Here is a 60,948-nt window from a genome sequence, read left to right as displayed (position 1 = left end):
AAAGAAAAACAAGATTGTTATACATTTAAGATGTTAAATTTAAGCCCCAAGGTAAACACAAAGAAAGTATAAGAGAATATGACCACAGAGAGGAAAAGTAGAGTAGGGGTTCCGAGACATGGGGGAAGGGGCAATGGGGAGTTAAGAAATGAGTGTAGGGTTTCTGTTTGGGATGAAGGGAAACTTCTAGAAATGGATGGTGGGAAGCTGATAGCATTGCAACATTCTAAATGTGAGTAATCCCACTAATAGAATGCTAGGGAGGAGTTGGAATGGGAAGAGTTAGGCTGTATATGTTTCCATAATTGAAAAAAAAAAAGTCTAAATAGTTGACAATTAAATGCCAAGGATGATCCTGGATGGGATCTGAGGATGGAGGAGAGGAGGCTCAAAGGGACACAGATGGGACTTAAGAAAAAAAAGGAAATATAGAATGTAAGCTTTGTATCAATGTTGAATTTCTTGAACTTCTTAGCTGCGCTTAAAGGGATCACATACAAGAATGTTCTTGTCCATGGGAAAGGTATATGTGAATTACATTTTTTGTTTAAAGATGTGTGCAGCTTGCTCTCATATATTCAGAGGACAGAGCAATAGATGATAGGGAGGGAGGGAGGGAGGGAGAGAAAGAAAGAAATGGTGGTGTGACAGGATGTTAAAGGTGGTGGATCAGGGTATCGGGGGGGGAGGGGTATGCTGGAGTTCTATGTATGGGGTTTGTACTGTTTTTGCAACTGTTCCTGTAAGTTTGAATTTATTTCAAAATAAAATATATTAAAAAAAAAATTAACCTGAATTCAACATCTAGTAAAGCCAAATCATACTATACCCCAACATACACAAACCTCTGATCTGTGCATGTTACATCAAATTTTCCCTTTAGTATGTTTTTCAAAGTGTGATCCAAGAGCCACCTGCATTAAAATCCCCCAGGATGTTTGTTTATAATGTCAGTCCCTGGGACCCACCCCCAAAGATTTTGTTTCAGTAGGTCTGAGATAGAGCCCAGGATTTTGTGTTTTTGTTTTTTCCCCTCATTCTTAGGTGCAGTAAAGTTTGTCAGTTATGTACAGGTTCCCTTTCTCAACAGTTATTGAGTTAAACTTTAGCCTTTTGCGTTTCTGCTAATTAAGGATAAGACTTCCAAAAACATAGACCCTTCACTTAGGAAAAAATTCCATTAACATGAGATTTCGTCTGTGAACAGTGACCTTTTTCTATTTTTCTATTTTTCCTTTGGCATTTTAGAACCATTAGGTCTCGTGTGGACCACACTCCCCTTTGTCTAGTTTATGGATGGATGAGTAGAAAAATGGGGGAAGAAAAAAAAAAAGGCACCCAGTGTTCTTTTTTGCTTTAATTGCTCTTTTTCACTTTAATTTTTATTGTTATTGTTCTTGTGTGTGTGGTGGTGAAAATGTCAAAGATTAATTTTGGTGATGGATGCACAATTGTATGATGGTACTGTAAACAACTGAATTACACTTTGTTTTGTCTGACTGCATGGTATGTGAAAATATCTCAACAAAATGAATAAAAAAAAATTAGGTCTCAGTGGAAGAGAGCTTTTCATACTTAGACCTGTAGCTGGGCCCCAAAGAGAACTGATTTCATTTCTTATGTCATACATGAGAAAGGGCCTGGGAAATGAAAGTTTCAAAGGATTCATAAGAGGATCTAGAGGACCATTCATATTAATTTAACAGAATAGCAACTTCTTTAGCTTTTAAAGGCCAAGCAAATGCCTAAAGGATGGGTCAAAATGATAGACAAAGGAGATTTTTGGAGATGGAGAGGGAGGGGGGAGAAAAAGTTACCAGAAAGAATAGGACTAAAAAATTATGTAGAAGTAAATGCAATTCTGAGTACTGCATAATAGAACACAATGAAAGAATAACTATAGCAGTAGTAAGTCAATTATACCATTTATTGATGGAATTATAGTGGAAAACAGTAACAAAAGAACAATCTTTTGAATATAATGGCTTAGTTTGTTAAGAAAAACATATCTTTGTAACATACAAAAGACTGCCAAATATGCCATAGAAGCCCTAGACTTTATATAGACACATCTCCACAGTGATCTTCTTGAGCTCTACTCCATGTCATATCAAGCAATTGTTACATGTGTGTGTGCATTGAATACTCATATCTTGGAATGATGAGCCATATTTTAGTTGGGCTTCCTGGAAGAGGTTTGCTCATGATGAGATGTATGAAAGAAGAGGGCTATTTTTGGTCAATGGGTAAGCATTTATCCTTCAATATAAATGAAGGTGATAAACAGTTCAGCTTCTGAATATAGAATGGTCTGTTCAATACTACGTTTTTTTGGTGAAGTTTCTTTCTGGTCCTTGGTGGCTTAATTTCTTCCCTCTGATTTTCGGGAAAAGACAAAGGTACAGGTGAAATTGATATTGGAGACCTTGGTGGCAGGCATCTCGCTGAGACTATTTTAACCAGTGATTGTGTTGTTTGGGCAGCAGGAGGCTTGCTGGAGAGTTCTTGGCATGGGTTTAAAATGGAGCTTTTGGGATTTTTAAAGTCGTCGTAAGTTACAATCAATTGTTTTGTGGTGGATGAGCTTTTTAGAGATGGTGGCCTAGTTTTCCATTTATATTTTCCAGCATTGCTCCAATTCCATTTTGAAGCATTCTGTTCAATCTTATAAGAACCGGAATGGTTTTTTCTTTTTTCTCGACTTTTATCAAAACATGAAGGCTGAACATTCAAAGCATCAGAAAGTTTCGGCTGCCTCACTTTGGGAACAGCTTTGGAGGAGGAGGGTCTTTCAGTAACTGCTGGAGTAAAGAGGTTGGTTTGTGGTCTTGACCTCTCTTTTTGTATAGTCATGTGTTGAATTCTTTCCATTTCCAGTAAACGAGTTATCAAGTGTTCAACAGAGCTTTCTGGGGGCTCCACCATCGCTTTCCAACTTTCAGATTTTGAGAGGGCTAATTTGTGCAGGTCTAGAGTATTGAAAGGTGGAGGGAGAAAATCGGGATATGGAAATACTTCACTTGGTTCCTCTGTGAAAGAGTCTTCAAAGTCTTCTATGGTTTCTGGCTTTAAGTTCAGGTCCATCTTTTTGAAATAGCTGAGTAAAGCATCATTTGTTTTTTCACTTTCTGATAAATCGCTTTCATCTGTTAAATTTTCTTCCGCACTGCTGTTTCCGTATTTCCCATTCCAACTGGGAGCAGAAAAGGTTTCGCCGTTTTCGCCGTGGCTGTTTTCTGTTGTTGAGCACGATTTGATGTGAGGCTCGTTTCTGTCTTTAAAGAAGTCTCCATCAGGGTGGGGCGAGCAAAGACCTGGCAGCAACTGCTGCTGCTGTCCAGGGTGAGAACCAACTTGCTTATCAGCTGCAGTGCTTGTCAGTGAGTGGTTCAGAGTGAAGAGCCTTATGGCATTATTAGTTACATTAAAGCCAGTTTCCACTGAAGATTTTTTGAAATCCCTTAAAAAAAAAAAAAATGAATGAATGGTTTGTTGACCGGAAATCAAAATGCTATTGAAATGATATGGATAAGTAACCATTATTAAAGACTGGTAGATATTATAGTTCCCAATGGCACATGTGTATCCATCTAGCTGTAACAGAAATATGTGCATCTCCAAATATGCTCTGATTACAAACATTTTATATATAAATTTTTAAAAACATAAAATATTAACTGGGCATCCCCTTCATTATACCTACAAATAGTTAAAATCAGGCAGAAAATACAGAGTTCCCCTATACCACCCTATCATTAACACCTGGCATTGATGTGATGTATTTGTTACAATTCATGAAAGAACATTTTAATAATGGTACCAACTAACTACAGTCATTGTTTACAATAGGAGTCACTGTGTTGTACAGTCTTACTTAAAAATTTTATTCTAGTAACATATGCAACCTAAAATTTCCCCTTTTTAACTACTTTCACAGATATAATTCAGTGCTGTTAATTATGTTTGCAATGTTGTGCTACTGTCACCACCATTCATTACCAAAACTTTACGATCAACCCACATAGAAACTCTGAACAATTTAATTATTAACTCCTCATTCGCTATCCCCATCCCGTCTGCCCTTGACTTTTAAGTTTAAGGTGAACTTTACTATGGGCCTTTCTTACTAGGAAATAGCTACTCTCAAAAACCACCCTATCCCCAAGGGTCCATCGACTGATGAGTGGAAGGCGAACTATGGTATATACATATGATGGAATATTGTGCAGCTGCCAGAAAGAATGAAGACATGATGCATGCCATGACATGAATGAACCTTGAGGACATCATGTTGACCAAACAATATTGTATGGTCTCAGTAATATGAACTAACTATAATGAGCAAACTCTGAGAGTTAAATTCAAGAGCATGGGTTATCAGGAGATAGAAAGAGTGCAGAGATTGGGCAATCAATGCTTAAGGAGTACAGAATGTTCAACAAAGTTGATTGTAAAGGTTCAGAAATGGGTAACACAATACTGTGTGATGGTAACCCAATATTTTAAGAGTAATTAACAAAGGTGAGTGTGAATATGGTTGAAAGAGGAAGATTAGGGTTGCATGTCACCAGAAGGCAAGCTAGAGGATAAAATCTGGGACTGCATAACTTAGCACAACCTAGAGTGGACAATGACGGTGGATAACTGTACAAATATAAGAAAGTTTTTACATGAGCTAGAACAAATGTATGTCACTATTACAAAGTGTTAATAATGGGGTGGTGTATGGGGAAAATGCAATTAATGCAAACTAGGGTCTAAAGTTAACAGTAACATTGTAATATTCTTTCATTCATAGTAACAAAGGCACTATACCAAGGCTAAATGTCCTTCTTTTCAGAAGAAATGTGAATGTTCTTATATAGATTCTGGTGGTGAATGCATAACCATGATTATATCATTGATTGTACACTTAGGATTTTTTTATGGTGTGTGACTAAAACTGTTTTTTTTTCAAAGGATATTAGGGGATTTAATAAATAGTTTCAATGGGCCCAGGCAGTTGAAGGCCAGATTGTAGAGTTCCAAAAATTAAGCAGAAAATGAAGAAGTTATGTCTCAATCATTTCCTTAGGAAATGAGCCGTGTTACTGATGAGGATTTGTCTTTTAGGTGAGACAGGGCATTTTAATTAGAGAAGGGGCAGCAGATTCCTTTTACAGAATGGACTAGTTGACTTCATCGGTTTAACTAAAGGTTCGTCCTCCAACTTCAGTCTGTCTGCCCGATGTGCCTCCGTCCCTCATCACTCAGATTGGGCTTGGCTGCGGTGCACAAGTAAACAAGGCCCAAAGGGTTTTCGGTCCAGCCTGGGCAAGAATAGTTTTGTTTTGTTTTGTTTTTAAAGGACTCTATCTGATAACACTTCCGATTTTCTTTAGAATACTGATTTATTATTTGTTTGCTTTTCTTTTTAATCTGTAAAATAAAGTAAGACATTCAAAAAGAAAAAAAAAAAACCACCCTATTGTCAAAACTGAATTTAAAAAAGAGAGGAACAGAACTCAGGATTTCCATTTAAATAATACCCTTTATGTAAAAGTGACATAGAGCAGGTGTTCAATAAAATGTTATTTTCCAGATAATAGTAAGTTGCACTTTAAAGACACATCCTCAGTGATTCTAATGCACATTAAAATTTAAGAATTATTATTCCAACCCAGGTAAGGGGTGAGGGGTGACAGTGTGTAGTGGTTACAAGCAAAATGGGGATGACAATAATAGCACCTATCTTATAGGATTGTTGGGAGGGTTAAATGAGTTGACATACGTAAGTAATTAAAACAGTTACTGGCACATAGGATACTGCTTTCCTATCATGGTTCTTTTTCTCTTCCATGAGAAGCCCAAACTCACCATTTCAACCCTCCTTGTAAGGGCCCGTAAACCGGCCACAGCTCTTCTACTGATTATTTCTGTGTTGTCAGCAGGCCACTTTCTATTTCAGGGTGGCTTTCCATTATTTCCACTATTCCCACACAGTGCTTTCCTCTTCTGGTTGTTTTCTGTCTTTGTGTTTCAAGTCATTAACTCATCTGGATTTGAATTTATTTCACTCATTTAGGGCTTTACAAAAAGAAATATTCTCTTACCTGTTCTCCAGGGTACTTTCTTGATTAAGAGGATAACTCCATAGCTGAAATATCCCCTGTTTGCTATTCTGATAATATAAAAACCATGGACAATATTTTAGTAACTGTAGGGTGCATTTTTTTAAAAAGAATACTTTAAGAGTATGATAAATAAAATCCCACCTGGGTTCTTTCTTGGGCATGCTCTGACAAATTAAGTTCTAGCATCAGTTGCTCTACTGGAATTTCCAAGTGGCTCTATAAAGCAGCAGAAGACTTCTAAACACAATATATCTTGGTACCCCATTCTTGTTCTAAGAATGTATAATTCTTGTTCTAACCAAGGGATACACAGTTCTGACCAGGGAATATATAGGAAATACGAATACATGGGAAAGTTTTATGATAGTCACTTTTATACATACAGAAATTATTTATATTTTACTGATTTCAGCAGGGATTAATCTGTTATTAATACCAACTAAACAGTGCTAATGAGCCTTAAATATTCAGATTGCCTTTATTTTACTGATAGTTAAACATTTTATATTTTGATCAAAAGGAATAAATGAAAAGATTAATTTTCTCACTACTTCATAACAAAGTATTGACCATTTCGACTGCTTCAAGACATCTTCAAGGTGAGCCCCTTTGGCAATAGCTAGAAAACCCTACATTCACTACAATGTTAACTTCCATTTATAGTACTGTAATATTGGAAAAAACAATATAATAAACAAGATATTAATTTAATGACCAATTTGCAGCCTTATACAATAGTAAAGATTTGAACTTGTTTGAAGAACTCTAAAGAGACAAAATTTAAAGTTTAACTTTGAAGAGGGGAATTTTTTTAAAGAACATACATGCAAATTCAAAACTATCTGTTTTGTGAACTATTTAAAACCAAACATGTATCCTTACCTTGTTAATTTTCCCTGTAAGAATGTGCATGAAAAAAATGACAATTAATAGTTACACAAAACTAGTTTTATCCAAAACAAACTCCCTATAATATGAGCAATTATTCCAGTATAAATATACACATCTAGGATTTCTTACCACCTGCTGCACTGTCCCTTCCAGGTAAGAGGTTTTTATTTTCAGGAGCAGGTACTTCTGAATCCAAATTCCAGTGAGGTAAGTTCTAAAACAATATTTGTTTTAGAATAAACTTAACAGTCAAGCAAACAGAAAAAGCTCAAGTATATAACTTTATGCATCCTTTGGGTAAAGTACAACAAAAGCTACAAATCTCCTGCTCCACCCTCTCCCTCCTATAACGAGATGGGTAGCATCTCTGGCAGCTTCTCTTATTAAGACTATTATCAACCTGATAACACCTATTAGTCGGGAAACGAAAAGGCTTTTTACAATATTTGTGGTTTCATTCCCATCTTTTTAAAAATAGTGACACATAGGTTTTCATAATTGATGATTAAACAAATAAAACCGTCCTTTTCAGTGGCACATTCACCAAATGCTCTCCGAGTTCCAGATGTGAAAGCCCATAAAATCTTTCTATCAACCAAAGGAAATCCTCCCATCAGATTCAACACTGACCTGCCCATGACTTGCTCGGGACTCCAGAAATTTTGAGACCCTCAGAAAATATTCAAAAGAAAGCAAAAAAAAAAAAAAGATTAAAAAGGGAAACATACTAATATCTCCTGAGTGTTTATGTTCCAGACATTGTGCAGAGTGGTATGGAAAAAAATGAGGGTGGGTTGTATGTAGTTGAGGTTTTTGAAATGATTCTGGCAAACTGAAAGTGCAGAGGTGGTTATCCCTTTTTTTAAGGATAAACACAGCTGTTCTCTCTCTCAAATGAGAAAACTATTTGTAAATTAAGCTTTAAAGCAATATACAAATGAAATGTTAGGTTTTCTTGGGTGTTACCCTCACACCAAGGAGGAACAGGGAGAAATAAGCTTAAATACAGACTGAACATTTAATTTATCCACAGGGAAGTTCTCCTGACAAGAAAGAGAGTTGAACATTGGAAAGGAATAGCTAGGAAGGATATAGATTATCTTCTCTGGAGGTTTTTGAAAAATAAAATTAATTCTCTGTTCTCTGGGATAATATGTATGAGGTCTAGTCTCTATGTGAGAAGCGTTTTTAAAACTACTATTTGAAAATAAAGTACTAGGATTCTGATTACTGTCAGGAGGAGCAGGGTGAGTCCAGTCATCTGTATTTTAAAAACCTCCCCAACAGATTCTCAAAGTCCTTGCAGCTGTGTAAGCCTGGTACAGTATTGCAGAAAATAACACGTGAGAGGAATATTATTCTATTAAAATGATAAAGGGAAATTGATGTAAACTGTGCCATGGAGGTCATACAATAAAATTAACGTAGCCAAACTTGTCAACTTATGGGAAGGCTGGTCAACAGAAAAGGACGTGAGCTAGGATGCAAGGGCTGGGACTTGGTTATACGTTTTGATATCCCATCTGACTTACCAATGTTTTTCACAATGTATGTGTGAGAAAATTAAAAAGTAAGCCCAGCCTGATTGAACAAGGCAGCTTCTTTAAGGAAATCCAGCTGCAGTTAGAAATGTTTTCAGTTTTGAAGGAAAGCTGATAACTTTTCCTTCGATAAAACAAAAGATTTTCCATTTGATATTCCAAATGTACCAAGAGGAAAACCAAGTACAAACTGCTCACAAAGAGAAAGCAGCAAGGGATCTTAGCACTGAGATTCAATGGGAGTTAGGTCTTAGCAATGGGAGCTAACTAGACAAAACATCCAAGATCAATAGCATCCGCCATACCTCATGAGAGATGTTTGGCACAGGTAGAGTGGTGCCACAGTTCCCACCAATTCTTCTTCCCATTTTGTAGCTGCTCCTCTGTTTCCTTAAAATCCTATACAGGTTGTAGGACAGGCACATTTATGGTAAGGTACAACACTTATACAAAAGTAAAGCATGAGCTTTGAGAGGAAGAAAACCCTAGGAAGCAGGAGAGAGGGACTGGAGTGTGGGTGTGTGTAAAAAGATGAAATCAACCAGAAACGAGAGGGTAGGCCAAATAAAGGACATAGACAACAGCAAATTGGAAGAGCCAACTGACAGAAGATTTGAAAGACTCAGGAAATTAGGTCAGAGATGAAAAAGGACATACCATCAGATAGGAGGATGAAATAGAAATTGGAAAAAAAAATATGGTGAGTTATCTGAACTTATGAAATGGGACCATGAGTTTTGCTTTTAATCCTATAAAACAGGTGCTCCTTTTGCAAGCACTATGTGTGGTGATTTCAGAAACAAGAAAAGGCCCACCAGACCAAGCAGCAGATTCCACACCAGACTGTCACGGTGTCTCAAATGTCCAGTACCGTTTAAAGTATAGAGAACTCTGAGGTAACAACAAAAAAGGAATCACTGGATTAAGGCATGACTATTGGGAAAGAAAAACAAATTAAAGTCACCACAGTATGCAGTTTACATTTGCTCATCGTTTATAATTTATTGTCTCCTAGGGCGAAAGGTGTAGCCTGCAGTTCAGGCAAGTTTTGAATCGACAAGTATTGATCGACCTGCTGTATGCCAAGCCCTGGGATGGAAAAACGAAGTTGGGAGGCGGTTGCTGAGCAGGTGGTGCTGCCCCGGGACACCAGGTGTGTGCCATGGAGGAGAGGAGGCCACTACACCTGGAGGAGGGCCCGGAGACAAGGACGCCTCGTGACTGGGGATCCCGGGAAAGGAGTTTTAGGGGCAGAACAGCGGGAGCGGGTGCTCCAAGGGAGATGCAGGTGGGAGGCTCGCAGCCCCCTCTGGGGTCATGGCCGCCCCCAGTGGGCGCAACAGAGCAGAGGGCGGCCGCGAAGGGCTCGGGGAGCCTCTTACCCCGCGGCGCCCTCTCCGACGGCGCTGCCGCCCCAAAGTCCGGGCGCCTCCGCGTACTGGGCCGGCGGCTTGAGGGGCGCCCCCTCCGACTCAGCCTTCCTGGAGCGGGAGGAGAAGGAGCGCAGAGGCGGCGGCCGGCGGGGAGCTCGGGCGCCGGGGCCGAGATGGGGGTCCAGGCCCGGCCTAGGGACGTCAACCTGGGCTGCGGCTGCGGCTCCGCGGGCGACCCCAGCGGCCGGGTCTCCCGGCAGCTACGATCGGGCAGGGGCGCCTGTGGCGGCCCCGCGTTCCAGCAGGCCCCCGGGACGGAGGACGACACCGGGAGACAGCGCCCGGCCTCACGGCCTGCCCCTGCGCGCTGCCGGGCTCTGTCGGGGGCGGTCCGGCCCACTGGGCCATCGCCGTGGAGGGCCCTGCGCCCCTGGCGGCCCGAGCCTGCCCAAGCCCGCCTGGGCGCCCGCGCGCACCCGGGAGGCCACGCTACCCAGAGCCAAGCCAGCACCTCTGTGGTGGTTTACCGTAAGCCAAAAAGAGGTGCATGCATGCATCTATGGAAAGCTCTTACAGACATTTCATATATTAGATAATACCGGGAGAAGACAAGTATTCCTGCTCAGAGCAAGTTCCAGATCAGTCGTTGGTCTTACAAATGGAAGAACAGAAGTTGAGTGTTTACCCTGTCTAGCCTACATTTACATTGTGGGAGACCAATTTTGGGTGCCTGAAAGCAAATTTCTTACAACTTCATGAAATAAGCCTGAAAGGGGAAAATACACACACACACACACACACACACACACACACACACACACACGTATATCTGTGTGTGTGTGTATATATATATATTTTATATATATATTTATATATGTATATATAAACACACATACACATGCAATATCTTTTATGTTCTATATTATGTTATGTTATATATTGTTATATAACATCATACTATATATTTCCTCATCTGTAATAGTTTGACAGAGAAAAATTATTAAAACCAATTATATAAGTAAATGAATAATAAAAGTGCCCATTATATTCTTTATAATAAAAGCATGACATCTCAGGAGATTTTTGTGATCCTTTGCTGATGATACTGTTGGATTCTGTCCAGTTAAACACCCAGATCTAGAGGCACGCTGGAAAAGGTTTCATTAAGCATCTGAAGGCACTGCTTCCTACCATCTGGGTGGAGGGGAGCCCACACCCCTTTGAGAATCTGCCCAGAAAAATGCACATGCATATCCAATGCTGGATGCATTTTCAAGGGTATCTCTGATCTTTGATCCCCCTTGGTCTCTGCCGCCCACAGGTGACTGTCTCCTTCCTTTGCATTTCCATTTTCTCCTCAGAAGGGTCTTCCCTGACTATACTTCAAAGCAGCCCTTCTCATCCTATTTCATAACACCCTATTTTTATCTGTGTATTTCTTTGTACTAATCACAATCCTGGTTATCTGTTTACTTGTTCACTTTGCTTTTTCTTGTCTGTCTTTCCTCAGTAAACCATAAAACTCCATGGGGGCAGAGTGCCTCTCCTATCTAATTCATTACTGCATTTGCATCTCCAAAAACTGCTGGACACACAGCAGGGGCACAGTAAATATAGGTAATTGAGTAAGGTTGGAGAAGGTTCACATTCACTCTAGCTCCCTGAAGGTCTCTCCAGGTGCCCTCCTCCTTCAGGCCTTTTTCCATACTGCTACTCTGAAACACAGACCTATTCAAATGGCCTCCAAATGCCTAAATAAAGTCCAGTTTCTGTAGCCAGGTTTTTAAGTGCCTCATCACCTTTTAGCCACACCTCCCATCCCATGCCTACTACTTGTAAGACACATCAGACATTTTGCTATTTTCTAAACACTCTCTCTTCCAGGCCTAATATCATTTGTACTTTTCTTACAATAACTCCCACCCTCCCCTCTTTTATCTGCCTAGTTAAATTGTATTCAGGTAGCTCTTGCTCACCGGAAGAATAAATTGCTGCTTCCTCAAAGATCCCTATTGCAGGTTCTATTTTAATGATTTGCTTACAAGTCCTTACTCACTGTTATAATAATTCATTTACAATAGCTCACTCCTCTCCTCCCCTCCCCTCTTTTCTTGGAGTTACTGTCTTGATAATGTTGGAGTAGAGTTTGAAGTTCAGATAACTCTACATTTTTCCAGTTAACATTTTTTTAAATTAATTGTATTTACAAATGCTCCATATCCACCTGTCTAGCACATAGTAGGCATGCAATGAATGTTTGAATAACTGCAATAATAATTTTTGTTCAACTGTGTGGTGTGGTTTCTATACATCAGGCCTAGCACTGTGCTTTTTGTGTGGGTAATATGCCTAACAAACCAACAAAGTAGGTGCTACTAATTATTCCCATTTTATAAATGAGGAACCTGAGCCTTAGCAATTAGTAACTTTTTCCAACTTAACATCACTTCAAACAATTGTAAATTTGGGTAAGTATTGTGGTTGATATATTCCCAGCCAATGCTTTCTACAACTATATCTGCCCGAGATACAAGACAGAAATTACATGTGTATACGTGTGTGTGTGTTTATCATCTTTGCTCTATGTTTATGTTTCTGCTTTTCCCTTTAGTTTCAGAACCTGAACTGATTCCCGACCCTTGAGAGTCACTCTGAGATTTGTTATCCATAAATGTATCTAAGATGCACTTTTTTTCTTAGACAGAGTATATTCTTAAAAACCTTCCTTTGCTGTCATCCCCACTTGACTTTCCTTACTTTCTCTGGAGACTTTAAAATGCTTTGATATCAGCGTCAAAATCATGGCTACCCGCCCCCCACCACAGCTCAGTCGCTTACTGAATTGATAATGTTTATAGTATCACAAGTCTGAAATTATAGTGGCAGAGCTCCCAGTCTAAGTTGTGATGAGACAAGGCTAAGAGATAGAACTAAATGTGAAACGTCGTGGTGGTATGAAATATACAGAAAACAACTAAGAAAAAGTCACCCCCTCCAAATCCTGAGGTCTGGTTTGGCTCTAGTGCAATCCTGGGAGTGAAAATACATTAGGATTAGTTGGATGGTGTGCTGTTTTCTTAGGAGCTCAGGTTCAGTTCTAACATCAATGCCTGGCCCCAGAGAATATACCTGACTTCTTGGCTAATCCAAGGCTACTCCAAGATTCAGAGTTTTTAATGGGAGCTTCAGGCTTGCCTTATATTAAGCCTGCCCCTCTTTAGCTAATACAAAATGAAATTATTTTTCATGAATGAAGTAGAGTTAGGTAATGCTGTCCCACGTAGATGCTATCTGTCTCATTGCATTTAACAAGTTCTTATATTGATTACAACAGTGGTGGCCTATAGTGTGGGAAATCTTGGCACCAGTCATTTAGTAGGTCTATGAGGTAAGCATGTCTTACTTTCCATCTCACTACCTCCTACTATGACAAAAGTGATGGGCTATTGATTACCACATAACTACTTTGGAAAGCACTTTGATATAAATTCTTGCTCATTGTCCAGAGTTATGCAAAGCAATGTCAGTAGAAACATTTCTTAGTGTCTGTAAGAAAGGAATAAGTTTCGTTTTCACATAGAGACAGCATGGAATAAGGGAAATGGAGGCAAAACCAGTTTAAACAAGCCCCAGACAAAGAGAAGAGAGAATCTGCCTGATGTAAAGAGACATGAGGTAGTATCAGAGGCAGGAACTCACAGCAAAAAAATAAAAATTTGGGGGGGCATTGGCTAATCAGTTCAAAATCTCAATAATGAGCTAGTTGGCTCTCTGGGATTGGCTGTACAAATTAAAATCTCAAAAGATGAATTACTTAGTGTTCTCGGATAGGCTGTAACCTCTGTAGTACCCAGTCAATGGGGAAACAGGGGAGGGACTTGCGAATTAGGAGTAGGAGATTTAAACATCGCCATTCTCTTCCTCTGGCGCGCCAGCCTCCCGCGTGTTTGGCTGGACGCCCCATCTTGCAAGATCGTAAATAAATTCTTTTCTCCTCCAGAACCGAGAGAGCGTTTATTCCCTTACAGGTACCACTTTATTTCCGACAACTTGGGGGCTCATCCGGGATCCAAAGCTTCGGAGGGGGACCCCCGAGGTGGACAAAGGGAAGGCGCGCCCCGCTGATTGAGCGGTCTCGGACTCCGCCACTGGGGGCCCATCTCCGGCAGCTAAAGGGCCCGAGACCAGATGCTTGGATCTGCCGGTTGTGGATGAGAAAAGGGGGAAATGAAAAGACCTGCCTCTGGTTAACCAGGCAACTCCGTGCACGGACCAAGGTAAGGAAAGAAATATTATATTACCTTGGTGGTTAAAGCATTCTGAGAGTCTGGGGCTGATCCTGAGGGAAAGATGCCCAAACAAGACTCAGAATGGGGACATTCTGATGAGCCTAGAGCTGATCCTAAGGGAAAGATGCTCAGGCAAGACTCAGAATGGGGAATAGAGGCAGTCAGCCGGCCGGGAATAAAGGGAAGGGGGTACCTTTAGGGTCCCCGGGGAACATTCCTCTAAATAATCCATTGGGAAACATGTTAAAACATTGGGCTAAAAGTAATTGGACCAAGGGAAAGGGTAAAAGAAAATGATCAAATATTATTGTTATGTTTAGACAAAAAAAAAAAAAAAAAAAGGCATTTTGCTGCCAAATATATTCTGGCCAAAATATAAGGCAGATAAGAGTTGGCTTTGTGCTGACCTCGTGTGTCATGTTAATAAAAATAAACCTTTTTCCAAGGCAGAATTGAACTGTGCCATGTGGTGGCTGCAGGGAAAAAAGAAACTAAAACCTGGGATAAGCATTCCCCCACCTTATGGTTTCCCCTCCCCCACTGGGGCGGGAACCATTAAAGCCTGGGGTTTTAGTGGAAGCAGTCTATGCCCCCAGGCAATTGGAGAGCCAGTTAATGCTGACTGCTCCAGTAATTACAACCCACCAAAAGTTAAAAAAAAAAAAAAAAAAAATGGAGAGATTTCCAAAAGTTTCTGTTTCTAAAGGCTCTTAAAGAAAGGAAGGTAAGAATCATTAATAAAAAGCCTAGCAAGGCTAGCTGAATAACAATTAACTTGATTCTTAAAATCTGGTTTATGTAAATATCCCTTTCTTCGGAGAAGAAAGGGAAATGGGAAAGAGGGCGGCTATGAGAGAAAGAGAGAAACTGCATCCACCTAAAATAAAATTGGCTGTACCCATATCCCCAAAGAACGATGAAAGTTGAGGTCTGAAGTCAAGTGGTCTCAGGCTGGGAGAGTGGAGTGGCCCACATGCATGAAAAGGGTGAGTTTGCCCTGCGGGTTGAGGGTGGGCCTTCCGCCTCAATGCTCTAGAAAAGTTTTGCCGCCTCAGGACCCAGAGGGTGGAGCACATTCCCAGGGGAATGGGAAAAGCGTGGCTGCCACCCCACTGTTAGGTAGAGCCTTTACCCCGAAGAGGCAGAGTCTGGGTGGCACCCCGATGTTTAAGAAGGGTGGGGCCAAAAAGGTAATCTCCCCAACATCACCCCAGACTTTGAAAAGAAAAGGGCTGCCACAAAAGCCTCTAAAAAGGGTTGGACTCCCACTCCCTCAAGCCCCAAGAATACAATGTCATTCTGTTAATAACTCAGACTTTAAAAGGTCAGCTATATAAAGGAATTTTAGCCTAATATTCAGAGAAGATCCAAAAATCGATGAATGGCTGAATAAGCCATTAGAGGAAATATTCAGAGAGTCAACAAACCAGGGAGGAAACAGACAAAAGTGAGATAGAGAAGTAATTGGAGCAGTTTTAAAAAAAAAAAAAAAAAAAAAAAGGAGGAAGGAAATTTGTAGCATGGGGTTTGTGTGATTCTCTATTCATATACTTATGTGGGGCTAAACAGGTATTAATAAATACATTTACATATTTTAGTGTGCTGTGTAATTAAGTCTAAGGCATGTGGAAGCTACATTTAAAGTCCCTTAATGTATGTATCAGGGTATATAGAAAATTATATGCACATTTTTTAGGACTGTATTTGGATGCATTCTGAGAGTTAAAACTTCATGAATCTAATGGGAGTTTAAGTTGTATGTTTACACAGGAATGTGGGATAGTTGTATTTGTATGTAATAAAAGCATGTAATATAATTACGTAGGAGTCTTTCAAACTGTTAAAGTTTGTCAGTGTGTAATTTAAAACTTGGCAAAAATTTCCTGTGTACTCATCTATAGTAAACTGAAGCTATTTCTTTGTGTCTTTATAGCGTATACTAGTTTGTGTGTACTCTAAAGCTGGGCAATTGTGTGCAGTTTCACAATAGTGTGAAAAATGAAAAAAAAAAAGTGAGAAAAACTGTGTAAAAGTTTTCTATGTATGTGTAACAGTAGTGTATTGGCTATACATGCTTGTAAATGGGAATGTATGTCTGTTTCGTATGGTTATGAGTGTGTATATAAGTTATATGTGTCTGTATTCCAGATATATGAGACTGTGTATTCTTGTAAAAAGCAGAATAATTTTTCTGATATATTTTGGGCAAAAGCAAAAGGTCCATACTCAAAGTGCAAGTAAATGTTCCTATAAAAGGGTTTAAGGTTCACTAAAGCTGAATTAAACAAACTTAGAACAGTGAATGGTTCATATCTCTTCCCAGGTCTCCATTTGGTAATGCCAGGTTGCTATCTTAACATTAAGTCTAATAGGAATAAAGACACCACATATATTGTCAAATACTACACACCAAGGCTTGTCCTCCTCTCCCTGGAGAGTGGGTTTTTACTCATCTAACAGCAAAACTTGTGTGTATGTTCAGGGTATGCATATATGTGAATCACGTATATTCAAGCATCACTAAACTAGGTGTACTAAAAACTGAATTTTAAGTTAGCATTTAAGAGTGGTAAGCCTTTTTATGTTCATTAATCTTAGGTTATTGTAAATTATTGTTGTCCTTTAGTCTAATTGTTCTAGCCTGAAATGTTGGTAAGTTCTTGCTGCTCTTCATGCACATGACTTCAGGAGTGTCTGTACCTAAAGCAGGTATTAGCAGTTTTACACTAGGGGAGTCATTAGAGGGGTGCAAGCCATGTGTAATTTAGTACTTAGGCAATTACAAGGTGTAGGCCTTTGGTTTTTGGTTTGCCTTTCCCCAGGAGGACTGGAGAGCTCCCCTCCCTAGACACAAAGGATCTTTTTCTTAAGAATTATATACTGGCCTTGTCTTCTACTTTATCATCTCTCAGGCACCGTGGACTGCTGGCTCAGACCCCGCCTCTTGAATTTGCTGCCCATCGACATCAGCCTGGCAGCTGGGTTCTGATCCAGTCGTGGAAAGAATCCAAACTTCAACCGATCTGGGAAGGACCCTATCAAGTCTTGCTGACAACTGAGACGGCAGTCCGAATGGCAGAAAGAGGCTGGACTCATTACACACAAGTGAAAGGACCGGTGCCTGAACCAGACGATAAGTATCCAGCAACTCAACCTGAATCCTGGAAAGTGACTCCTACCTCAGATCCCCTAAGGATCACTTTAAATAGGCAACAGTTAAAGGAACATATTAGAAGGGAGAAAGGGCTGGATTAAACCCTATGTTTGCATTGTGCTCTGTGTATAGCTTAATGATGAAATTGCTTATGCTGATCATAATGTTCTATATTCAAGGAGTAACAGGTTCTGCTAAGCTGGTTATAAGTGTAGTCAAAGGCTTAAAGTCTCAAACTGTACAATTTGATGTTTGTCAAGTAATGAGCTGTAAAAATCTAAAACATCAGCAACAACTGAGGGAGGAATATAAGCATTTATGTAAGCAGACTGTTCAAATAGAAAGCAAGATTGTTGGGGGGCGAACATTTGAGAGTATAACTTATAAGACACCTAACCCCTGTTATTCTTGGAACACTGCTTGGTGGACCACACAGTATGAGGGATGGGTCTTACCCAGGTTGGAGGAAAAACCATTAAGGGAAACTTGGCTGGAATTTAACTCTCCAGTACAAATTGACCCCAAGGTCATTAGAATACTTAAAACCAAAGACTTAAAGTAAACCACAGAAATAGAGACAGGTTATGGAAATACAAATGCCTGGGTAGAATGGGGCAAACATACCATCCAGAGTCTAAACAGAAGTGACTGTTATGCTTGTACAACCAAACAACCCACTGTTCAGATTATGCCCTTCCCCTTGGGGATGAAAAAGCATGAAAGGGAGTTTAAATGTATAACACTCCTCTTTCAAAATGCTACTCCTGGTGAAAGTTGTAGTACGTTGTCCTCCCTTTTCCCTCCAGTCCAGGAGGGAAGTGTCAAAGCCATACCAGCGTCTCACCTCGGTCCCGGAAACCACTCTGCCTGTCTCTCCAGATGGGAAGAAGGGCTCCAGGATCTTGGTACCATGGCTCTGTGTACACAGGTGTGGAATGTGAGCAAGGATAGTACTGGCAACTTCTCCAGCCTAACTATACCCCGAGCAGACCTCTGGTGGTACTGTGGGAAGGGCATCCTCTGGCCAACACTACCTGAAAGGTGGGGAGGAACCTGTGCTCTGGTTCAATTGGCTATCTCATTTACCCTGGCATTTGAAAGTAATAAAGTACCAACCCAAGGCAAAGGAGAAAAGAAAAATGTACAAAGTGTACCTAGTTCCTTCAATAAAAAAATGTTTGTAGATAGTATAGGGGTTCCCCAGAAAGTTCCTAATGAGTTTAAAGCTAAAAATCAAGTAGCTGCAAAATTTAAATCGTCCTTATTCTGGTGGGTCACCATCAATAAAAATGTCAATCATCAGCTAAAATTTATCAACTATACCAGGAATGTCATTAAAGAAATAGCAGAACAGTTAGATGCCACTAGCCGAATGGCATGGGAAAACAGAATGGCCCTAGACATGATGCTAGCTGAAAAAGGAGGCGTCTGTGCTATAGTTGGGGGAAATTGTCGCACATTCATCCCCTATAATACTGCGCCTAATGGAACTATCACCAAAGCCCTACAAGGCTTAACAGCCTTATTTCAGAAACTAGAAAAGAATTCTAGCATTAACAACCCACTCATAGAATGGTTGGAAAATTGGTTCGAGAAATAGAAAGGAATTGCAACATCTATTTTAATTTTCCTTATCATTCCAGCCAAAATGTTTATAACAGCTGGGTGCTACATAATCCCGTGTGCTCAAAGGCTAGTTCAAAAAGCCATCAAAACCACTAGAATCAAAAATAAGAAAGATCCCTATGATGAGGAATGTAAAAAAGCCCTTAGCAAATTTGAGAATCTAAAATGTGAAAACTAAAAGTGTTTAAAAAAAAAGAGGAGGGAATCTGTAAGAAAGGAATAAGTTTCGTTTTCACATAGAGACAGCATGGAATAAGGGAAATGGAGGCAAAACCAGTTTAAACAAGCCCCAGACAAAGAGAAGAGAGAATCTGCCTGATGTAAAGAGACATGAGGTAGTATCAGAGGCGGGAACTCACAGCAAAAAAATAAAAATTTGGGGGGGCATTGGCTAATCAGTTCAAAATCTCAATAATGAGCTAGTTGGCTCTCTGGGATTGGCTGTACAAATTAAAATCTCAAAAGATGAATTACTTAGTGTTCTCGGATAGGCTGTAACCTCTGTAGTACCCAGTCAATGGGGAAACAGGGGAGGGACTTGCGAATTAGGAGTAGGAGATTTAAACATCGCCATTCTCTTCCTCTGGCGCGCCAGCCTTCCGCGTGTTTGGCTGGACGCCCCATCTTGCAAGATCGTAAATAAATTCTTTTCTCCTCCAGAACCGAGAGAGCGTTTATTCCCTTACAGGTACCACTTTATTTCCGACAGTGTCTAATTATTCTGGAGGAAAAAGGCTTCTGCTGTTTCAGCCTACCCCTTCCCTGCATTGCCAAAGTAATGGGTGATCATGTAACAGAATCTTGTTCAACGTATTTATGTAAACATTTTCAGAAAGTCAGGACAATATTTTCCAATTCATAGTATGCTTTTTATGTTCTCAAATAAATAAGATGCTAAGTCAGTAGAAAACATTTCAATCATGGGCAATTTGTATTTAGTATATGGTTTATCTAACTAGTCTTTTTTTTTTTTTCCTTTTCCAGCCTCTGCTCTTTCAGTAATGTCCAACTATATTTATTCTGATTAAGGGCTCCATTTCTACAGGCATTCATCTTAAACATCTTACCCTTCTTGTGTTGGTGTAATTCCTTTTTTAAGAGTATATATGAAAATATTTCTAGTTTGAGGTTTTGTTTTTTTGTTTTAAAAATTAACTTTTTACTCTTTGCTACCATAGCAAACCATTTTGTTGCAAAAATATAAGAAATCTTGTTTAAACTCTATTCCTAGAATGAGTGTGATAGCGATGCATATGAGCATATTTCCAAAAGAAAGGAAATAAGATAAACACATTGATAGTACATTCTACTTCTTCATACACTCAAGCGAGTACTCTGGAATACGTTCTCAGTCACATGTTTCCTCCATTATTTGGATTTTTCTGCAAGACATGATTCTTGCCCTTTGAATTGCTTTTCTAAGTCCTCCCATCCTCCAGACACCTATACCCTGTAGCTGTATTCTAGCCTTACATCACTAATTCACTTTAAATTTTGGTTTAAGTTTCAGTGTTAGAACTTACTTTCTGGTGCCAGGAAAGCTTGGATCCTCTTTCTGGCAATCAGGACCATCCCACCTCATTTGCTTTGAACGGAACACTCTCTTTAGAACGCTCTCTTCAAGAAACTTGGAGATGATTTTCTCTCTTTGAACATTACTGAAGACTTTGGCTTCTGGGAGCCAGCTGATCTTGTCACATCCACCATGGCAGGGGGGAAGGGGAAGGCTTTCAGGAGACACAACAGCCCTCTTTGGAATAAAAAAAGGAATTGCCGTTTGCCTAAAAGTCATGAATAAAAGATCAGCCTAACTAGAAAAACAACGGAGAGTCCCACAGCGCCTCTGCTGTGGGATCAATTTAGTTAATAACACACTGCAAGCATCTCTGTGGCGTTGCACTGCTGGCTCTACATAGCAACCCATCATCACACTATGGAAACGGAGCATTCCTTCTCAACTTTTCTTGGGAGAAAATAATAATACATTACAAATGCAGTTTTGAAAAGATGCAACTAAATTGGTCATTGAAGAATGCATTTGGAAATAAGTGCAACCCAAAACAAAATTCCAAATGGAAAGCACCTGGGGCCAAGACCTGTGCAGGCTCAGGTCAAGTTCACACAGCTAGTTAGCAGCAAAGCTTTGACCAGGCTTCGTTCACCATTGTTAACTCCAAATCTAAACAGTATTTTCCCCACTGCACCGTAATTAGAAAAAATTTAGTCAGCCTGATTTATAGAACAAGGCTTATTACTAAAAAAAAAATTATCCATCAGGTGGTTTCTTTAAAAATAAACTGGAATAATTGTGGACTACTTCTAATTTCAACCAAGGTCAATCAGCTTCAGATGGCTATAAGCATTCCATCAGTTGCTATTTAGAGCAATGATTAAGGACATATGGGTCAATCCACATGAAGTATGAAGAATCAGATTTCAATACATCGCTTCTTGGGCATATTCAATGGCTGTTCAAACCTGGTGTGTTTGTCCTATTTACATAAATGAGGGTTTAGAGTAATACACTCAACTTTGCATGGAAGAAAGAAGCTAGGGGATATGTCTTCTGACTACCAGACCCTTCTACCCTCCTCACCCCCACCAACTCCCTCACATCTCCAAAGACCCCCAAACAGTTATGAGAATCATATTAGATTCAAGCAGTTCTGGCTAGTTCTATAACATATTTTGAATATGTTTATATTTTAATTGTACATTTTGGTATTTTTTAAAGTTTTAAGTTCGCCAGTTGAAAATGAGGAAGTGACATTTTATATCTCCTGCTCTGGATCCTAATGTATCATATGGCATAATGGTCAAGTTTCTGTAATCCTGGCCAAGGGTTCTTAAGTTTGTAGGATTCAACCTTATATCAGTGGGATTCAAAATCCTCCCCTTGAGTCTATTATTATCACCATTGGGCCAGTTCTGTTTAATTTGTCTTTCTCCAGTTTGCTCTCTCCTCATCCTACCCCCAGCTTCTCTCTTTTCATTTCTGAGATTTCTTTGGCAGACTGGAAAACACTTCGAGCTTTTGCCATAGCACACTTGGCGCATGTGACTTTCCCCACTTCTCATCAATTTAGAGTATGGTTACTCAGCCAGTTCATCTACAGTAGAATCACTATGGCAAGCCTAGGTCAGCTAGTGCATCACGCAGAAATTAAGGAGTGGCTCTAACCTTACTGATTGCATTTTGTCTCAGATTTGAGATTAGTTCTTGGCAGCTTCTTTCTTGCCTAGGGCTGTCAAGTTTGGTGGTTCTAGTCTATTTAGCACTTCTGCTGTTCTCTGCTCTTTTGTTTACAATGAAGTATAGCTTCTACCAGTAAAGCTAGAATTAACCATTTTTGTTTATTTATTTTTCCTTAATGATTGTTGGGTATTACAATAAGAAGAAGTTGGGCTTCTTACCTGTGTTAATCTAGACATCTCCTCCATTTTGGATGATGAAGCTCTTTCCTGAATTCTGTTTGAGGACTGTGCTGATACAACCACTCTCTCTCTCTCTCTGGGCCAAGAAGGTCTATAGAGTCTTAATTATGTAGACACAAAGTGCAAGGCCTCTACTAAGGGCCAGGTGGGAAAATAGCACGGGATGTGTTCCTGCCCTGTTTCCTCTCTTCCCTTTAGGAAAGCTCACTCCGTTTTCTTAGGAATTCTTGAGGAATTCCACACCCAGATAGAGAACTGGAGTTTCTGCCTAAATTCCATGTAAAGTTTGGCAGGATGTTTTCAATGGACTGGCTTTCCCTGGTTTGAAGATGTAGGATGAACACTCAGGGTTCCAGGCTAACATCCGGGCCATTGTGACTCTCAGAATGCTAAGCAGTCAGAGACCATTAAAGAGGTTCCATGAAAGCTTCTTAGAGATGGTGGAAAGCTTGGAGACAGAACAACTGCAAGGGTCCTCACTCTTCACATTCTCTCTTTGCTTTCTCTGTGACTAAAGGGGTCATCATGGGAACAGCCAGCAACAATCGACCTGCAACGAGATTTTTGCCCATTGAAAATGGCCAGGAATCAAAAAATTATGAAGAACCTGAAGTTCTACGTCACACCTTTGAGGCTCTATCTAATCTTCACAGGCTGCTTCCAAATCATCTGATGGAGAAGCTTCACTCCTACAGAAGCGAAGAGGACAAAAAACAATGTATGTGGGGATAGGGTGGGTGTGAGCTCTGTTTAGTAAGCATAATGTTGGTACAAATCACCTCTTCTTTTATCCATGAATACGAATTTATTGCTTCCATTGCTAGTGTGGTCAGTCCTCGAAATCCATGGAACCTGCCCAGTTCTGATTATACTGTAACAGCCCATCTTCTCAGAACCTCATGTGCAGTTTACCCATGCACAGACTTAACCATCATTTCTTCATCTTCCTTTTGCTTAAATAGTCTTTTATGAACCAAGTCAGGTCCAAGAGTCACTCCTTTCTTAGGCAAAGCAAACCTGTAAAAAGATGGATAGGGGACTGAGCAGGAAGTATCACTAAATGTATAATTTAAGCTTTAGATCTGATTTTAACATTAGAGAACTTCCAAGTTGAAGGTCAGGTTTTGAAATTTATTCGTTTGCTCTATTTCCTACTATTCCTTCCTCCTATTGCCAGGTTTGTAGTACCCCAGGGAGGAGGTGGACATTTCTCTCGAGGATTATAAATAGCCTGCACTTTTTGCAGTTTCGAGTGACCTACCACTCCTGGAATTCTGTTAGGTGCAGTTGATAACTGGAACATTTCCCTGAACTGATTTGCAGAAATTGGTGGAGCCCTCCTCCTGAATTGTTTTTGGTGAAGTAGAGAGCAAATGGTAAATGGTATGTCCATGAACTTAAACAAAAGAGCCGCTGCTATGGTTATTAAGACATGAGTCCTAGAAAGGAAAGTAGGTATTAGTGTAGTGATTTTAAAACCTCGTAACACATTTGACTGTACTGATTAATCCCCTAATCGCTGAATCCAGAATGTCCCCAAAATTCCCCTTCTCTAAACTGAGCTGTTGACCTACCTCAATAAGAGTGAATGAACAGATTTGGATACATCTAATCTTGTCATAGTCCTTTTATAGCCTTTTAAATTTTTCTAACATGGAAAAGGGGAAAGAGCTGATAGTTTGGTTAATTTTAAAGAAGTAGCATTGGTAAATAGATCGTTAAAGAACTTCATCATCACACAATTGTCCTTACTAGTTCCTCACTTCTTCATTGTACACAAAGTTTATGAAATTCATGAGCTATCCCTGTGTGCAAAGGGCATTAAGGAAAAGAAATAGGACAATGGTCTATAAACTTTTTGTTCACATACCCTAACATTGAAAACGATTTTGATCCTAATTTATATATATGCATACATTTACAAATTGCATATGACTGCATTATATGTTCATTATAAAATGTCACAAAAACAGAAGTTACCAAAGGATGAGGTCATGTACATATAAATGGGCCTTCTACATTTTTTCCCATGTTCCAGTGGATCATTTTGTGCACTCCCAAGGTTGTCCTTTATTCGAACCTCTTTGGAGACCACAGAAATAGAGAAAATTCAGAAAAGTCATAATGTAATAGATTAGAGCTGTAAAGACATGAAATGGGAGAAAATTTTCATTTGAAAAAAATCCACCTTAATATCACCTAGATCACACTGAAATGTCTCTGTTTCATTAAGAAGGAGTAAAGATTGTGAATATTCAACCTTAAATTGAAATTGAGGTCCTAATCATCTGTGGCAACTGAAAATGTAATGGAAAGGGTGGTGTCTCATAAAATGGTAGAGTAGGGAGATCTAAGGAATAGTCTCTCCACCGAAGCAAGCATTGAGCTGGAAAGAGTGATTGGAATCCACTATTTCAGAATTCTGCAATCTGACTGAAAACTTAACAACCAAGGCAGTGTTTGTTAAAGGGAGAGGCTGCTATTCTTTGGTAAGAGAGTGGCATGCACAAATCAGCTACCATTCCCTATTCCTCAACCCCACTGCAGTTTAGGGATAGCAACCCACATTCCTCAACTGGCTGGCTGGTGCCAGGGTAGGCAATGGGGACCTTGCCCTCCAAAAATTTGGGCTTCTGTGTTCTGGTGGTTCCCTGAGGGACAGGTACAGATGCTTGCCTTGGTTTCAGCCCTCTTGGGTGCAGCCTCTCTCCCTTGAGTCAGCTTTCAGAACATTTAAAGAAGCAGAACCCTTTTTTTTTTTTCTTTCCTTTTTGGAGCTAAACACTGAAGGAAATCTTTGTCACTTCACTGGCTTACAACAAAGATAATGGAACAGAAACTTCAGTGACCACACACAATAAGGACTACACATTTTGCAAAAATTGTTTGGAAAAGTCACGAACAGATAGCTGTAATCCTCAACAAGCAAAACTCAGCAATACCTGTAGAGTAGGAGAATCAGATTTCCAGAATTATCACATTATACTTGATCTTAATCAAAAAGCCAAGAAGCAATTCAGAGTTACCATATTATAATGCTTAGAATGTGCAGTTCTCAAAACAAAAAAAAAAAACAAAAAAAACAAAAAAAATCCCACGGAAAATATGACCCTTAAACAGGAGAAAAATAATTTGATGGCATCCAATTATCCATCCCTAAGTAAACCTAAACATTGGAATTTACTGGTCAAAGATGTTAAATCAACTGTCTTAAATAAGTTCAATGAGCTAAAGGAAACCATGGACACAATGAGCTAAAGGAAATCAAAATGATGTGTGAACAAAATGAGAATGTTAACAAAGAGAGAGGTATGATAAAAAGGAACCAAGCAAAAATTCTGGAGTAGAAAATTATAATAACTGATGAATAATTCACTGGAGAAGTACAACAGCGGATGTGAGCAGATAGAAGAAAGGATCACTGAATTGAAGATAAAGCAATTGAAAACATCCAGTCTGAGGAGCAGAAAGAAAACAGAACAAAGAAAAATGAACAAAATCTGAGGGACCTGTGGGATACAATCAAGCATACTATCATATGCATCATAGGAGTTCAAGAGGAGAAGACAGAAAGGGGAAGAAAAAATATTTGAAAAACTAATAGCCCAAGCTTCCATAATTTTATGAAAGACAAGACTATACACATTGAAGAATCTCAATGAACTCCAAGCGAGATAAACTGAAACAGAGCTACACTGAGACACATAGCGAAGTAGTCAAAACCCAAAGACAGAGAATTTTGAAAGCAGCAAGAGAGAAGCAACTCATGTCCTGGTTCAGTCTTTCAGGCTGCCCCCTGATAGATTGGCATTGACATACAGGCACCCCAGTATGCACATAGGGGTGACTCTGCAACTTCCAGGATGAAGCCAGGGAGCTGCAATGAGAGTGCAGGTTGGCTCCACACTGCACAGGGAAGGGGCCAGCAATGGTGCCACAAGCTTCTTCTACTGGTTTTAAGCTGTGTTTAAGCTGCTACTGTTACTGCAACTCTCTGTTTTCTGGAGCTCTGAGGAAAATGGCTCTGCCAGTTTTTGTTATTCAAAGATTCTGAGGGGGGATAGAACCATGGAGTGTCCTATGCTGCCATTTTGATCAACCAGATGTATTCCCAATCCATACTACTATTCTTTTTCAAACCACTTCAATAAGACTTTCCCAGAGCCTTTACTACCCACTAAAATTGGTGTTGCTGAGGTCACCAAGGCCTCCACATTGTTTTTACATCATTCTACTTGATCCATTAAAAGCAATCCACACCATTCATCATTTACTTTTCCTTGACAAAATGTCTTAACTTGGCTTTCAGGACAACATGCTTTCTTGGTTCTTTCAACCCCACTAATTGTTCCTTCTCAATTTCTCCTAATCTCCCTAATATCTTAGTGTTACAGTGCCCAGGACTTAGTCCTTGTGTTCCCTCTTCTCTGTACTTATATTCCCTCTGTGTTCTCATCCAGTTTCATAACTGTAAATATTATCTATCTGCTGACAACTCTCAAAGTCACATCTTCAGCCTATCTATAAAAATCTGTTATAGATTGAATCATGTCCCCCCACTAAGACATATTCAAATCCTAACCCCTAGTCCTGTGGATGTGAACCCATTTGTAAATAGGATCTTTGAAAATGTTATTAGATGAGGTCAAACTGAATCAGGGGGTATACCTTAAATCAATATGACTGAAGTTCTTATAAGCAGAGGAAATTTGAGCACAGACAGGAGTAGAAGTCATAAGGAGACAGATGGCCATGTGACAGGGGTAGAGACTGAATTATTGTCAACATCACCACCAGTACACTGCAGACTTCAGAGAATGCATGATCCTACCAACACCTTGATTTTGGATTCTGGCCTCCAAAACTGTAAGTCAGTAAATTCCTGTGTTTAAGCCAACCAATTTGTGATATTGGTTGCCCTAAGACAGGTTTTGCTACCAGGAGTCAGGTGCTGCTATAACAAATACCTAAAAACATGGAAGTGACTTTGGAATTGGGTGATGGTTTAGGCTTGAGCTTGAGCTTCTTGATTGTAAAAACCTAGATTGCCTTGAAGAAACTGTTGGTAGAAATATGGTCATTAAAGGTGATTCTGGTGAGGACTTACAAGGAAATGATGAATGTGTTTTTGGAAACCGGAGGAAAGGTGATCTTTGTTATAAAGGGGCAGAGAATTTGGCAGAATTGTGTTCTGATATCAGATGGAAGGTAGAACTTGTAAGAAATGAACTTGGATATTTCACTAAGGAGATTTCCATGCAAAGAATTGAAGGCCCAACCTGATTTCTTCTTGTTGCTTTTAGTAAAATGTGAGAGGAAAGAGATAAATTGAGGACTGAACAGTTGGACATAAAGAAACCAGTATTTGATTGGAAAATTCTTGGCTTATCCAGATAGCATGCTCTGATACTAGGGCCAGAAGTGGCACTAACAGGGCAATTTTTTGAGTTCCTGGGAGGTGAGTTCCCAGAGAACAGGGGTCTGAGTCATGGTGTGGCTGAACAAACACTTAGTAAAGAGAATAGGCATATGACTCATGGATCTAAGGCACCATCTTAGAGGAAGCCAAGAATGAAGATGCAATTATTGAGAAATGATCTGTGGGAGACCCTTTTGTCTGATGGTTTGGAGCCCTGTGAATTGCATGGAAGACCAACAAATCTTTTGCAAATTTTGCGTAAGAAGAAACACTGCCAGCCTGGACTGAAAGAGACATAGACAGGACCAAATGAAGGAAGAATGATCCCAAGGGATACAAAAGGCTGGGTCAATGGGACCTCCTCAGGCCAAGAGAAAGGGGCTGAAGACATGTGACAGAGGTAGAGATTAAGTCATGGATTGCCAACAAGCCACCACCAGAATGCTACAAACTTCAGTGAATGCATGCTCTTGCTGACCCCTTGAGTTTGGCTTTCTAATCTTCAAAACTGTGAGACCATAAATTTCTGTTGTTTAAGCTGCCAACTAGTCTGTTGTATGTGTTATAGTAGCACTGGCAAACTAAAACAACCTCTTTTCTGAATTTCGTACTTGTACATTCAACTACTGACCTGACAGCTCCACTTGCATGGCTAAAATTCTTCTTAGAGGCATTATGTCCACAACTGAACTCCTGATCATCTTCCCAAAGTATGCTCTATTTGCAGCCTTTCCCCACTTCAGCTGATGGCAATTCCATCCTTCCAGTTGTTCAGGTCAAAAATCTTGAAGTCTTCCTTGACTACACCTCAATGTATCTCACACTTCACATCTAATCCATCAGGAAAGCCTGTTGCTGCTCTTCCTTCAAAATATACCCAGAAACCAATCAACTGCTTTTTTTTTTACTACCTCTTCCTTGATACTACTCTGGTCCAAGCAGCAATTTTATCTTGCTTAGACTATAATAGCCTCCTGCTTCTACCCTTGCTGAGTCTTATCAACACAAAGTATCCAGAATGATCTTCTGTGTAAAACTAAAGTCCTGAAATGGTTTAAACGGTCCTACATGATCATACCCCCATACTTATACAATCTCTTCTATCATGTTTTCAGACATTTGCACGGCCAACTCTCTCATCATCTTTAGATCGTTGCTCAAATGTCCCCTCAGTCAAGTCTATCCTGGCCAGCTTATTTAATACTGCAACCCAACCTACCATACCAAGCACTCTCGATTCCCTTGCCCTGTTCTGTTTTTCTTGTCACCCTAAAAACTTACCATAAAATTTACCTGATTAATATTTTATTATTTATTGTCTGCCTTCTCTGTCAGAATGTCAGCTCAACCAGTTAAGGAATCTTAACTGATGTACCCCAAGGGCATATAACAGCATCTGACACATAGTAGGTGCTCAAATAGTTGTTGAGTGAATAAATGATAGAGATATAACAACTAAACACAGAATAAGAAAAGATAGTTCAAGGAATATTGACGTTGGGACAATTGGCTATTTGAGAAAAATGAATATTAGATTCTTCTCATTCTATACCAAAATATAGATGCAATAAAAAGCTAGAGAAAAATACATTTAAAATATATAAAAGCACATATAAAGTATATAGCATATAAAATATTTAAAAGTATTTTAAAAATAAAGGAAAAATTTTTGATAATTGTGGATGAAAGGATGCCTTCTTATACAGGAAACAAAACCCAGAAGCATAAGGGAAAAACTAAATTTTTTTTAAAAACTGTAGCTTAAAGGATACCATTACAAATTTAAAAGTTAAGTAATAGTCTAAGAATGTTGCAGAATGTAAAATAAATGAAGGATAAATATCCAGATTACATAAAGAACACATATAAATCATTAAGAAGGGTATAAGTAGCCTAATAGAAGAATAGATAAATGTTACAGACAGGCAATTCACAAGATGAAATACAAATTACCAATAAGTATGTAAATATGTTTAAATACTCCAGTAATCAAGGAAATAAAAGATAGTTCAAGGAGATATCTTTGGCCATCATACTGGTAAAAAAGATCAATAATGATGAACATGTGGGGAAATTAATACCCTCACCCACTACTGATGCATATTAATTAATGCAGCCTTTTTGAAGGATAATTTAAGAGCATTTTCAAAATTTAAAATGTACATTATTGGCTTATTGAATGAGCTGAACTTGGTAGGGTGTAAGCAGGAAATAATTTTATTCTTTCTCACAACTTTCCTTTTCAACTCATTCTGCTGACTTGTCACGCTTCACCTTTGGGTGAGGTCACATTCAGATAATAAAAGTCCATCCTAATATCCAAACTATAAACTCTTTTCCAGGTTTAAAACCTCTGGGCTCAAAGGGTAAAGGTTGAAACTGACTGTGTGTTAAAACTTCAACTTCCATGTGAGACCAAGGGAAGAGATGTTGATTTGGTGTAGGATCTATATTTTCTAAACTGTATAACTTCTACAGTCAGTTTGTTCAAACACCACAATTACATGGAACTTTGAATAAGAAGTGAGATATGGTAGGTTTGTATAGGTTAGATTGAAACAGCAACACATCGCAAAGTAATTTGGGCGGAAAATAAAAATATATATGCAGGGCCCCCTGAGGAAAATGCAGAAGTGTTGGACTTCCTCACCTGGATTGTTGCTGATGTTCTCACAAACATTGAGGACTGACGGCTTGGTAGGCTGAGCCCTCTATCTTGGGACTTGCCCTTATGAAGCTTGTTACTGCAAAGGAGAGGCTAAACCTGCTTATAATTGTGCCTAAGAGTCTCCCCCTGAGTGCCTCTTTGTTGCTCAGATGTGGCCCTCTCTCTCTCTCTCTAACTAAGCCACCTTGGCAGGTGATCTCACTGTCATCCCCCCTATGTGGGACCTGACTTCCAAGGGTGTAAATCTCCCTGGCCACACAGGATGTAACTCCTGGGGATCAATCTGGACCCGACATTGTGGGATTGAGAACATCTTCTTGGCCAAAAGGGGGATGTGAAATGAAACAAAATAAAGCTACAGTGGCTGAGAGATTTCAAATGGAGTTGAGAGGTTACTCTGGTGGGCCTTCTTACACACTATATAGATAACACATTTTAGGTTTAATATATTGGGATAGCTAGAAGTAAATACCTGAAACTATCAAACTCCAACCCAGTAGCCTTGACTCTTGAAGACGATTGTATAACAATGTACCTTACAAGGGGTGACAGTGTGATTGTGAAAACCTTGTGGATTGCATTCCCTTTATCCAGTGTATGGATGGATGAGTAGAAAAATGGGGACAAAAACTAAATGAAAAATAGGGTGGGATGGGGAGATGATTTGGGTTTCTTTTTTACTTTTATTTTTTATTCTTATTCTGATTTTCTGGTATAAGGAAAATGTTCAAAAATAGATTGGGGTGATGAATGCATAACTATATGATGGTACTATGAACAGCTGATTGTACACCATAGATGATTGTATGGTGTGTGACTATATCACAATAAAACTAAATTTAATTGAAAACAAACAAACAAAGAAAAACAAACCTCTGGGCTCCTGATTTAGACTCAGAAAACTGGAGAGGAGCATGGCAGCATAGTGGCTTTCTCTTCTCTTCCTGCTCTAAACGCTTTCCCGTTCCTTGGCTGCAGTGAGGTTTGCAAGGGTAAGGGTGGGAGTGGGGTGGTTTGAAAGTTTTATGGAACCCCCGAAAAGATCATGTTCTTAAAGTTCATCGGTCCCTGTGAGTGTAGACCTATTGTGGGTGGGACCTTTTGATTAGGTTATTTCAGTTGAGACATGCTCCAGGTGGTTCCTAATCCTCTTACTGGAGTCCTTTGAAAGAGGTGCAACTGAGAAAAGCCAGAGAAGCTAAGAGAGACAGAAGACAGAGAAAGGACACAGAAGCTGAGAGCAAAAGCCATGGAAGCAGGAAGCTGAAAGTCAGAGAAACACAGGAGAGAAGGGAGAGAGAAGTGACATCTCCATGTGCCTGGCCATGTGACAGAGGAGCTAAAGATTGCCTGTAACTCATCTTTGGGGAAGAAAGCATTGCCTGCTGATGCCTTGATTTGGAATTTTCACAGCCTACGAACTGTAAGCTTGTAAATTAATCCCCACTGTAAAAGCCAACCCATTTCTGGTATATTGCATTATGGCAACTTTAGCAAACTGAAACAGTGAGGGAGTTGGAATGAGTTACTGAGAACTTTTTCTTGGCTGATAAAATACCAGATTTTGAGTTGGCATTCATGCCTTCTGGGTGTGGCGGTTGTCAAATCTCACCGTTTCTTTTCTGGGGCATTTTTGTGGGTTCTCTGGGGATTTCCCATTGTGGAAGTTCTCTTTTGTGCACCGCATCTTGCTGACGGTACACGTTTCCCCTCCTTCATCTCCCCCCTCCCCCAGCTTTTGCACACCACACTTCCATCCTTTTTCAACTGAGGTTGCCTCATCCTTTGATGGAAGCCTCTCTAGAGCCCAGTCAAGACTGCTTTCCATTTTTCTCATAGCAAATGTGAACACTTGTCCCCATGACCTCACCCAGTCAGTGAAAGTTCAGCTGGCTTCCAATGGTTCTCTGTTTTCTCCATGGCCACAGGCAGTTCTGGTTCCTGCCATTCACTATTAGACTTCTCCAGGTGTTAGAGGACATACACAAGCTCTCCAGCACTATCACAACTCTCTGCTTAAGGAAATCCTCAAATGCCGTAAAGAATGCTTAGTTTTTTCAGATATAGATAGGTATGCTCTGCATAGGTAAGTATCTCTGCCCTATTGGATTTTTCTCAGACTCTGGGGCTTCAAGATGAAACTGGACAACAGAAAAATTCATATTTTAACATCCTGTTACATATCCATGCCCTTCAACACAGCATTTCCACTTCTAGTTATTATCTTAGAGAAATACCTGCATGTGTGTACAGAGATGCGTGTACAAGGATGGCAACTGAAGCATTGTTTATGAAGGTGAAAAATGATAAACAGCCTAATGTCATTCACTAGCAGCATGATTGGTCAAACAGCCACATCCATACTGTGGCATGCCATTAAAAAGAAAGTTGACATTAAAATATTAATATAAACAAACTGCAAAACAAGAAACATAATGCAATTCCATTTATGCACAAAGAAAACTGTATATTTGTACATGCAGATGTGTATGTAAATGCAGAGAACAGTGTTCTGGAAGGAGACACGTCAAATTCAGTACAGTGGTTCCCTCTGGAGAAAGGATAGAGACTGGGAAGGGGAGGATGACAAAGGAAGAGTTCCCCTTTTGACTATTTCCCTGAGGTGTTTAATCTTATTTATTTCTGTCTTATTTTTGTAATCAAAACGTAATTTTAAAATTGAAGATGCAGTTTATGGGAGGTTGGAGAAGTGGGTTTTGATGATCCAGTGATGATCCAGTGATGATTCAGTTATATGTTAATTTAGATTTTGTTTGCCTACCTTCAAATGTAGACTCCAATAGAGACCACAATGCTTCTGCCTTGTAAAACTGCTGCCCATTTTGGCACAGAGCCTCTTGCTCCTGAAGTGTTTGGACACAGGGATTCTTTGCTACATTGGAAGGCAATTTAAAGAACCATATGATGGCTGGTTGTGTTGAAGGGGAAAATATGTTTCCTCTGAGTATTCAGTCTGTGCCTTGAGGGATCTTGGCCAAATCCAGAGCCCAGTCACTGCAGGAACAGCTTTTAAGGAGCTGAATTCTTCAGTAGAAGGCAGCTTCATTTCCAAAATGCCATTGCCAAATGTAGAGTGGTTGCCGTGAAAGTGCATCCTGGGAAGATGACCCTATTTTTCACACTTTCATCTGTCAGATTATGAATTTGATAATGGATACTGATATCTCCTTGCTGCTGTGTCTAAAGCCTTCCTGCTAGTAGGCATTTCTTTTGGCCTTAAAGAAAGGTTGTGTCTCCCCTACCTTGCCTGCACCCCTCACCTTCCCCCCATCATCCTCAGGGAAGCTTTGCCTGTATTGGACTACGTTGGTTATCCAGAAACAATTTCTCTTTCAAGAAGGAAAGTAATAGAATTAAACATCTCTAGCTAAAATCTCAGGTTTTTCTTCTATACTTTAAATAATAGGAAGTTAAATCACAACAATAGAAAAAAGAGAAGTGAAGATCCATGATATTATGTGAATTTAGACACACTGTTCTTCTGATCATTGTCCCCCAAACATAAAAAGCCTCTACACACTCGAAAAGCCCCTACGAGAGGTGCTCTTCCTTCCTCACCCCACCCCACCCCACCCCACCCCACCCCACCCCACAGTACAGCAGCAAAGTGGCCATCTGAGACTCATTATTACTGGGTTTATCATGTTTAGAACATTCTACTGGTTCCCAAAATGACTTAGTTGCACAAGACCAAAAAGTAGCACATGGGAATAAGTTTGAAGCTTTTGATTATTGCTTTTAATGCTCCATAAGATGCTTCTCTTGGTTAATTCACTGTGCTTCCCCCAAAGGCTTTGGGAGGTTGCTTAACTAACCGAAACTTATGGGCATGGGGGGACATGGTGGCAAGCAGAAAGAGTGGTCTCCCAGAGGAAGTGGGCTTGGGGAGGAGAGCTACAGGGCAGTTTCCAGAAGCCATGAGTGACTGCCAAATCCATGCTTCCATTTTAGCAGGAAAACTGAAGAAGACACTTTTGAGTTGCAAAAGTTAACAACTTGCCTGAAAAGCTGAGATTTTAAGTGACATCTTTTCACAGTTTCTGTTACACTGTGATGATTAAGTTCATGTGTCAACTTGGCCAGGTGATGGTACCCAGCTGTCTGGTCAAGCAAGCACTGGCCTAACCATTGCTGCAAGGACATTTGTGGCTGGTTAATAAACCAGAAGGCTGGTGTATTAAATCATCAATTGGCTGCAGCTGTCACTGATGACATCAATGAAGGGTGTGTCTTCCACAATGAGAGAATGCAGTCAGCTGGATTTAATCCAATCAGTTGAAGACTTTTAAGCAAGAGAGATAGAGGACCTCCACTTCTTGCTGACCAATGAAGTGTTTCCTGAGGAGTTTGTTGAAGTTGCCAGTTTGTTTCCTGAAGAATTCATCGAACATGTTTATTGAAGTTGCCAGTTCATTTCCTGAGGAGTTTATCAAACATCTTCATTGGAGTTGCCAGTTTGCTGCCTGCCCTATGGAATTTGGACTCATGCATACCCATAGTTGTGTGAGTCACTTTCATAAATCTTATATTTATAGATATCTCTCATTGATTCTGTTTCCCTAGAGAACCCTAACTAATACATATACACACACTTGGTGGCTTGGTGTGCTGGTTTATATAACTTACTTGTGCTGATTTGTATCAAGTGTGGTTATTAATTCATTAATTCACCCTTCAAATTTGTTGAATTCCACACATTCAAAGAAGAAATAAAAACGATCTTCAAACAGCTTACAGTCCAATACCTCCAAAATTTTATCTATAAATTTACCATCAAGATCATTTTACTTCAAACAATTTCTTGAGGCATTATATGTTTATTCTACTTTCTTTCTAAACCAGAAAACTTGCTTGTAATTTCATATAAAGCTGGCACTAAGGCCCAATTAAACATTCAAAGTGAGTTCTTTTTTTGGTGTGTGGTATTAAAATAAAATAATTTGTCATGAAGAAAATGAGAATTTGTCATTTTTGATGTGTTATTTTCTTTTCTCTTGCTTTAATTTACCCCATCCTCTTACAGGAAGGATCTGAGGCAACTTACAATATCAAAATATGTATATAAAGGCAATAAAAAACAATTCATTTGATGCAAAAATTTTAAATGTATTTCCCAACCTATGCTTTGAGTTAATTAATCCTGGTGAATATTAAATTTAGCTTTGAAACTCTGAAAGTGAAGCAAATCAGATGTCATTCCTATTTCTACAAGGTGCCTGTGAGACCTTCCTCCATTCCAGAGCCTGTATAATCTCTTACTTAACTGAAGTTCTTTCTCAGGGCAAACTTATGGAGGCTGTCTAGGTGAGGCTTTCGATCACTTAGGTCCCACTTGTGATCTTGACTCATTTGGAGGGTCTTGTAGACCTCTTAGGATCAATTTATTCAGCAAGTCATTATGCCATTTAATCAGACTGCCAAATGTGTTAGTTTTTTGGACTGCTTAAGCAAATATCATGAAATGGTTTGGCTTAAACAAATGGAAATTTATTCGCTCATGGTTTTGAAGCCAGGAAAATGTCCAAATCAAAGCATCATCAAGGTGATGCTTTCTCCCCAAAGACTGTGGTATTTTGGGGCTGTCTGCTGGCGATCCTTGGCTCCTCTGTCACATCACAAGGCACATGAGAGCATCTCCAGATCTCTTCCTTCTCCTCCGGGTTCCGTTTCAGCCTCTTGCTTCCTGTGGCTTTCTCTCCCTCTGAATTTTGTTCTTATATAAAGGAATCCAGTAATAGGATTAAGACCCATCCTGATTAAGGTGGGTCACACTCTAACTGAAGTAACCTCACCAAAAGGTCCTACTTAAAATGGGTTCACATCCACAGAAACAGATTAAATTTAAGACCACGTTTTTCTGGGGTCCATACAGTTCCAAATCATCACATGAAGATATGCTCCCTTTATTCAATTGTTGGCACTTTGGGGTCTCTGCCCATTACCCTGAGGTGGGGAGGTGGTCCACCCTGAGGAAAAGTGGAGCTGGATGAGATCTGATTTGATTCTCATGCAGGGTCACCCCAAATTTCCCTAGGCTCAGTTTCTCTTCCTGTGTTGGGTTTATGATAGCTGTCTTATTTTCTAATGCATCCAAATGGATTGCAAAGCTACACAAAGTGTGGCCTGCAAACTGGCTGTTGCTTTTCAAATTATTACCAGTTGGCAAAGCAATAAGCGATATTGCAGCTTGCACTGCAATATAAATCAAATCAGCTATGTCAGTAAACACAGTAGTTCATAGTTAATCTGCCCTTTTTTTTATCTTCATTTTATTGAGATATATTCACATACCACGCAGTCATACAAAACAAATCGTACATTCGCTTGTTCACAGTACCATTACATAGTTGTACATTCATCACCTAAATCAATCCCTGACACCTTCATTAGCACACACACAAATAAGAAGAATAATAATTAAAGTGAAAAAGAGCAATTGAAGTGAAAAAGAACACTGGGTACCTTTGTCTGTTTGTTTGTTTGTTTCCTTCCCCTATTTTTCTACTCATCCATCCATAAACTAGACAAAGTGGAGTGTGGTCCTTATGGCTTTCCCAATCCCATTGTCACCCCTCATAAGCTACATTTTTATACAATTGTCTTCGAGATTCATGGTTTCTGGGTTGTAGTTTGATAGTTTCAGGTATCCACCACCAGCTACCCCAATTCTTTAGAACCTAAAAAGGGTTGTCTAAAGTGTGCGTAAGAGTGCCCACCAGAGTGACCTCTCGGCTCCTTTTGGAATCTCTCTGCTACTGAAGCTTATTTCATTTCCTTTCACATCCCCCTTTTGGTCAAGAAGATGTTCTCCGTCCCACGATGCCAGGTCTACATTCCTCCCCGGGAGTCATATTCCACGTTGCCAGGGAGATTCACTCCCCTGGGTGTCTGATCCCACGTAGGGGGGAGGGCAGTGATTTCACCTTTCAAGTTGGCTTAGCTAGAGAGAGAGAGCCACATCTGAGCAACAAAGGGGCATTCGGGAGGAGGCTCTTAGGCACAATTATAGGGAGGCCTAGCCTATAATTTTTTTTTTTTTTTTTTTTTTTTTTGGTAGTAAGACTGTTTTGATGAGGGAGGCAGTTCATTGATTTATGTTCTGGTTCAAGCTCCTTGTCTCATTGCAGATGGGCACTTTATTTAGGGGTCCTCAATGTGAAGCAATGGATATGATGCAAAATACAGAGCGTGGATCAAAACAATGGTACAGTAACTTGCCATTAGTTTTAGAGTCTTTCATAAATAGCCAACAGTGTTTGTGCTGTCCCAGCACATTTGTATTCTGTTTGTTCATTAATTTGTTCATTCATTCATTTTCATTTATTTACTGTGCATCCATTAAATTTCTAGGAGCAGGGTAAGGTCTAAACGTTTCTCGGTAATGATTGTGGAATGAAAGAATGACAGAGCTAAATGGGAATTATTGAATGGCATACGTATTCTTTCTCAAATTGATGTCACATTATACTTGTTCTGCAAAGATGGAAATGAGCATTGACTTGGAATTAATGTTTATCCCATCGCCAGGTGAGGATTCTGAACTCTCCGGTTTAGAAAGGATCTTAACAAGACATGAGTGGCCAAAAGAGATTAATCTGACACCAAAGCCAAGCAGTATGCCCTTCTGGAAAAGAAAAGCCAACAACAATGCCTGTGATAGGTGGAATAAATGCCACTTGTGGAAGCAAAAGACGGAAGAGTCCCTGATGTCAAGTATAGTTGTAAGGTAGGCTTTGTCTAATTTTTGTCCTATATGGACCATATTTAGAGATATACAGGTGTCACAAACTCTATTTTTGCATTAGCTGAAGAATGACTTAATGTGGTTTGTGAAATATGCAGTGACTATGAAAACAAGGATTGCTCAGTATAAAAGCAAATGGACACTATTTTCATACTCATCAAGCAGCTGGAGGAGCATTCACTAGGAGAGGACCCAGGAGGTCCAGGGCTGGTATGTGGGTCCCCTATCATCCATTGCATTCTAGGTTCACAAACACAGATCAAGCAGGGTGGAATGGAATTGCTGGAGAGAGATTGCTGTGGGGCTTTTCTGCTGCATCTTTCAGGAAGCACCAGCCCTACTCCTAGATGACCAGGTGCTGGATACAATAGGCTGACATAGGAGAACCTTGGCTTTTCCTCATTTGCCTGCTCAGTACTCATAGCCGGGGAGCTCCAGCCCTTCCTCTGGCCTCATCAGAGGGCTGGGGGCCAACCATTGGGGTCCATCAGGATTTATAAATGCAGGCTGTGATAAATTTTCACCAGCTTTGCAAGAGACTGACTCTTTCATAGGAAGGCGAGCTTGCAGGGATCGGACTGGAACAAGTTAACCTTTACTTTCTGTGCTTATACACTAGATGTTATAATATCAGACTTGGTGTTTTTCAGTGTATTTAGTACGCATTAATATGAGACAATACAGAGACAGCTCTTCAGTCTCAGGTATCAAGAGCTGTTGATATATACAACAGGTAACTAGGAAGAGGAAAGGGCACAGCCAGCCCAAAGAGTCAGGTTTTGATTCACTTTTAACTGCCAAGTGAGACCTTATTAATACAGATCCAAGTCATTTTGAATATGTACTTGTCTATAGAAAAGCATTGCATTTTTATTTAATGGAAATCTTATTTTTAAAGAGGGTGACATCATAAAGACGTGATGAATCTTGAAGACAGCATGTTGAGTGAAATAAGCCAGACACACAAATACTGTAGGATCATGCTGATATAAAATAATTAGAATAAAAAAATTCATGGTGTCAGAAACTAGAATCCAGGTTACCAGGGACTGGGGTGGGGGTAGGGACTGGGGGGAGGATAATGCTTAATTAGTACAGAGTTTCCATTTGGGGTGATAGATGGTGGTGATGGTGCTATGACATTGTGAACATAATCAACGGCACTGAAATCTATATCTGAATGTGGTAAAAGGGGACATGTTAGGCTGTGTACATGGTAATGGAATAAAAAAATTTTTAAAAATTCATTTGAACTGTACTACACAAGCAGTGAACGCTAAGTTAAACCATGGGCTATAGTTAATAATACAATTATAAAAATGTGTTGTCATCAATTGTAACAAATGTTCCACACCAATGCAAGGTGTTAATAATAGGGTGGTTTATGGGAATCCTGTTCTTTATATATGATTGTTCTATAAAACCACAACTTCTCTAATAAAGAAAAAAAATTTAAAGCATTTAATGCAGAACTTTTCTGTTTACTATATTATGATGTAATGTCCTAATGCAATTCCTAATTTTTTTCCAGTTTACTTCATTTTATACGTAACAATAAAACCTTGATTGAATGGTCAGGAAATGTGATATTCCTTTTACATTAAAAATGCCTAATTAAAGACTATAAACAGAAGACAAAATCCTCTGGACTTGATACATATGGTGGAAACTGACTTCTCTTGCATTAATGTACAGAGAAAACTTGAGAAAACATACTTGAAAGTTTCACAGATGATTATAAATTATGATATCTCAGAATTGCCGTTTTTAGTGTTACTAGGATTATAGGTATAAAGGTATAAGCCACTGATTTACATATGTACCAGGCCTCTCATATCCCACATTTTTTTTAAATGAGATATTTCATATAAGGGTTTTTAAAAAAATTCTTGCGTTTTGTGTTTTTGATTTTGAGGATATTTTCTCTTTGTCTCTTTTACCTTAAAAAAGAATACAGTTAAATGATATTCTTCACTGTATATCTATTTTTATCTTATTTGTAGTGTCCATGTAGAATCTTTGAAATTAGTAAAATTACATTTTTGGAAAAAATTTCTAAAGATTGCCTCTGTACTTTGGAAGGAGATCTTTCTGCCGTTTATAACCAGCTTCTTTCTTATTATTATGAGTTAATATTGCTATAATAAAATCAGGGTTTCAAAAATAAAGAATTTCTCTCCTGGCCTTAGCTACATTGTAATATTTAATCCTATGAACTCTAGGCTGGGAAGTTGCCATTCTTAGAAAGGAGATCCATAAAATCTAAAACTAATGGCTCCATATTCTCCTAATACTTACATATATAGCTGGTACCATAATTTTTATTAATTATATTATCTTTCAATTTTTAAAAATAAAAAAAATTATTTCAAAATTTCCAAAATTTACAAACACACTGTACCCACCAAGCAACAACATCCCCTTCCCCAGCCTCTGGTCACCTCTAATCTACTTTCTGTCTCTGAATTTACTTATTCTAGATATTTCATATAAGTGGAATCATACAATATTTGTCCTGTGTCTGCCTTATTTCACTTACTGTAGTGTCTTCAAGGGTTTCCATGTTGTAGCATGTATCAGAACTTCATTCCTTTTTATGGATGAATAATATTCCACTGAGTATACACAGCACACTTTCATCCATGGATGGACACATGGGTTGCTTCTGCCTTTTGGAAATTTTGAATAATACTGCTGTGATCATCAGTGTACAAATATCTGAGTTCCCATTGTCTGTTTTTTGCTTTTCGAATTAATGTGATAATTAAATTCCTTGGACTACAAAGAATCTTTGACTGCATCTCTATTTCCTTTAGATTATGTAAATTGTCTTGATCTTTTACTTATATATTTAGATGTCCATGGAAATGAAGCTTTTTTATTTCCTATAACCTAATCTTGCTCAAGGCACATGCCATCCTTGCCCATTTAATCCATTCTAGAAAACTCAATCCAATGTAATGATCTAAACAGTCTCTTTGAGGACTGCAATCTCTCTTCCATAAATGCTCAGGCTTTGGCATCCCCCTCACAGAGCCCCTTTCTCAAATAGCTGTCAGTGTGTGTGTGTGTGTGTGTGTGTGTGTGTGTTTGTGTGTGTGTGTGTGTGTGTGTATTTACATAACCTCATGGCTGGAGAGGGGACTTGGGATCCTAGAACTGCCCTTTGCTTCTCTGTTTTCTTTGGCAACATCCGGGACTCTGAGCACTTGCTGGGTCTGCTTGTCGGCCGGGGATTTAGGGCGCAGCATTCTGTGTTTCCTCAGCTTGGCCAGGGCGCAGCTGATCTCCTTCATGGCTTGGCTCCACCATGGATCTTAACTGGTGCTGCATTGAGCCCTGACGTTTGCTGTGCAGCCAATTTTGTTGTTGTCCCAAGGACACTTGGGAGCCCTTGATTACCAGTTGATGTGATTCTTGCCACAGAGATGCTCACCATCACCCCCCCAACACACACACACACACACACACACACACACACACACACACACACACACACACATATCCTGCCAGCCAGGTCCCTCAACCAGGACATACGAGGCCTTCTGGATACTCCTGGCAGTGCAATGGCCTACACTTTGAAGAGGAACTCTCATGCTCTGACAACGCAAGGGGGCCTGAAGCTGCTCCTCTGCCTTTGGCTCTTTTTTTCCAGCCTAATGCATTTTCTCTCGAAGGATATGAATCTCCCGAGGAGAATGCTGACCATCACAGCTCTCTGACTCTTCCCCTACCGCCACCCTCCTTTTATTTCCATAACCCACCAGCACCCGTGTGCCGTGACTGGGATGTTTGACAATATTAAGAGATTGTTGCTCATTTTTAGGTGTGAAAAGGTTATTGTGGTTTGTTGTTGTTGTTAAGGTCCGTTTCTTTTAAAAATATGCATCAAGACATTGATGGATGAAATAGGATGCCTCAGATTTGAGGGATGGATGTATAATAGTGAGATGAGTCATGAGTTGATAGTTGTCAAATCTGGGCAATGGATACCTGGGGATGGTTTGTTGTACTAGTCTATTTTTGATTATGTTAACATTTTTCTATGATAAAAGTTAACAAAAGCTCATGTGTCAGAGCTTATGCTCTTTGCTTAAAGGAGAGTCTGTCATGCCCAGATATTAGATCTCTTTATTTTTATTTTAGACATTGTTAGAACATGTTTAATACTTGATTTTTCTACTCCAAATCCATTTTGAAGCAATAAATTAGAGAAGATGCTAAAGGCAGGTACTGATTATAATGTGATAGCTGATATCCTGGCTGCAAGGAAGGACATTGAAAAATTATAAAAAGTGGATCCCAAGCTATAAGAAGGCATAATATGCCTTCATATGGGAATAAGAGCCTATTGCCTCCATATTCTTATACGTGAAGACACTGACTTTGCCCAGATAAAGGTTGAAGTTGTGCTATGTGGGTAGAAGGTATTTTACATAGACGGGTTGAAATCATTTTATGTGATTATCCTTGATTACCCAGATTAACAGCATTTCACCAGGCTTTGAGGGCCTATTAAAAAAAAAAAAAACAATTCAACTTTCACAATCATAGCAAGTTTTTACACCTTAATTTTAGGCCATAACTCACTTTACATTCTAGTTAGATTTTGGCATATATAGCCAAAGTATTAGACCATAATAAATGACATATAATATTTACTCATGTTTCCATCTACAAACATTAAGAGGGGCTGCCTTATTTATTTTTGTATTCCCAGTGTGGCAGGTTGGGGTCTCTGGGAATCAAATGGTGAGATGGAAATAAGAGTGCAGAAGGCTGACTGAGGACTGTGTGGCAGGAAAGCAGAGTCTTGGCAGGGACAGAGGGTGTCAGACTGTAAAGCAGATCTGACAAAATCTATAGCAGCCCTCAGGGAGCTCTGGAGCAAAGACTGACCATTGGGAGGAGTTTCCCATGTTGGGCAGAAGTGGCTGAGCCTTTGTTCCGCCATGTTGCTCAGTCTTTGAGCAAGAGAGGCTCCCTGAGAACAGCAGGGTCTCATCTGCAAAGAGGAGGTGAGCCCTGCGGGGTAAGGCTGGCAGCAACCACCCTCCTGCAGTAGGGCAGCGAGTCCTTCTTGAAGGGGGATTTGAGTAGGGGCATCTCTATGCCTCTCTCTTCTGGGGTCTGCCTCAGAGCAGGTGCTCCATGAATAGCAAAGGAATATTGGTCCATTATGGTCATGTGGGCATGCTGTGCTGTTGAAGAATGTTTTTGATCTTCAGAGGGGTTACTGGGTAGGATGATGTGCCAGTTTGAATGTATTATGTCCCCCAGAAAAAGCCATATTCTTTGATGCAATCTTGTGCGGCAGACATTTTAGTGTTGATTAGATTGCAATTCTTTGAGTGTTTCCATGGAATGTGCCCCACCCAACTGTAGGTGATAACTCTGATGAGCTATTTCCATGGAGGCTTGGCCCCACCCATTCAGGGTGGGCCTTGATCAGTGGAGCTATATAAATGAGCTGACAGGCAGAGGGAACTCAGTGCAGCTGTGAGTAATGTTTTGAAGAGGAGCCACAGCCAAGAGGGACACTTTGAAGAAAGCACAGGAGCTGCAGATGAGAGACAGTTTGAAGATGGCTGTTGAAAGCAGACTCTTGCTCTAGAGAAGCTAAGAGAGGACAAATACTCCAAGTGCAACTAAGAGTGACATTTTTGAGGAACTGCAGCCTAGAGAGGAACGTCCTGGAAGGAAGCCATTTTGAAACCAGAACTTTGGAGCAGACGCCAGCCACGTGCCTTCCCAGCTAACGGAGGTTTTCTGGACACCATTGGCAATCCTCCAGTGAAGGTACCCGATTGCTGATGTGTTACCTTGGACACTTTATGGCCTTAAGACTGTAACTGTGTAACCAAATAAACCCCCTTTTATAAAAGCCAATCCATCTCTGGTGTTTTGCATCCCAGCAGCATTAGCAAACTAGAACAGATGATGACTGATGAATCTGTTTAACATGATGTCAAGCTTCTTCACCTCAACCGGGATGTCACTTGTCTGCTCCTTTCTTGTGGCACTTAGCACTGGTGTTTCTCAGCGTGGTCTAGAGATCACTTGCTTTCGAATCCCCAGATTCCTCGGCTCCACTGCAGACATAGAGGACCTGCCTTTCTGAATGTGGGACTCTGGTAACATGTATTTTTTTTTTTATTATTTTACATGAAGTGATTATTATGAATACTAAAGTTAAGAATCATTGTTCTAGAATGTCTGACATTCATCCACATTTCTTCTCCCCTCTTAGAATGTAAGTTTTTCAAAGTCAGAGCCCATATTTGCTCATCTTTGAGTTTTCACATGCCTTATTGCATAATGCATGTGCTCTCCAGCAATTCAGTCACACTTGGCGGGGTGGGGGCCTTGCTCACTGCCTTCCAGCCACATGAGCCTTCTCTCCGCTCCTTGGTCCTGCCAAGCTCTTCCCCATCCCTGGCCTCTTTCTACATCTCTCTTTTCTGATATGTTCCTCATCCTACACCTTGCCTGATCAACTCCTTCTAGTTTTTGGATTTTGGCTTAAATTTCCCTACTGGATAGACATTTCTGCTCTAGTTGTCTAATTTTTGTAATCTCTCTCTTTTTTTACCATGAACACTTTAATTTTTCTTTCCCAGCATTTATTACTCTCCGTAATTTTATATTTATATTTGTGTTTCTTTACTTTGCCAATAAGAGCTGGGAAAAAGCCTATTCACTCCTGTCTGCTGCTCCTGGCACAGTGACTGGAGTATTAGCAATTACTTAGAAGCCAGGCACAGAATGACTAACCGCTGTGAAGGAGAGCCGGAGGCCAATGTGTTGGCACAGATTTGGGATGATGAGTCAGATGGCAGAATCAGCACTGGCCCAGAGGTCATACGCTATGGTATGTGTGGCCAGGGCACCAGACCAATCCTCTGCAAAAGCAAACACCACCATTCAGGCAGTGTCTGAAATAATAGACAACCGCAATACCTCTGGGCCTACAACTACCACCATTTATTATTTCTCTTGGGTTCTCTTGGTTGGCCGGGCAGGCCTGCTGATCTGAGCTGGATAGGGTCTGCTGGGCCCACTTGTGTAAATATGGTCACCTGGCATGTCCATTGGGAACTGGCTGGTCTGAGATGGTCTTGACTGGGATGACTCAGCTCCTTTCCATGGTCATTCTCATCCTCCAAAGACTAATCTGAGGTGGTTGACATGGGGGTGGCAGGATTCCAAGTGAGAGAGCAGAAGAGCACAAGGCCCCTTGAGGCCTAGGCTCAGAAGGGGCACAAAGCTGCTTCTAGTGTATTCTGTTGGTTGAAGCAAGTTAGGGGCTGGCCCAGGTTCAAGAGGGGAAGTAGGCCCTCCTGGATGGAAGGAGCACCAGAGTACCATTGCAAGGGGCATGGGTACAAGAGAGACTGGAGAATTGGGGCCATTTTTGCAATCAACCTATACAAACCCCTTCTTGGTTCCTATGAGTCCAGATTCCAGAAGGATCTGCTGAATTAACTAACAGTCTGGTCTCCATTTCTGATGTTGCCATGCAGACAGGGCATATACCTTGGGCTTCCTGGGCAGTGCTGATTCTCTTTTACCCTAGCAACTGGTTTCAGGGTGAACCAAGCCCACTTGGTAACTGTTTCTTACCCATGGTCCTTAATCCTTTGGGGTTTAACTGGCATCCTCGAGATATCCTTTTTTTTTTTTTTTTTTTCTTTTTTAGCCAAGGCGAGCTTGGCTATTATCAAGGAATATTATCAAGACAGTTTTGTCCTTGTCTAAGCTCTACTGTTATCACCACATATACCCTGGGGCAGGTTTCCAGGTCTGCTCCCTTACCTCTAATGTGGTGCTGATAACATTGTCTGGTATCTGGCACTGTGGCTGTGATACCCTAATGGAAAAATGACTGTGCAGCTGAGTTTTGACATTTCTAAAGTAACTTTGGAATGTATAGAACAGACTTTTTAGATACTAAATAGAGCCAAATATAAGTACTAACCTTGAACCTGTGCTGGCAAACTGTCCAGTTTATGCTGTGTATCCCTACTAGAGCAGGGAGAACAAGTCCTTTCTCTCACAAGCAGTGGGCAGGTTGGGGCCACATAGCATAACCAACAGCCCATATACTGGACCTGCTGGCTTTGACAAAGTTCCTTCAATTCTATGCTGTGTAAATAAATCAGCAAGCACCAAAGTCTGCAGCTCTGGGACCATGTTGTCCAACAGATTTTTGTGGGTCTAGAGCTGCAAATGGTGTCATATCATCCCTGTCAGAGAACTTGGCAGGATACCCTCCCCCAAGTTTTATAATACTGTAAATCCCTGTTGGATACTGCATGTAAGTTGCAATTATTTGTAAGTTGTATTTATTGGCTAAATATGTTCATAGTGTATGTTCATAATAGTTTTTTTTTTTCTTTTGGAAAGTGTTCAAAAGCAGGAATTGAATTGGAGAAGCCAGTATGTTCAATGCAAGTTTAATTTAGATTCCAAATGTTTTTATTGCATCAACATGGTAGCAGCTGAAGATAAGTTTTATTTTGTCACCATCTCTGCCATAGAGATTTCCAGTTAATTCAGACTTGGGGTCACCTCCCCCAAGAGGCAATCACCCCCCTCTCTGTACCATCATTTCTCTATCATTGTATGTGTCATTCTATAGAGCAAATACGTGTTTGTTTGGTATTCCAATTAGAGGGTTGGGGTAGGCATTCAAGAAAAATTTAATGCTCTCTACCATAAACCTGATAACACAAGATAAATTTAAAATATAATTGGTTATATTTAGCCAAATAAAAGTCTCCCTTGTCTCCTGCCCCCTTCCGTTCTGTTACTTGTTCCTCCAAACTACCCAGGACTCATAGAGCCTTAGAGCTGGGAGAGATGAGATGTCATCTGGTCCTTGTTAGATGATGAGGAACTGAGTCTAGAAGAGGCAGAAGCCTTCCTGAGGGTGCACAGCTAATAGTGGCAGAGCAAGGATGAGAGCTAAGTTTCTGGTCTGGCCTGATTCACTAACTTGTATGTGTCCATAAAAGACCCTAAGTTTATTTGCTGGCTAGAGCCCACTTCATTGATGGACATTCCAGAAATTCAGCTCTGACAGTCTAAGAAGAATGGACTCACCACGGCAATTAAGAGCATAAACAAAATTGTCCAGGGAAGACTGATGATTGAGGGCTGTGCATTTCTGAAGAAAGGAAGGAAGAGGACTCTCTTCTCACGTTTCTCTCTTACTTTGCCTGTACCTTCTGTCTGGAAATAGCAGCAGTCCATTGGGCATGGCGGTGAGATGGGGAATCACTGGAAGCCACAGAATAAAAGCACTGTGCTGAGATGTCACTGGCCTGATTTGGGGAATGGGTGGAAAGTTCTAGGAGGAAGCTGTTCATCATCATTTTTCATCTTCTGGTAACTCTTAACCTTAGCTGTACAATAAAATCACCCCTGCCTGCTGGGGCCCTCCCAGACCAATGGAGTGCTAATCTCTGAGGCGGGGTCCCAGATAATTATAATCTGCAACCAGAGGTGAGAACCACTGAAACCTCCAAGTCAGGAAGTATGGAAACAGGTAATCTTCCTGAGATGTGTAGAGTGTCTCTCACTTCTGGCATTCCAAGAGCAATCCCAGGATATATTGGTTACATCAGCTGGTCTGATTGTGTTCAGGGAAATTGTGCCGGTTTTGATATATTATGTCACCCCTGAAAAGCCGTATTCTTTAATGCAGTCTTGTGGGGACAGAGTTATTAATCTTTTTGACGAGGGTATGACCTCTTGATTGAATGTTTCCATGGATATGTGACCCTGCCCATTCAAGGTAAGTCTTGATTAGTTTACTGGTGTCCTTTAAAGGGATCTCACACAGAGATCAGAGAGATGAAAATGCCCTGGAATATGTAAGCCAGGAGACCCAGATGCTTGCTGGTGCTTGGAGATGCTTGGAAATGCAGACAGAAGGACATCTGGAGATGCGAAACTAAGAGATGAAGCCCAGAGTTTGCCCTGGAGAAGCTAAGAGATATAGAAGGCCAGAGACATTTTGGAGAAAGACATTTTGAAACACAACCCAGGAGCAAAGGAACAGCGGACGCCAGCCATGTGCCTTCCCAGCTGACAGAGGTGTTCCGGACGCCATCGGCCTTCCTTTAGTGAAGGTATCCTCTTGTTGATGCCATAGTTTAGACACTGTTCTGGCCTTAGAACTGTAAATTTGGAACCTAATAAATCCACTTTATAAAAGCCAATCTATTTCTGGTATTTTGCCTAATGGCAGAATTAGCAAACCGGAACAGAAAGTAAGGCTTGAAGAATGAATTTCTGCCCTCAAGGTCATGAATGAGAATAAAGGGGTTCTAGACAAAATGGGAAGCATAACCCAAGAGAGAAACCTACAAACAGAGTCTTGAGGTATTGAGAAACCAAATTTAGTGTTAGAAGTTTTTGAGAAAGGAAAGTGTATGAGGGCAAAAAGAAGGGTGTCTGAAAGAGTAGAACAGTGGGAAGAATGAAGTTTCCACCCAGAGGTGGAACCTGAAGTTCTGAAGCTGCAACTGCAAACCATTCTACATGGAAGGACAGGAAAATGGAAGTTGGGTGTCCAGGTACATGGAAACTAATGGTAGGTCTGGGAAGACCCATGGTGCCATGGAGACCCCATTCTAAGGACTTTGTATGTGTGGATCTGATTTGGAACGTCAGGTGGTGTGTTGTCCTCTGAGAATTAGAAACAGGTCTTGGGTGAATGCCTGCTGAGACTTCCCACACCTGATGACTTTCACAAATTCCTGCCTGAAGTTTGCAGAGAACATGGAGCATCATTTCATGTTCCTTCTAGCTATACATATATATCTTCTTTTGTGAAATGACTGTTCAAGGATTTTGCCCATTTTTAATTGCTTTTTGTCTTATTGCTGAGTTGTAAGAGACCTTTATATATTTTCAATACAAATTCTTTGTCTGATGTTTTCCCTCCCACATGGTGGCTTGCCTTTCATCATTTAATGATGTCTTTCGAAGAACAAAAGCTTTAAATTTTGATGAAGCCCAATTCTTCTTTTTTTTTTCTTTTTCCTTTTACAGTTTGTGCCCTTTGTGTTCTGAGAATCCTTTGTCTAGCCCATGGTCATAAAAATTTTCCCCTATGTTTTTCTTACAGAAATTTAATAGTTTTAAGTTTTACACTTAGGTGTCTGATCCATTTTATTTCATTGTTGTTTATGGTAAGGGTTGATGTTCATTTTTGTGTATGGTAGAGGTTAATGTACATTTTCTTTCCATATGGATATTCGGTTGATCCAGCATCATTTGCTGAAAAGACTTTCCTTTCCCTACTGAATTGCTTTGGCAGTTTTTTAAAAATGAAATGATCACTGGCCACAAGTATGTTGGTGTATTTCTGGAACCCATTTTGTTCCATTGATCTATGTGTCTATCTTCTTGCCAAAACCAAACTGTCTTACTGTACTTTTATAGTAAGTCCTGCAATAAAGTGGGGTAAGTCATCCAACTTTGATTTTCTGTTTTAAAAACTGCTTTGGTTATTCTAACTTTTTGGTATTTCCAAATAAATTTTAGAATTACCTTGTCAATTTAAAAAAAAATAGTCTACTAAGAATTTTTATTGGGAATGTGTTGAATCTATACATCAATAGGGGAGAATTTCCATTGTAATAATATTGTGTCTTCCCATTTAAGGACAGGGTTCATCTGTCCATTTGTTCAGGTCTTCCTTAATTACTCTTAGCAATATTTTATAGTTTTCAGTGTAGAAGTCTTGGACATCTTTTGTTAGATTTATTACTAGATCTTTTATGTCTTTTAGCACTACTGTAAATGGAATTTTAAACACTATAGGAATACGTAAGAATCCAACTGATTTTTGCTTATTAATGTCATGACCTGCAAACTTGTAAATTCATTTATTAGTTCTAGTAGCTTTTTAAATATTTTCTGGTATTTTTCTATGTAAATAATCATATCATCTGCAGATAGGGACATTTTTACTTCTTCCTTTCTGATCTTTATTCATTTCCTTTTCTTGCCTTGTTGCAATAACTAGGATTTCCAGTACAAAGTTGGATAGAAGCAGTGAAAACAGGCATCCTTGACTTGTTCGCCTTTTCAAGGGGAAACAATTTAGTATGATGTTGGCTGTAGATTTTTCATTTGAGGAAATTCCCTACTGTTGCTAGTTTGAGACTTTTTATCATGAATGGATGCTGAATTTTGTCAAATGCTTTCTCTGTATCTATTGAATTGATCATATTTCTCTGTTATTACATTAATATGGTGAATTGCATTGCTTTTTGAATATTTAATCAACTTTGCCCTCCTGAGAGAAACCCTACGTGGTCATAATATGTTTGTGCAAGACTTTGATTTGCTATTATTTTTGTTAAAGATTTTTTTTGCATCTATATTCGTGAGGGATAATTTTCTTTTTTGTTTCTTTTATATTATTTTTCAGGTTTTGTTATAAGGGTTTGCCCAACTCATTTTTATAAGGCCAGCATAGTGCAGTGTCCCATTTTCCTCTGTTTCCTGAAAAAGTTTGTGTAAGGCTGGTGGTGTTTCTTCCTTGGATGTGTGATAGAATTCCCTAATGAAATCATCTGGGTCTGGAGTTTTCTTTTGGGGATGGGTTTGATGGTAAAGTCAATTTCCTCAATAGATATAGAGGTATATTCAGAGTTTTTGTTTCTTATTGTGATAATTTGGTAAGCTGTATTTTTCAAGAAATTTGTCCATTTCTCTAAGTTGTTAAATTTCTTGGCATAACCTTGTTTAGTATTCTTTTTGCATTATTTTTTTTTGTAGGACCCCATTTCTTTATTTTTTTAAAAAATTCAGTTGTATTGAGATATGTTCACATACCATACAATTATCCATGGTGTACAAATCAACTATTCACAGTACCATCATATAGTTATGCATTCATCACCCCAATCTATTTTTGAACAGTTTCCTTATACCAGAAAGAATCAAATAAGAATAAAAAAATAAAAATAAAAAAAGAACACCCAAATCATTCCCCCATCCCACCCCATTTTTCACTTAGGTTTTGTCCCCATTTTTCTACTCATCCATCCATACACTGGATAAAGGGAGTGCGATCCACAAGGTTTTCACAGTCACATTGCCACCCCTTGTAAGTTACACTGTTATACAATTGTCCTCAAGAGTCAAGGCTATTGGATTGGAGTTTGGTAGTTTCAGGTATTTACTTCTGGCTATTCCAATACATTAAAATCTAAAAAGTGTTATCTATATAGTGTGTAAGAATGTCCACCAGAGTGACCTCTTGACTCCATTTGAAATCTCTCAGCCACTGAAGCTTCATTTCATTTTGCATCCCCCTTTTGGTCAAGAAGATGTTCTCAATCCCATGATGCCAGGTCCATATTCATCCCTGGGAGTCATATCCTGCATTGCCAGGGAGATTTACACCCCTGGGAGTCAGGTCCCATGTAGGGGGGAGGGCAGTGAGATCACCTGCAAAGGTGGCTTAGTTAGAGAGAGAGGGCCATATCTGAGCAACAAAGAGGCACTCAGGGGGAGACTCTTAGGCACAGTTATAAGCAGGTTTAGCCTCTCCTTGCAGCAACAAGCTTCATAGGGGTCAGCCCCAAGACAGAGGGCTCAGCATGTCAAACCATCAGTCCCCAGTGTTTGTGAGAACATCAGCAACAATCCAGGTGAGGAAGTTCAACACCTCTGCATCCTCCCCCAGCTCTTCGGGGGGGGGGGGGGCTGAATATATATTTTTATTCTCCACCCAAATTACTTTAGGATGTGTTGCTATTTCATTCTAATCTATACAGACCTACCATAGCTCACTTCCTATTCAAAGTTCCATGTAATGTAGTATTTGAAGAAACTGACTGTAGAAGTTATATTGTTTAGAAAATATAGATCCTACACCAAATCAACATCTCTTCCCTTGGTCTCACATGGAAGTTGAAGTTTTAACACACAGTCAGTTTCAACCTTTACCCTTTGGACCGATTTGCTCCAGTCTTAACCAGATCTGCTTTATTTGTATCTCTAACTGAAGTCTGGGATCTATTTCAGCCTTTTTTTTTTTTTAACAGTTGCTGTATGCATTAATACTGATATTCATATCCGCCCAGCTCTAGCTCTGAGTTTCATGTGTAACACAGATACCCAATGTTCCAGAGGCCAGTCAAGTTATACACTAAAGAATCAGCATCTCAGAGTTTGGAGATAGCCATTACAATTCAGGAATAGATTTGACTATTCCTTACAATCTAGGGACCATTACAATAATCATTTCCCTGTTAGGCTGTGCTCTAACATATAATTCTGAGTTTACACATTGTAGTTAGTCCATATTGGTGAGGCATTATAGTGTTTGCCTTTGTTCCTGGTGTACTTCGCTCAACATGCTGTTTACAGATCCATTCACCTCATTGTGTGTCTCACAGCTTCACTCCTTCTCATAGTTGCTCAATATTCCATTGTATGCACACACCATGGTTCAGCATTCTGTTCGTCAGTCAGTGTACCCTTAGGCCACCCCCACCCATTGCAAGTCATGAATACTGCTTCCATAAACACCAGTGTGCAAATGTCCATTCATGTCTCTACTCTCAGATCTTCCAAATACATACTCAATAATGAGGTTGTAGGACCTTATGGCCCCACATACTTAGTTTCTTGTGGAGACACCACAGTGACCTCCAGAAAGTCTACACCATTCTGCTTCCTCATCTACAGTAAATAGGTACATCCCTCTCTCCATGTTTTCTCCAGCAATTTTACCTCTATTTATATTTTTTTCCTGCAATCTTATAGATACATTCATCTAACATACAACCATCCACAGTGTACAATCAGTTGTTCATGGCATCATCACATAGTTGTACATTTATCACCACAGTCAGCACTTGAACATATTGATTATTGTGAAAAAGTGTTTTTTTGGTGAATAATACAAAAGAAAATAAAAATAAAAATAAAAATGTCATACAATACAATATAACAGTAAGGAAAGAAAACAACGCCACTACCAAGAATCCCATATCCCCCCCTTATATCGCCCCCTCATACACATTTAACTTTGGTATATTGACTTTGTTACTTTTACTGGAAGCAAATAATGTTACTGTTGACCATAGACTCCAGTTTGCTTTGATTATGTTTTTTTCCAAATACCATCCCATTTTCAACACTTTGGGTGGTTGACATTCTTTTGTTCTCCCACATGTGAGAATGTTTTTAGATTTGTACACTTAGCAACAGTCATTGGCCACTCCAGTTTTTACCAAGTTATACAGTCCCAGTCTTCATCATTTATCGTTACCTCTGGTGTCATACGTCCCCCATCCCACCTCTTTTAGCTTTACTCACAGACATCTTTGTTCCATGTACTTACAATATTGTGCTACCATTACACAGTATTATGCTATCTATTTCTGGATCTATACAGTCAATCCTGCTGAATATTTCTGTAGTCCTTCAGCTTCAAATGCCTGATCTCTACCCTCTTTCTATCTCCTGGTAGCCTGTGTAACTCTCAAAGACTGCTCATTAATGTTAGTTCATATTAGTGAGATCAAACAGTATTTGTCCTTTTGTTTCTGGCTATCCTTGCTCAACATAACGTCCTCAAAGTTCATCCACATTATTCTATGTTCTGTGACTTTGTTCTGTCTCACAGCTGCATAATATTTCATTAGTATATAGCACAGTTTGTTCATCTACTTTTCCATTGATGGACATTTGGGCTGTTTCCATCTCTTGGTAATCATGAATAATGTTGCTATAAACATTGGTCTAAAAATATCCATTTGAGATTAATTTTCAGTTCCTGTGAGTATATACCTAGTAATGGAATAGCTGGTCATATGGGAAATCTATATGTAGCTTCCTAAGGAACCACCACTCGGCCTTCGAAAGTGTCTGCAGCATTCTACATTCCCACCAACAGTGAATAAGTGTGTCTTTCTCCACAACCTCTCCAGCACTTGTAATTTTCTGTTTTTTTTTTGATAATGGCCATTCTGGTAGGTGTGAGATGATATCTCATTGTGTTTTTGATTTGCATTTCCCTAATATCCAGTGAAGTTGGGCATCTTTTCATACGTTTTTGAGCCATTTGTATTTCCTCTTCAGAAAAGTGTCTTTCCATGTCTTTTGCCCATTTTCAAATTGGGTTGTCTTTCTCTTGTTGACTTGTAGGATCCCTTTATATATTCTGGACATTAAACCCTTATCTGATATGTAGCTTCCAAATATTGTCTCCCATTGCATAGCCTGCCTTTTTACCTTTCTGACGAAGTCCTTTGATGTACAAAAGTGTTTAATTTTGAGGAGGTCTCATTTATCTATTTATTCTTTTATTGCTCGCCCTTTGGGTGTAAGGTCTAGGAAACAACCTCCTATCACAGGACCTTTAAGAAATAGCCCTACATTTTCTTCTGAGAGTCTTATGGTCTTAGCACTAAAATTTAGGCTTTTGATCCATTTTGAGTTAATATTTGTATAACGTGTGAGATAGGAGTCCTCTTTTATTCTTTTGGATATAGATATCCAGTTCTCCAAATACTACTTATTGAAGAGGCTTCTCTGTCCCAGTTGCTTTGGCCTGACTGCCTTATCAAAGATCAATTGTCTGTAGATGAGAAGGCCTATTTCTGAACACTGAATTCAATTCCATTGATTGGTATATCTAGCTTTATGTCAGTAGTATGCAGTTTTGACCACCGTAGCTCTGTAGTATGCTTTAAAGTCAGGTAGTGTGAGACCTCCCACTTTGTTCCTCTTTCTCAAGATATTTTTGGCTCTTTGGGGCACCTTGCCATTCCAAATAAATTTGGTTATTAGTTTTTCTATTTCTGCAAAGTAAGATGTTGGGATTTTAATTAGTATTGCATTGAATCTATAAATCAGTTTAGATAGAGTTGAAATCTTAATTATATTTAGTCTTCCAATACAAGAACACAGTATGTTCTTCCATTTTTTTAGGTACTATACAATTTCTTTTAGCAGTTTCTTGTAATTTCCTTTGTATAGGTCCTTTGTGGCCTTCATTAAGTTTATTCCTAAATACTTGGTTCTTTTGGTTGCTACTGTAAACAGAATTTTTAAAAATTTCTTCCTCTTGTTGCACATTACTTGTGTATAAGAAAACTACAGATTTTTGCATGTTTATCTTGTAGCCTGCCACTTTGCTGTAATCATTGATTAGCTCTAATAGCTTTGCTGTAGATTTTCCTGGATTTTCTATGTATAGAATCATGTCATCTGCAAACAGTGAAAGTTTTACTTCTTCCTTTCCAATTTGGATGCATTTTATTTCTATTTCTTGCCTGAATGCTCTAGCTAGCACTTCCAGCACAGTGTTGAATAACAATGGTGACAGTGGGCATCCCTGTCTTGTTCCAGATCTTAGAGGGAAAGCTTTCAGTCTCTCCCCATTGAGTACAGTGTTAGCTGTGGGTTTTTCATATATTGCCTTTGTCATATTGAGAAAATTCCCTTCTATTCCTATCCTTTGAAATGTTTTCATCAAGAAAAGATGTTGAATTTTGTCAAATACCTTTTCTGCATTGATCAAGATGGTCAAGTGGTTCTTCTGCTTTGATTTATTGATGTGGTGTATTACATTAATTGATTTTTTTTGTTGAACCAGCCTTGCATACCTGGAGTAAACCCCACTTGGTCATGGTATATAATTCTTTTATTGTGCTGCTGGATTTGATTTCTGAGTATTTTGGTGAGGATTTTTGCATCTATATTCATTAAAGAGATTGGTCTATAATTTTCTGTTTTTGTAGTATCTTTGTCTGATTTTGGTATTAGGGTGATGTTGGCTTCATAGAATGAGTTGGGTAGCTTTCCCTCCTTTTCAATTTTTTTGAAGATTTTGAGCAGGATTGGTATTAATTCTTTCTTGAATGCTTGGTAGAATTCACATGTGAAGCCATCTGGTCCTAGGCTTTTCTTTTTTGGGAGCTTTTTGATGACTGACTCAATGTCTTTGCTTGTGATTGGTTTCTTGAGGTCCTCTATTTCTTCTTGGGTCAATGTTGGTTGTTTATGCTTTTCTAGGAAGTTGGCCATTTCATTTAAGTTGTCCAGTTTATTAGCATATAGTTGCTCATAGTATCTTCTCATTATCTCCTTTATTTCTGCAGGGTCGGTAGTTATGTTTCCTTTCCCATTTCTGATTGCATTTATTTGCATCTGCTCTCTCTCTCTCTCTCTCTCTCTTTTTCTTTTTTTTTGTTAGCTTAGCTAAGGTCCATCAATTTTGTTGATTTTCCTGAAGAACCAGCTTCTGGTTTTGTTGATTATCTTGAAGAACCAGCTTCTGGTTTTGTTGATTCTCTCTGTTGTTTCATTTATTTCAGAATCTTTGTTATTTCTTCCCTTCTGTTTGCTCTGAGGTTTGTTTGCTGTTCTTTCTCTAGTTCCTCCAGGTGGACAGTTAATTCCTCAATTTTTGCTCTCTCTTCTCTTTTAATATAAGCATTTAAGGCAATAAATTTCCCTCACAGCACCACCTTTGCTGCATCTCCTAAGTTTTGATATGTTGTGTTTTCATTGTCATTTGCCTTGAGGTATTTCTCCTGTAATGTCTTCCTTTACCCACTGGTTTTCTGTGAGTGTGTTGTTTAGTATCCATATATTTGTGAATTTTACAGTCTTCTGCCTGTTATTTATTTTCAACTTCATTCCATTATGATCTGAGATAGTGTTTTTTATAATATCAACATTTTTAAATTTGTTGAGGCTTGCTTTGTGACCCAGAATGTGCTCTATCCTAGAAAATGTACCATGAGCACTCGAGAAGAATGTGTATCCTGCTGTTGTGGGGTGTAGTGTTCTACAAATGTCTGTCAAACCTAGTTCTTTTATCATACAATTCAACATCTCCATTTCCTTGTTGATCTTCTGTCTAGATGTTCTATCCATTGATGAGAGCGGTGTATTGAAGTCTCCAATAACTATTGTGGAGTTATCTACTTCTCCTTTCAATGTTCTCAGTGTCTGCCTCATGAATTTTGGGGCACTCTGGCTTGGTGAATAAATATTTATGATTGTTATGTTTTCTTGATGATTTGACCCTTTTATTAATATATAGTGTTCTTCTTGGTCTCTTTTAACTGTTTTACTTTTGAAATCTAATTTGTCTGATATTAATATAGCTACTCCTGCATTTTTCTGGTTGCTGTTTGCATGAAATATCTTTTTCCAACCTTTCACTTTCAGTCTATCTTTGTCCTTTTGCAAAGGTGAGTTTCTTGTATACAGCGTATTATAGATGGGTCCTGTTTTTTAATCCATTCTGCCAGTCTGTGTCTTTTTATTGTGGAGTTTAATCCATTAACATTTAGTGTTATTACTGTAAGGGCAGTTCTTTCTTCTACCATTTTGTCTTTTGGATTTTATGTCAGGTCTTATTTTTTCCTCTCTCTCTTTTTTCCCTTCCTGATAATCTTCATTTCTACACTCTTCTTCAAACCTCTTTCTCCTGTCCTTTCCTATCAGTCTGTGGCACTCCCTTTAATATTTTGTGTAGTGCTGGTCTCATATTGATGAATTCTCTCAATGTCTGTTTGTCTGAAAATATTTTACTCTCTCCCTCATTTTTTTTTCAATGCATTTCTTTATATGATATGAATAGAAAGATTATCTGTAAAACGTTAGAAAAATTTAGATAAATTATATATTAGTACACTTTCCCAACCACATTTTATATAAAAATTTAGAATAGTATACTGTTATTTCAGTCTATACAATAAAAATGCCTGAACTTGGCAGATATGTTCTATCTCTGCATGTATTTTCTCAGTAAAATGTTTATTTGTTGCAGTCACTCTTTAAAAGTTTTATTTTAATTGTTAACCTTACTGAATTATCAGTAAACCCAGCTTATTGGGACCCACTGTGGTTCCAATCTCAGTTTCTCTATGGCAGTTTATAATTTCTCAAAGGCTTTTTCTAGACTGTCATTTATGACAGTCTAGAAAAATAGTGGTTGTATGCTCTCTGAATCCATGCACTTTCATCAACTGTTTTCTTCAGGTCGGAGTCTGTCAAAAGCTTGGTGGTGATTCCAGCATCCACCACAGCTTTGTGCATGGCACATAATGTCTCCAGTTCTGTGGCAGCAATAAATACAACATAGAGCATGAACTCTGCTGTCCTCAATACTTTCAGTGCTTGTGGGTTGACCTCCAAAATACAAGTTCTTCCAGTTTGGACAGCTTCAAGAATAGAATCTATCTTGGTTCCACAGAGATTTCCCTCAAATTCTCCATGTTCCAAATACTTTCCAGCCTTAATATCTGCTTCCATTTCAGATTGTGACACGAATTTGTATGCCTGTCCATCTTTTTCATCTTCTCTTGGTTTCCATGAAGTAAATGGCACTGTAGTTCCAAATCTAGTGGGATTCAATACTATGAACCTGTTTTTCAAGCTTCTTCTGCCCACACCTTGGGTTTCTATCAGTACTAATGTCTTTCTCTGGAAGGGGGGCATTTTGGCTACCTCTTCATGTATCTGGATTTCATGACAATAAAATTCTACATTTCTGATGGTGAAATACATCATCTTTTTCTTTCTTTCTTTTTTTTTTGCTACCTATCGTTCCACAAAAAGGTCCTGAATTGTCCCATTCTCTTCTAACAAATGCCTTTCTCTTCTCTCCCAGGAACTGGCTTGGAATGAGACCAGCACTTCCTCCCTCTTTTATGTGGCTAGCCTGCTACCAATTTGTGTCTTCTCTGTTTACAATCTGAAGAATTCCTCCTTTTGAAAACTTCAATCCTGCTTCTTTGCAGGGTATCAGGTTATCATTGTATGGATTATAGTCAAAATGACATCTTACAAATACCTGACAGGTGTGTGCTGGGTACCTCTCCACATTGCTGCAACTCTATTGAGGAGTAATGGTATCTCTATAGCTTGGTAAAAATTTTAGGGGGATACTTCCACTAATGTTTTTCTGTAACTCTTTTAACTCCCTTGGATTGTTTCCAACCTCATGGCCATTGACTTCTTTAATGATATTTCCCACATGAAGGAGAACTTGTCGATCTGTCATTCCTCCATGAAGGATTCGAGCAATTACCAGATCATTATTTTCAACCCTAAATGTTATGCCCAATGGCTCCCCAGCTCTTTTGTGAATACCAAGAATATGAGTAGAATCTACTGGTAAAAACTGATTATTGATAGAATTATTAATTTCTGGGCTTGATGGAGGTAGTCATAACACTTTGATGCCACAATATCATGGGCCTCCAAGAGTGACTGGAAGTGAGGCTCTTTGAGTATACCAACTAGTTCTGCCATATTTTCATCCACATTTATTACAGGAGTGATATCTTCAAGAAATTAATTCACTAATTCCAAATTATTGTCACTGACAGCTTCTAGTTTTGAATCTTCTAGCCTCTCATGAGCCATACAATCATCCAAAGTGTATAATCAATTGTTCACAGTATCATCATACAGCTGTGCATTCATCACCACAATTTTTGAACTTTTTCAATACTTAAGCAAGTGATTTCACAATAGGATTCTCCATAATCCCCTTGAGGAAAATTAGATATATTTCTTCTGCTCCCATAGATGAGGGCAGCTCCGTAAGGTTATCCAACACTTGCTTCATGGCTGCGGCTTGCACCTTGGCCACCTCCATGCTGCCGCTGCCACTCCCCTATGCCCACCACTGCTCTTTCCCCTCAGCCACAGGCACCACCCAGCAGCCCCATCTACAAACTCCAGGCTCATAGTTGGGAATTAGAAATGTGTCCCTCTGGCCCCCCAACTCACTTCTCACTGCGCCCTGGCTTGGGTCGCCACCACCGCTGCCACCACTATGGGTGCCGCCAGCCACCCCCTCAGCCACCCGCCTCCTCCTCCCTCATTTTCGAAGGACAGTTTTGCCAGATATAGAATTCTTGATTGGCAGTTCTTCTCTTTCAGTATGCTAAATAACATACCACCATCTTCTTGCCTCCATGGTTTCTGTGGAGAAATCTGTATGTAGTCTTATTGAGCTTCCCTTGTATGTGATGGATTGCTTTTCTCTTGCTGCTTTCAGAATTCTCTCTCTGTCTTTGACATTGGACAATCTGATCAGTAAGTGTCTTAGAGTATGTCTATTGGGGTCTATTCTGTTTGAGCTGCAGTGTACTTCTTGAATCTGTAATTTTCTGTCTTTCATAAGAGTTGGGAAATTTTCAGTGATTATTTCTTCTGTTATTCTTTCTGCACCTTTCCCCCTCTCTTCTCCCTCTGAGACACCCATAACACATATGTTTGTGTATTTCACATTGCCACTCAGTTCCCTAAAGCCCTGTTCATATTTTTCCATTCTTTTCACCAGCTGTTCTTTCATGTGTGTGAATACAGATGTCTGGTCTTCCAATTCACTGATCCTTTCTTCTGCCTTTTCAAATCTACTGTTGTATCCCTCCATTGTCTTTTTCATCTCCTCCATTATTCCCTTCATTCACATAAGTTCTGTCATTTGTTTTTTCAAGTTTATGAACTCTTCCTTATGGCCATCCATGGTCCTTCTTATATCCTTCATCTCTTTTGCTATGTCTCCCTCAGTTCATTGACTTGATTTTTGAATTGATTTAGACTTGTTTGAACATCCCCAATTGGTTCTTCCTTCTGCTTATTGAATTGATTTAGCATTAGTTGCTT

The 60,948-nt window shown here is 39.5% G+C and overlaps 1 protein-coding gene and 1 pseudogene across 4 annotated transcripts; both read right to left on the bottom strand.

Moving 5' to 3' along the window:
• Positions 1-1,908: 1,908 nt before the first annotated feature.
• Positions 1,909-10,302, bottom strand: FAM217A (family with sequence similarity 217 member A). Of its 4 annotated transcripts, XM_037843491.1 has the most exons (7): positions 9,928-10,302; positions 8,851-8,944; positions 7,134-7,218; positions 6,996-7,009; positions 6,255-6,329; positions 6,093-6,160; positions 1,909-3,460 (listed from the first exon to the last, which is right to left on the bottom strand). In XM_037843491.1, exons 2-7 carry the CDS (start codon positions 8,911-8,913, stop codon positions 2,230-2,232), a joined length of 1,536 nt encoding a protein of 511 aa, XP_037699419.1. In that variant the 5' UTR covers positions 8,914-8,944; positions 9,928-10,302; the 3' UTR covers positions 1,909-2,229. The 4 variants fall into 4 exon arrangements, with proteins under 4 accessions (XP_037699419.1, XP_037699421.1, XP_037699418.1 ...); XM_037843493.1 differs by lacking the exon at positions 6,996-7,009; XM_037843490.1 differs by lacking the exon at positions 9,928-10,302 and having other exon boundaries at positions 8,851-9,914.
• A 47,839-nt stretch (positions 10,303-58,141) lies between these two features.
• Positions 58,142-59,932, bottom strand: LOC119539997 (annotated as a pseudogene).
• Positions 59,933-60,948: the final 1,016 nt, after the last annotated feature.

Source organism: Choloepus didactylus, chromosome 7 (assembly GCF_015220235.1).
Source record: "Choloepus didactylus isolate mChoDid1 chromosome 7, mChoDid1.pri, whole genome shotgun sequence".
In the NCBI taxonomy this organism is placed as follows: domain Eukaryota; kingdom Metazoa; phylum Chordata; class Mammalia; order Pilosa; family Megalonychidae; genus Choloepus; species Choloepus didactylus.
Note: the sequence above shows the minus strand (reverse complement) of the source record. Positions and strands in the feature narration are given on the sequence as shown.

Coding starts and splice junctions, on each gene's coding strand:
- FAM217A (XM_037843490.1), bottom strand. CDS start 8,970: ATGTGCCTGTCCTACAACCTGTATAGGATTTTAAGGAAACAGAGGAGC. Junction 7,219..8,850: donor TGCCAAACATCTCTCATGAG/GTATGGCGGATG, acceptor ATATTGTTTTAG/AACTTACCTCACTGGAATTT. Junction 3,461..6,092: donor GAAAGTACCCTGGAGAACAG/GTAAGAGAATAT, acceptor TTTTTTTTTAAG/GGATTTCAAAAAATCTTCAG.